Source organism: Prinia subflava, chromosome 1 (assembly GCF_021018805.1).
Source record: "Prinia subflava isolate CZ2003 ecotype Zambia chromosome 1, Cam_Psub_1.2, whole genome shotgun sequence".
In the NCBI taxonomy this organism is placed as follows: Eukaryota; Metazoa; Chordata; class Aves; order Passeriformes; family Cisticolidae; genus Prinia; species Prinia subflava.
In genome coordinates, this window is record NC_086247.1 from 21,028,922 (window position 1) to 21,100,611 (window position 71,690).

The following is a 71,690-nucleotide window of genomic DNA, read 5'->3' on the forward strand; positions in this document are numbered from 1 at the left end:
GCAGATGATGCTACAATGCATCCAATGCATCCGGTGCATTGATGCTACAATGCACATTCTGAATCCAGTGCTACACAGCTGACCAAATATTCCAGTGCAGGTAAGGTTCCCCTATAAAAACATAAATATCAAGTGAAATTTATTTGCTAACTTTTTGCATCAAATGAAAGCAGACTTTCCTGAAATGCTGATCATGTTATACCCTCTCCACCCCAGAACAGTCAGTGTTGCAAAGTCTGCAATACTCATACCAAACTCCACATCCCTTAGACCCTTGTCATCAGAACAGTATCATGCCCTTTCTTGCCTGTAGCACAGGAATTGTGCAAAAGGGAGACTTTCTCCCCAGCTTTGAATGAAGGACAGATGTGGCTCACTTTACGTGTGGACAGGGTTAATTTTTTCTTCTTCCTGCATTCTTTCAAACAGCCATCCCGAGGAGAAGTGTCATATTACCTTACCTCTCACTCCTAGGCTTCTGAGTTGGACCTGGATTTGAATTTCGCTGGCATTAGAGAGGAGTCTCAGTGTTCTGGTTTGGCTCCATTGCACAATGGTGGATGGGAACTTCTCATGAAGGGAGTTTGATTTGCTTATTCCCCTTCCAGCCTCTCATTTTGCACAGATCCTCTGTCTAGTCCCCCTGTTTTGTGCAGCTGTGGAAGATCCAGGGACGAATCAGTTCTTTAAAGAGGAAATGAAGCATTGCCTTCCCACGGGAGAATTCCTGAAGACAGAAAGAGAGGGTGGTTAGCACTGCAGCCTTGTCCTGGCTTGCCTACACATGTAAGTTATTTCAGAATAAGCCAGGGGTTGAATGTAAAGCAGCACAGGCATTCCACAACTGCAGTGTGTGTTGCTGAAATCTCAGCAGAAGCAATGGGCTGACGTAGCTGCATGCTGATTCCTTGCGACTCCTCTGTGTCTTCTTGAGCTGTGTCCAACAGAAAGAAACAGGAGAAGATTTTTGGAACTTTGTGTGTGGTACAATATATACAAAAGCAGAAGTAAACTGCTTCAGAATAGTCAGGATTGAATAAAGAATTCTTATTTGCCTAACTTTATAATACTGAAGCAATGAGACATCTCTAGGACTTCTTTTCAGAGTAGAATGAGAAATCAAGGTGAAGATACATGGAAAGGTGACTTCAAGCCATTCTGTTCCTTCTGGGTCCCATACCAAAGATATTTCAGGCCTGCCTGTGTCCCCTTCAGCTGCACCATGCCTGGCTCTAGCAGGGCAGTGGGAAGCTCCCAGGTGCTCCTCACCACCTGAAAGGCACACAGCAGTGCAGGATTGCTCAAAGAGCCAGATCACAGTCCAGAAACATCTACTCCATTTCTGGATCAGCACAGATGCAATCCAAAGACAAACACTGCCTGGCATCAGTTTAGCCAGATTTCACCCAAGAATTCTGTATAACCTGAGGCACACCAGGTTTACAGAGATGGCTTTTAACAGAAACTCTGTGTCTACCATTTCCTGAGCAGTCTGGCAGTGCACCTTTGACTCCAGCTCCATTCCTCCAGCTGCTCACTGCAGGACAGATGCAGGGCAGTCAAACCAATATAAACTCATCTTGAGGGTGGCGAGGCCCTGGCACAGCTTGGCCAGAGAAGCTGTGGCTGCCCCATTCCTGGAAGTGTTCAGGCCAGGCTGGATGGAGCCCCGGGCAACCTGCTCAAGTGGAAGTGTCCCTGCCCATGGCAGGGTGACAGAAATAGATGATCTTTGAGGTCCCTTCTAACCCAAACCATTGTGTGATTCTATGGTAATAAATTGGAATAAAAGGTTTGCAGAAAGGTGACTGCTGAAATGAACACCATTCAGTGTGTTCAGTGTAAAATTAAATATGTTTTTAACACACTCTCCTCCCCCAAATGTGGTAGACTCCAAACTTCCCAGCTGGCTGAAGCAGAAGTACTTTATGGCCCTCAAATTTAGGAAATGTTTCCTCTGGATTTATATGTATGGACTGTTTTGTCTTCCTTAGAATGTGATCAGAGACTAATGAACACAATTTAATGTAACAATGGCTAAAGACTAGTTTAGGTTTTTTTTCCCCAAGAAGTCCTAGGCTGTATCTTTACCTGGAATAAAAAAAAAAAAAGTCTTTTAATGTACCTATAAAGTCTAAGTTGAAATAGGTTTTCCTACTGTTCTGCCACAAACTGACTGCTAGAACAGGGATTAGGTTCAACTTTTAGAGGGTCTATCAAAAAAAAAAAAGAGAACACTTAAGCATTTTTTTTGAGCTTCCATGGAGAAATCTGAGGAAACTGCATTATATTACCTGGGCCTCATTGTGTGAAACACCTCCAACTGTGAGCAATAAAGTAAAAAATGTATTTGAACAGACATAACATTTTTGGAGAGGGATGAAAGAAAAGCTCAATAAATCACATCAATTTGGGTGAAATCTGAACAACACTCTCGAACACCTTTCACTTGGCACATTGGCAGTAGTCACAGATATTTTCTCCTGTAGCTGGAACTGCTCTGCAGTGAGCACCTCCTGCTCTCTTCCTTCCCTGCTTTTTTTCCAGCTCAGAGAAATGCAGTCGGGGAACAAGCTGATGCCTTGCTCCTGTTTTCTGCAGCAAAGATATAATTCTTTAGTCAAACACATCAATTCTATAGAGGTAAAGCCTCAAAAACAGACATACGCACAGTGCTCCAGAGAAGATGTACCATCTGCCTTCCCCTCTCCTCCTCCTCCTCAAAGGAAGGAAGAAAGAAATGTAGCAGAGCCTTAGCTCTTCATTACCTGCTTGCACTGACATTCATGAGATTCCCTGCAGGATTTTTTTTTTTTTTTTTGCTTAACCAGGCAGGATGAACACCCACAAAAATTGGCAAGGAGATGACTTTTAACTCATTTTCACAAACTGGCTCTATTTCAAGTAGACAGCGTCTCTCTGGTATCGAACCAGGAAAAAATTTGGTTTTGCTTTCCTCTGAAAAATAGAAAAGGCAAGTAGCCATCCTACTGGTTGCCTTGAATACTAACAGTGAGACATGATGTTTCAAGGATTAAAAGGAATTCAGTTTCACCTCTCAAAGCCTGAGGATGGAGTTCCATGTCAGCCTGATAACATATTTTAGCTGAGCATTGTAAAAACCTGAAGCAGAGTTTGCTTTCTGCATTGTCTGCCCCCTTGCCACTGCTCTAGAGGTGCAGGCACTATTGCCTGCAGCAGGGAACCCTCCGATGTGGAATTCAGCGCTTGGACATTGTGTCAGCAGAGAGCTGTCACTGCTACACCAGTCCTTAGAGTGCAACATTATGCATCCACGTGATAATTGTATACTGGGAAAATTAGAGTCTGGGTACAGGAGCAAAAATGTAACTTTGTTGGGATAGGTTTTTTGGATTGAGAAAAGTTAAATCTTCTCTTTCAGGGAAAAAAAAAAAAAAAAAAAAAAAAAAAAAACACCCAGAAAGGAAAAGAAAACCAACCAAATTTATTTTATCCATTGTACCCCGAGCAAGGAAATTTACTCTCTTGGAAGAACTATACAAGGCTTGACAAGGCTTGAGATAGACTTGACAGATGACTCAGATGAGAAACACAAAGAAGCAGTGGGTAAGAAAGTACTGTTGTAGAAGTGTGGCTGCAGAGTACAGGAAAGTATGTGCATTCTCAGATAATATGAATCTTACTTAGCTTTAATTTAAGTCACTTTGTTGTCTGGGTGCTACCAAGAAGTGTTATGCCAAACAAGTTATCCAAGATACTTCTCTCTCTTGGGATGGTTGCTTCTTGGACTTGGAATTACAACTCAGCTGATTTGAGTCTCTTGGGGCAGTGAGGTTCTGTGACTGCACGTAGAGAGTGGCATGTTTGAGAGACAACAACCAAACTCTGCCTGGAAATGACCAGATTTGCTGTACACAACCTCTTTTGTATGGCCCCTATTGCAAGATCAGCAAGCAAGGCCCAGGGAGGAAGCAGCACCCAACAGAATTACATGACTGAGGCTTTTATGAGTTACTGGAAGTCTTCCACAGCCTGAAGAAATAGTTGCAGTTTGTTGCATCAATAAGAGTACAGTTTACATTAGAAAGTAAAAGTATATTGTTCCAGGAAATTATTGCCATAGCTTGACACCACTTACTACCTTGAAGGTGAAGAGGAATATCACTACCTTGTAGTCATTAGCAACAATTCTGAACAGCTCATCAACCTTAATAGCTCCTGGGGCAGACAGGGAATCTTTGACTGCAATTGCTACCATTTACAAGGACAGATAGCAAGTAAACTCCTGAATATTGGCAACAGTGGGATGGATGATACTTTTGTGTTGCTAGAAATATATGCAGCACTGGAATCAGTTACTTTCCACCACTTTGTCTTGATCAAGAATGAGATTTTTACTTACCTTAGGAATTTATATGGTTGCCTTTCACCTAAACTTGTCAAAAATATTATAAGAAATATTGATGTTTCCTGTTTAAATATCCTCTGTTTCCTGGCTACTTTTACGTTTCTCCAGTGCCATGCTAGGTATGGAGTCTTGCTCCAGGTGAACACCAGTTGAATCAGCTTGTCTTGAGTGTGCTGAGTTAGCTCTGGATGGTCCTGCCACTGCATCTGGCTGCTCTTTGCTTTGAATTCAAGTTGAATTCAAGATAAATCTGTTGTTCAGATTTTCCACCCCTACTGGCCCAGACATAGTCTAGAAACAAGAAGAGATTCCTTGTATTTCATTCATCCACGATGAAGGTTTGAACCCAAACTCCAAATCCACATACTCCAGTCACTTTGCATTTTGTTACTACACTACAACAGTTTTGCCAATAACTACACACACAACTTCCCTGTAGGATGGAGAAACATTTTACATTAGCAAGGGAGACCTGTTGCTGCTGATAGAGTTAAGCCATCTCCCTGAAAAATTCAAGCTATCTAGCTTTTTTCACCTTTATGTGTTGTGTCTAATTTGACTTTGAGTTCCAGGAGAGGTGCCAGCAAATCTTTGTTAGTGAGAATATTGCTTTTTTCTACTCCTGAGCCACGGGGACTGTGCTGGGAAAACTTGGTATCCAGGACCTGCCCAGCATGGCTCCAGTCCACTTTCACCCCTCTCTGGGCAGACTTTACAGCAAATGATGTGCAATATCTCACTGCAGGCAACTCACCACCTCTGCCTCCCCAGAACACTGCAGCTGCTAGGAAAACCAGTATCCCTCAAATTAGACACCTACTTTAAAGAAGAACAGTGTGCTTCACAGCAACAGACATGATAAACGCAGTGAGTAATGACAGATCCATGTGTTAACAGCACTATCAGCCACCTACTGGCTCCTTTCTTCTTTTGATAAAGGCTTTTCTTCCCTGATTTTGCATGAAGCACATACTCCTCGTGTCGAGGTGGATCTCTGCAGAAGCAGTGGGAGCAGAAGGCAGAAGTTCTGGAGTCCTGACTGCAGCAGTGAAACAGGCTCAGTGCTGATCAAACAGCTGGGGCTCTTTGCCTCAATTTCCCCACTTGTAATAGGAATAATGCCTGCATTGCAATCACGCTGCAAGGTGCAGTTAATACTTCCATGGTGGTGCTTGGGAGGTGCCAAACATCAGATATTCCCAGGATACACCAGTAAATCAATAGTATCTACACAGGGAACAAAAGCAGGCACAGTTGCTAGCATAATGTTATGTATTTTGGTACAAAGAGAAATAAAAATCTTGCCTTCTGTCCTCAGATTTCTTGTCAAATATCCATTGCTTCACTTGCTGAAGCAGTTAGTAATACAAAGCATATTTCTTTGCTTTCTATCCTACTTTATTTTACACTAAAAAGTGAAGAACCATGATTGAATCTTAATACAAAAAAAGGGCTTAAGTTACATCCTCCTGGGATCATCTGTAGCAAAGCATAATAAGTTTCTCAATATCTGACCTAATTATATCTGTCCTTCTAAGTTTTGTTTCCCATAAGAACAAAATGTCTGGTTAAAAATAACATTTGAAACTCCTCCAAGTTCCAACAGAACTTTTTCAGCCTCTTTCAAATTTAATACTTATTTTTGCTTTAATTTTCACCCAACTTTAAAAGTTATGGTACGAAGGCTGGCATTCTGCTCCAGTTCCTAAATATGTTTGCATCAGATAAACTTGAGAAATAGGGGGGGAAACCATATTATGTGTGTTTGTTTCATGTTAGAAAAATATGGCAGCTATCGAAGCAAGTGACAGATACACATGGGGAAGGAAGGATGTGTTTGTGGTTGGACAGGAATTGGCTGTGTTAGAAATGCACCTTCTGATTCTCATCAAGGTCTCTTGACAGAAAACACCAGGCGATTCCACAGTGGTTGTTTGTCTCATCTGTCCAAGCCGAGCACCCAGTGTAAGTCACTGCCCCTGAGCAGGGGAGAGGGAAGGTGAGCAGGCCCCAGACTCTGTGACCCATCACTTCTGTTTAGAGCCCCCATGTCCAGGCAGGAGCTGGCAAGTTGTACTGCTGGTGGGATGGCAGAATTCTTCATACTCCTCTCTTCCTGCTGGCCCTGTTACGAGAGGGAATGTTTGGAATGCTTTGCATCTAAATCCACTTCACGCAGCAGCCAGGGATGCCAGGGGCCATTTAAGACCTTTGTGCCTAAGTTTCCCACCTGTCACCCATGGATAACAGCACTGACCTTCCTGAAGAGACATTGCAAGGCTGAAGGGCTAACATTTGCCAAGAGCTCAGAAACCAGGTCTAAAGGGTTAAAGAAATACAAAGGATCATTAGAAGCAGTCCCGTTCCATTCCCAGGGAGGTTGATAATAAATAATCTTTACACAGCACCCTCCACTGTGGATAGGCCAAGAAACAAGAGAGTGTGCAAACAGAGAAACAGGATTTTTGGATGGGAAATTCAGATTAGCCATTTTCTATTGAGAAGCTTTTTAGGCCTTGTGGAAGGAAGAATCTGGAGATCAGAGTGACTATTTGAACATCAAGCTTTGTGCACCTGCAGGAGTTCTGCATCCATCACTGTGGAGGGGCCATAAAGCCCCATCCTGGAGGTTTGTCAGTGGTGCTGCCTGCTCACAAAGCAGAGCTGGTGTGAGCTCTGTTTTCACGGTTCAGCTCACGGGAGGGGGGCACAGGCTGAACAACACATGCAGGTTATAATTGCCCAGTCGTTCTGCTTCAAGGGTCTGGGACACTTAAATGTCACAGTATATAAATGGGAATTGTTGGAAGACATAGAGCAAAGTGATTTCAAAGGCATCTGAGTCCAGTGCTTTTGCTAGTTAATAATACAGGTTCAAGGCTGGAGCAGATTGCCTAAATTCCCTCAGAAAGAGGCAGTGAAGAGCTGGAGGATGAGGCAGTAGCTCCTCAAGGTCTGGTTTTGCTGGATGGGCAGCAGCACAGGTTGGTGGTTATGATATTCCCAATGGATGTGTGCTTTCAGATCCCTGCAGGCTGAGACAGGCCGAGCTCTCCAGTTTCACTGACCTTGCCCTAGTCCTGAGGTTATTCTGCTGGTGCAAAACCTGACTGGAAGCTCTGAATCCTAGCATAACTTAAGCATTTGGCTTTTCCTTAAGAACTCCTGTGAGGGGCACATTCATACCTTTCCTGTGGGCTGCCTTGGGACCAGGGGCTGCTGTGAGTCCCCAGCATTAACTGCAGCACTCTGCTATGGGGAATTTGAGACAGAATCAACCAAAGGCTGCTCAGAAGAGCTGCTGGCACTCAGAACTGCTATCCTGAGAGCAAGGGGCCAGGGCTGAGTTGCTCCTGCCACAGGAAAGGGGAAGGAAGGGCAGCACTGTGACGGAAAACCAGGCTAGCTACTGCCACCCCTGCTGCAGAGATAGGAAGGGTGAAGACAGAAATGCTGTAGCAGGATTGGGCCCTCCCTTTACCCCCAGCAGCCTGCCCTGGCTCCCTGTGCTCCTGTGCCAGCCACTGCAGCCATGGGCACCCAGCACCAAGCCTGGCAGAGTTCAGGAACTGTTTGAACAATGCTCTCACACTCATGCTGTGACTCTTGGGGATGCTGCTGAGCAGGGCCAGGAGACGGACTTGATGATCCTTGTAGGTCCCTTCCAACTCAGCTTATTTTGTGACTCTGCAATTCTCTGAGCCTTGTTTCCCAGGGCTGATGCCTGTGCTGCTGGGACAGCCTGAAGTCCTGTGCTTGTGCTGTTTGTGTCCAGCACTCACCCTGCGTGGGGAGCACGTGGCAGGGTACATTTCCCTGGGAAGCTGGGAGGCTACCTCTGCAGCATGTCTGCACTTGGTGACAAAACACTGCCTAGCCCCTGCAGAAGGCTCTGCTAATACCTAATGTCTGCTTGGACTAGATGATCTCTGTAGGTCCCTTCCAACAGAACTATTCTATTCTATTCTATTCTATTCTATTCTATTCTATTCTATTCTATTCTATTCTATTCTATTCTATTCTATTCTATTCTATTCTATTCTATTCCATTCCATTCCATTCCATTCCATTCCATTCCATTCCATTCCATTCCATTCCATTCTCAGAGCCATTTTACTCTTCCCAGTGACAGGATCCCATAAGGAGGCACTTTGCAAAATGTTTGGAATCAAGGCCTCCCCTCCCGAGACAAAAACCATCGTGGGGTGGCTGGGGCTGGCAGAGCCTCCCATCTTATCCCCTGAACAACAAAACCACCAGGCAAAGGAGGAAAGAAGACAAGACAGCAGAGCTGAGTTTTACTTACGTGGCATTACAGCTACTTCAGGAATGGAATACAACAGTGGGACCCTGGCTCACTTCTAATGCAAAGAGGATGTTACCTGTGAATTAAATACAGTGTGCTTCTGTTCTCCATTTTCTAGCTATTCTCCTCTGTATAAGGCGTTCATGTGAGTATACCTGTTTTGTCCATCCCTTTTTTTTTAAAAAAAAGTAAAGTATAGTAGAAATAAAGGATCCTAGATACTTCTGAAGGTTTAAGTAGCTCAAATTTTGGAAATGGGAGTGGGGGGGGTGTCACTAAGATGTTTTCCAATTAAAAATGGTTTCCAAGCACTGAGCCCATAATGTTCTTTGATGATCTGTCACAGCTCTACCACTACCACTTTGGGAAGCAGTACATGGGGAAACGGCTGTTACAGAAAAGCCAGCGAGATAAATCTTGAAATAATTTTACCAACATTAGGCATCCTATTTTGGGAAGAAACTGAAGAGAGGAATTTTTTTTCCACAGAAAATATTGACATTTCCAAAAGCAAGATATTCATAGGTGATGAGACTGATTTACAGCAATAGTGCACACAAATATTCACTTGCTCCTAGATTGTGAGCAGGAATGTCAGGCTCGTTTCTAAATTGAGCACTTGTACCTGTATGTGTAATATTCCAAACATAGTAGATGCACACTTTTTCCCTATGTCTGAATTTGAAAAGCGTGTTCCTTGCTAGATTGAACTCATTGCTTCTCAAATATCTTCTCTAAACACGAGTTTGCATGTGACATTCATCCAGGAGTTCTCTGCAGATTCAGTTCTGATGCTGTACTTTCAGATGTTATTTGTTTTCATTCTTCCACAACATTTTTCAGTCCTCCCTTTCATTTCTTTCTAGCTCTCAATAAACCTTTATAATCCTGATATGCTGTTTTCATAGTTTGTCCCATAATCTCTTTGAAGAGGCTGGACAAGCTAGACCATCTCTCAAATGACACTAAACATTTTCCTAATGTGGATATTATGTGTGCCAAGAAATTCCTGCATTAGTTTGAGTACTCCCATACTGCATTCGTGAATGTCAGCAGTAGTCACAGGAGCTGTCTGTCCTTGCTGGAGAATCCTTTTTCCCAGGAAGGATATTTTGCACCTCTAGGTTACCGCATCTGCCACTGCCAGTTCTAAGAGAGTTTCCCATCCCTCAAGAGGAAATATTCGATCACCCACCCAAAGCCCATCAGGATGAATTCTATTCAGTATCTAAGCAACAATTTAGATAGCAAATGTTGAGGGGGGAGGAATTTATGGCCAAATACTGTCCCAATGTCTCTTTTTAAACAATGACATTTTTTTTCTGCTCCTTCTCTAGACCAAGTTCTGATCACTCAGGAAAGGTCAAAGCAAAGACACTTTAAGCAGAGAGACATAAAACCAGGATCGTGTCCCATGGTAACTTTGGATTTCCATCAGAGCTGCTCTTCAGCTGTTGCAAGAGCCTTTACACAACCAGTGTTCCTCTGCTCCTTTCTCTGCCCTCTGGGGAGGTTTCAGCACCCAGGCTGTCACAGAGCTGGGCCTGGGGGCTCAGCCGTGCCCTGGCTGGGAGGCAGAGCCCTCCCACTGCACCAGGGCAGCCTGCAGGGCAGCAGGGCTGCTGCTGCTGCTCCCAACTGCTGCAGGCCTGCTACAGGGAACCAGGGCTTCTTCTGCTCTCTCTATGTGTGACAATGTTCAAATACCTAAGTTAAATCCAGGCTTATCCTCTCTATTCTTTACATAAAAGCTTCCACTCAAAGCAGATGTTCTCAAATCTATTATCCTCTATATTGTTCATATTGATTCTAATTTTTCCCATGTTGCTCAAAGCTCTATCCTCAGGTGACTGTTCTCTGAGCTTTCCCAGCTCAGCTTTACCTTTCAAATAAGATTTATCCATTAAAAAACAATTCTACTGCTTTTGCAGCTATCATTTTGTCACATATGGATTTATTCAATAAATGCTTTTAATAGCAACATTTCTAGGCTTTGTTTGTCAAGAGCTGCCAGGCTTTTACAAGCCAGGGTTGGCACAGACGCTGAATTGCCTCTCTGTACCCAGGGGAGAGTTTCCTGCTGGTCATGACAGAGGTCCTGCACACACAAGTAAATGAAAGGAAATTAAAAATATGGGTAGCTACATAATTCACAGCCAGTAAATGGTGAAGAATATCAAGCTTCCAGCAACTTCTGGACCTCAGCAAAGCTTCTAGCAAAAGTAGGGATGTGTGATTTTAATTTGCAGTTCCAAGATCTACTGAAAAACCTAAAAGCCCGCTTTCAACACAAGCACCAGGACAGGGAACTATATAAAGGCCATCAGCAAGACAAAATTCAGCCAGCCCAAGGGCACTGGGAAGTAACAGCTGACGGGACAGAAGAGAGGTCAAGGTCAGTACGCTAAAAATCTTTCATTCACGGGTCAGCCTGAACTTAAGCAGCATTGCTGTTCCCTGCCTGCTGTGGGGCAATGGATGTCCAGGATTTGTGCCTTGGTGCCCCCTGCATCCACCCATGCAGGACTTCACAGGTGTCTCTTGAGCAACTGTGGAAGGTGGTGGTGAAGAAAAAAAGAGGGAATATTTCCCTCTGCTCTGTTTCCCCAGTCCCTTCCGACGTCCTCAGACGTCTATTGCTAAAATGTCCTCCTTGAAAGTGGCACAGTACTAAGTTTGTCTAAAGCCAAATCAAAAGAGAAAAGAAAATACATTGCCTAGTTTTTTAGGCTTTTTAAGAACTCTAAACTTGTTTTGGTGCATTTTTCACTTTCTTTCAATGAAATATTTAATACAGTCAGACATTAATAGGATTTCTTTTTGCTCATCTTCCTCCATTCTTTCTATACTTACCCATTCAGTCCCACAAGGACTTATTAATTAAATTCTCTTAGTACAGTGTTATCTCTCTTCAACTATCTCTATTTTCTGTACTGCAGCTTGTGTACATTGTAGAGAGAACCAGAGAGAGCAAAGAACCAAATAAAAGATCCCTCCAGGAATACAATATTCGATTATACAAAGAAAACCAGCAGTTCCGATTGCTCATCCTTATTTCCCAGAGGAGGCCTCAAATGTCTTTGTTCTTTGGCTCTTTAAAAAGAATTTCCTTTTCTGGTAAGATCATTTTACCTGTGAACTGCAGGCCAGGCTTCTGGTCACATTCACCTGCTTTTCCATTAGCAGCTGTTAAAATTGTTCTTCCCCATGCTCAGCCTCCACCAAGCAGCTTTGGGGTATTCTGCAGCTCTGCCTGGCTTTGTGCCCAGCTCCAGGACCTTCCACCAGACCTGAATTTCCAGGGGGGACATGGCCTCATGTGAACCACACAGGGGGCTCTCCTCACAAACATCAGAGCATCATAAATGCATTATTGCTGACAACAGTGACGATGAGAGGCCAGGAAAGGAATGAGCATGGGGCCCCACACCCCCTCTCATCTCCTGAAGGGCTGCACTTGTTTTATGGACAAAGAACAACTTCTACTCGCAGATCTGTCAGTCAAAGTCAGCTTCCCCAGTGCTAAAGTGACCACAAATAACAGAATAACTCTTACAAACTTAAATGGGAAGTACAGTAGTATATACAATTAACAGAGCGTTTCAAGTTGTGAACTCCCTGCCTCCTTGAAGTCCACAAGCTGTATGACTCACAGCTACACACACCTAGGGCATATGGGCACACAGACATGTCTTGATATGTTCAGTATTTTGTTCTTGTCTAAAGGTTGCAAAATGGAATGGGAAAATACATTTGCTCCCTTACACTGGGAACTTGGTATTACCTCTACTTTACTACCATTTCCCAGCTGGCTAAATATCGTATCATTTATGTTGGATCTACCCCAGGATTAATGGCATCATCTGTACAGTGTTAACAGCCTAATCTTGCTAAATCTCTTTGTTTTGAAATTTGGTTGTGCCTGATCTTCATTATTTTAATTGTTTAATATATTATAATTAATTAGATCTAACAGCTTCCAATTCAGCCTGACATATCCACACCTGTCTTCAAGCTGTGGGAAGCACAAGACAAACCATGCTGATTCCAGGCTGGCTTTTCAGTGCACAGACCAGGTACTATTTTTGCCACTGTCTTGTTTATCTGCAGGCAATCATCTATCTTTGTGTTTCTCCAAGGGATTCCAGCCTGCTGTGTTTATAGCCTAACTGGATCTCAGCACAGGTTGACATCTTTACATGCAAGTGTTACAGAAGTAGGAATATCCACCCACAGCCCCCCCAGACACAGCCCCCTTCTCAGTGGGACTGGCTCCTGTTTAAAGCCAGCACACCATAAAGACCGTGATCATGGACACTTGTGAATATGTATGTTGTTTCAGCATAAAACGTGGAAACCTTCCTTTCCTCCCCACCCACCTCCAAGTTCTGGCTAGATTTTGGTACTTCCCAGAGGACAGACTTTCTGCCTACACCTCTTACTTACTGTGCATGACAGAGCCCCATCAGTCATGTCAGTTTTTCCTGAAAATGCTGCTGCTGTTGCTGCTGCATGCACACGCCTGGCATCCAGATCCATTGCACCATCTCTGCAATGGTGCATCTTCATTCTGCCCACATCCAGGCTGAAGGGAAGAATTTTTTTTGCCGGGGATTAAGAGCCAATTTTTTCTTCTGAAGGTAGAGCTGTGAGAGGAGCAAGCTTTCCTTTCCAACAGTGAATGAAGCTGCCTACCTTCTCTTCCCCATCACCTTAACACAGCACTTCAGTGGGAAGAGCTCGGGACATGGAGGACCCAAATTCAATCCATTCCTCCACCTGAGAGAAGGCAAATCCATTTCTTCAGGGCACACTCTTGCTATCAGTCTCCACAAGGGGATCCTTAGATTTTGTTAAATGTTTCTCCAAAAATTAATAACAAAGCATTGATGCTAAGAGCAATAGCAGATGATCTGCTGTCCAGAGCTCACAAGCAAGGGTGAAAAGATTTGGTTCTGCTCTGTGCCCTAGGGACTACTTTTGCATCTGGCGATTACAGTGTAAAATAAACTCAGGATGTCTTTCTGAGGAGTATCAGGGTTCCCTAGCACCCTCCTTGCAGCAGTAGGCAGTATGGCAAAAGACCAAACCCCCTTTTATATATATCAAATTAGACTTGACTGAATTCATCACAAAAAAGAAGATGGGAAGAAACAAACAGATGCAGAAACCTGCCTCTGTCATCTCCACAAGAAACCCCCAACCTGATAAAAGATATTCCCTTTGGCATTGTGGACAGCCACTGCCTGGGCTCCCCTGGCAGCAAGGAACAGCTGCTCCAGGGAAGACACAGCAGGTGTGACCTGCAAAGAGCAGAATGCACTTGGTCCAACAAAGACCCCCCTACAAAGTTACCAAACAAGCCCCCACTGATAGCACACCTCAGACATACTGCCTGTGCAGTACCCATGATTTTGTGGAGCCAGCCACCTCTAAAAATGCCTAATCAAGATTAAGATCCTCCCCCCAAAACCCCAGGAAAAACATTATCTTACTTGGGGACCTTGGTACAAAAGAGCAGAGAAAAGGATCTCTAGCAAACATAGAGACTGATTTCAAAACACTAGGGAAAAATATTTTTGCATCCCTTTAATAATTGTTAGATCTGTAAAAATATTCAGTTAGAACAACTGTAATCAAAATAATATACTGTGTATTTTTGTCATCTTGTTTGGGGATTCTTTTCCACACCCAAAACAGCACAGGCTTGGTTTTAGGCAGAGACTCTTTTCTTCTTGCAATTTATTTTTCTTCTGAAGAAAACATGCTTTCAAATTAGATGCAGGATGGATTCATGAATTTGAAACAGTTTGCAGGCTGTTAGGGGGGAAAAGGGAGAGTTTGTGGCATTGGGGCCAGGTATGCTCACATCCACCCCAGTAGCCATGACCACAGACTGGGAGGAACCCGGCAGGAGCTGTTGTAGCCAAAGGAGAATTTGTCAGAGCAAGAAGCTTGCTGGGGAAGGGAGGAGCAAGACAAAATCACCAGCAAGGCTGCTCTGTGGGAGGAAGATCACGGCAGGAGGGAGAGCGGGAATTTTTGGTTGGTGGCAAAGCACCAAGGCACAGGAGAAGAGCACTTTAGTGCTGCATATATCCAAATATTGAGCAGTCCTCGACCACCCTCTGAGCTGTTATGCCATATTTACTCTGGGAAGTGATCTGCTGGGGATATAAATTGTATAAATGTCAGAGCTGTGCCAGGGAATGTGTGAGCCAAGGGCAGGACATGCCAAGCAAACTCCCAAATCTCCCTGGGAGTGGCACACTGTACAAGTGCCAGGAGAGGCTTCATTTACAGCCAAGGTGAGGTATGTCAGTCTAGCTTGTTAGTCAAAACCTGAAGGAAATATCTTCCCTGAGTCTGTGTCCCGATGCTGAGGATTAGGTTTGGTGTTGCAGACCAAGTGCCTATGCACCGAGAACTTAAAAGCTTCATCAGAAAGAGAACTCCTAACTGTGCTTTCCCCATCACCAGCTACCAGAAGGAGATGGAGAAAACAACAAGTTCAGAGAGGCAGAAAGTTTCTTCATCAGTGCTGAGCAGCTTAGCATAGACTACATTGACAGACAGATATAAGCCTGGAATTCGGGACATTTTGAGAACTTCCTGCCTGAACATCAACCACAGCTCTAGCTGGACATCTCCAAATCTCCACTCTGTCTTATAAACTGCTTCTTAAAAAACCCTACCCCCTCTGCTTTCTAATAGTTGCAGGTTACAGTACAGATCTTTCTACATCCCATGAGACTATCTATGGATCTCATCTGCAGTAGTGATTTTTACTACTTCTTTTTTTTAGCCCAATTTTTAAACTAGATAGGTTTCATTCTTCTCTTATTACCCTCCTTCTTTTCTGTTTTCACAGTAAGTGGAACACTTTCTTCAGCAAGTTTTTTTCCCCATATCTTGTTCCTCCAAGTATTCTCCCTAGAAAGGCACCTAATCTCTGCCTTTGAGTTCTGAGCTTTCCTTGTGCACACCATCTCCTCTGAATAACTGGTTTAATCCATAGCCTAGCAAGTCTTCCTGTGCGCTGTTGTCTCCATACAACTTTTTGCATTTGCAGCCATGAGCTGTAACCAGCTCTGGTGACAGTTTTTGTGTAAAAGAAGAAAAATGACATTGTAAAATTTGAAGCTGATCAACAAATCTGTTGGTGAAGCTCAGAGCAACTCACAGCATTCTGAAGTTAGTCTACTGCTATTATTGCTGCTCACATGCTGCTTATCGTATCACAGAGATCATCTGGTTACAGCCTAGTTACACTCTTAATTAGCCAAGTTTGAAAAAACTCAAATAGTTTAACTGAGAAGTGAGACATTAACTATTTGAGAGATAATATCATCTATAAACTCAGTAGTCTTGTTCAGGAGTTTAACCTTTTTCTCATTGAAACATCCTTTTCAAGTTAAGTAATACAAAAAAGAGAACTCAAAAGTTGGGAGAAAAAAAAAAAGAATGCCTGCCCTGTGACACCTTAAGCCTAGAATATTTTTCTTCAAAAACCTTTCTTTGGGGCTTAGGTTGCAAAATCTGCCCTAGATAAATTACAAGAAAGATTGGCTTGGTAACTCTGGCACTAGCTTGCGAATATGATCTGAACCCCCTTTTTGGCCTCAGGTTTTTCCATATGGCCACAGGGAAATCCTATGGACATTTGCCTGAGAGCTCTGTCCCTACAGAGCCTTTCCCTGCAGCACTGGGTGTAGATGTCAATTCACTGCTGACCTTTAAACGACTGTAAAACTGTAACTTGGCCACACTGCAAGTACTCCCACTAATTTTATACTTCCTGGGGCTTATCTATTATGCAAAACCAGTCAGGTTTCACAAGCTGGAAGTCTTGTAGAAGAGCAGCTTTTATCACAGCCCAGTAGTATACATGTGTGTAGTCTTTGTTTTGACATCAGCTTAATTGTGTCCTGTTTAGATAATTGACAAGAGAAGAACTACAAAAATTTCCAGGCTAGATGTTACCCATCTTGTGGAAGAATCTGATAGAAAAGACAAAGGAGGCAAGGCATTTTTCTTTGTTTCTCCAGCTAAGCTGATTTGTAAAATATACAACTCTCACAGGTTTTTTTAGTAATACAGACCCTGTGGGACAGTTGTAAAACTCCACATAAGAACATTATAAAACCATTGCAATATACTATTTGAAATGTGCATATAGATTTAAAAAAGTAATAACTTGCTTCATTCTAGTTAGCATCTCTTAAATTAGATACATTAGCTCCCCCACACAACAGCTGGGTCTTCAAAATGTCAGGTAGCTGACAAGGGGGCATGATAAGAATCCACAAGTGTTTCAGGAGTATAAACATCAAAGCAAGAGATTCTCCAGTCAGGGTGGAAAGGGGTATGTACCAATTAGTTTTGTTGCAGCTACTGACAGGAGCACATCCTAACAGCCTGGCTGAACTTCTTGGATGAAGAAACAGCCAGCCATTAACTGGCTCACACCAGGGTATATCTGAGACCTCATTTCTAAATCAGACAGAACTCTTAGACCAGTTCAGTTACAGCAATTGATGCTGAGCCAGGAGAGCAAAGGGAATACAAAGATAGTAACAGACTCCAGAGATCCTGGGAGGAAAAAAAGGTGTTCAGGGCCAAAAGGAGGAAGAAGAGGCAGGGCAAGAGCATCAAGTCGTTCTGTAAGAAATTAAACAAACAAGGTGGGGTTTGATTAATTGTTTTCACAGACTTAAACTCCTTGTCTCCTAAAATCTCCTCTGCCATTACAAGCTCAGGTTCTCTCCCAAGGCCCACTGTCCATAGGGCAATGCTATGCTCAGTCAGAAATCCCTGAGCCATCCCTGGCGGCTCCCAGCCGCCGTGCGAGGGCTGCATCCCCCTGCTCCTCCTCAGCATTTCTTTATGTGCTTTGTCCTCTGTACAGCTGCACTTCTTCACAGACCTTATTTATCTTGAGATTTCAGCTCATCTCTCAAATCTGCTTGAAACCCAGTCCCAAAGTTTTTCGGGGGAACTGCTGAATGTACAGAGAGATAAACAACACAGTCTCACAAACCTACCCTCAAAGGCAACCAGGGTAAAAACCGCCAGGTTTTAATTTCTGATCCTGTTTGTGCTAAATGTTGTCTAACACTTTGGCAGCAATATATGGCCCTGAGATCTTCCTTCAATATCCTATCAGGAATATAAAATAAATTCTGATAAATGTACTCAGTGTAAAATAAAGCGAGATGAAATTGGTTGCTGGGATGCAAAACTGAAGCTGACAGGCAGTTGTGAGGAAACTTGCAAGAAAATGCTTATTTTATGTATTCTTTGGGGCTTAGCAGCCTGGAGCTGTCAAGATGGTTTTGCACATGCTCAGCAGCAAAAACAAGGGAACGGAGCAACTTTACCAGTAGAAAATGTAAATTCCTACCGCATTAAGCAAAGCTTCAAGATTAGAAGTGCTATTAATGCCTATAACTTGAATAAAGTTACTTTAGTATGTATTTAGGGGCCTAAGTTTTCCTTGTAAAACTACATTTTGAATCTCTTTAGTAGCCTGTTGTGATAATTTTGCCAAGGCCTCATGGATATCTAAGTAAAATATATTAGTAAATCTACCTCCATCCACAGCTCTATTGAACTGTTCAGATACCAGTAAGTGATTAATGAGATTTTTTTACTCTAGAAATTAAAAAGGACCACCTCATAAAATGGCCTTTTGAAGTGCTGGCTCATTTCATTTTTAATAAAATTCAAATTCAAATGAAATTCAAATTATTACCTGATAAACAATTCACTGTATTAATAATTCCTTGGATTACCTTCTAAACATATAGGTTCAACACACTGAACCTGTATGTTTAGAAGGTAATCCAAGGAATTGATCCTTTTAATGGCAAATGTTTAGAGTGAGAGTTTGGAAGTTGGTGTGTATTCTTTAGGAGCTATGGTGTTTGATTTTTTAGGTCCTCCAGAAATCCTCAGAATATACCCTATGAGACTTACCTTTTTTTTTTTCCTGATCCCTCCAACTCAAACAACTATGTTCTATTTCTAAAGAATGCAAAGAAAATAAATAATTTATCTTTTAAAAATAAGAGACAAACTCAGGATAAATGCATGCGAGATTAGAAGCTTTGAAATTAAGTGGCACAATTGATTTGAACCAAGACATTATGGAGCCATTCTCCTGACAACAACATTAAAATAACATTAGCTACTAAGAACAAATAAATAAAAAATAAGTCCAAAAATAAATCAAAGTAGGTATAGTAGGATGATGTTAGTCTCAAGTTTGCTTCAAGACATCCTGTCTCTTCTGGCAACACTTTTTAAGTGTTATCCTGCTCACTCATAGTGGAAATGAATACATAAAGAGTTCTGAGTTCCCAAATCCCAGTGGCTATTGTTTGCAAAGAGTAAAGAACCGTATTCATGTATAAATGAACAGGATCACTCTGGATTCAGTAATTCAGCCCTGTGTGCAGGACTGGGATAAGACTGATGCACAGGTAATTCATCTATGCCATGCTAAGTTCACTCCAAGTCGTGCTTGCAGCCCCAGAGGACTCAGGCTCAGTCAGAGCTCCCAGAGGAGCGGGTGCCCGGCCACCTCCACAACCCCAGGGCACAGCCTGCCCATTCTGGCACCACCCCCTTGCTTCCTGTGGGGAGAAATGGTGAAGGAAATGGATGGGATGGGCTCTGTGTCTTTGGAAGACATGCAAATATCTCAGCATGAGGCAATCACATAGGAACGAGAATATAATAAAACATAATATACGAACTATGTATATTCTACTTGCAGGCTTCTGTCTAGCCAAGTGTTTTCAAACATTCATGTTAAATCTCCTTCTTGCTGATGGTGGGGATATTTCATTTGGTTTCTTCAAAGTTCTGATGACTGCAACACCATCCCTAAAACAGTTGCTCCCTAGCTGCATCTCAAAATAGCCTGATTAATCAACCTTACTCATGAGTGATGAACTTTGTTCTCACATCCAACTTTTGAGTTCATATCTAATATTGCAAGATCAGTGCAGGTACAGAAACAAACTGGGTTTTCTCTGAGAAAACAGATACACCCAAAGCAATGGCAAGATGCCTTTTTCCAGATGAGCTCTCAACAACTCAAGAATTTGCACACTTTTACAATGTCACTAACGTACTTGAACACTACAATGAAAGGAAATAAATGAGATTCAGGACCTATACAAACACACAAACATGCATATATGTATGTGACAGCTTCTCCACCCAGACCTCTCAAACCCTCCTTTCAGTTAATGGATTATTGGAAGTTATTGCAGCCCTGTAAGTGCAGCCAATTCCTGATGTTTTCCCCCATCTTATACACTGAGAGTCAGAAATAAAGTTGTTTCAAGTAAATTCATCTCTTAGTGACCTCTCTGCAAACTTACAGTCTTTCACAAGTTTCAGGAGCTTTCTCTAAACAAGGAAGACCAGCATCTAGCTTCCTTTCTCAGAAAGGTCAGTAGAAGCAAAGAGCAGTGCCGATTTATCTTCATCACTTGGTGACAGCTTCTGCAAAGGCAGTTGCCATTTTACATTACTTTTTTTCAGAATCAGGGAATGTGGTAACCCACAATTCATCATTTCTATGCCATTTATTTGTTGGGTATCCTGTCCTCCTTGGATACTTGTCACTGTTGACAAGATGTTGCAAACATTTTAAAATTATTTAGGTGGAAAGTATCTTTGCATTGTACTGACAGGTGAATTGGAGGATTGACCTTAGGGGCACTTCCAACTATGCACTAACTCTCTAAGATACATATCTAAATCCATCCAGATACAAATTCATTTGAGGATTTACATCCAAGGTAAAGGATTACTTATGCAGGACTCACTGATATGTTCATTCTTTGGCTAAATTTGTAATTTTTTATTAAAAAAAAACAGACTACAGACAGATGAGGAGATTACAGGATGTTTGATGAGGCAGAGAGAAAGGCCTTGTGAGATCCAGCAGCTCCAACTACTTTCCACTCAGTGATGGAAAATAGTAGCATTATCCACAATTCATGTTTTATCACTGACACCAGACAGAGAGTCAGAATCTGACTCATTTCAGAACACTGGGGATGGGGGAGGGACCAAAAAAGAAAACAATACTCTAAATGCATGCATCCTTCCCTAAAGTCTTCAGGTGCCTCAACCTACAAGAGTGTCCTCAGGACAAAGGGCATCTGTTGTTACAGAAGCACAATCAGACTACAAAGGAGATGAACAAAAGATCTCATTCCCTTGTGCAAAGCTTGAAGTTTGGCTTGCAAATCACAGGTAGTGGCCAAGGAAAGAAATAAAAATATGTATGATATATTCCTAAAAACATCAATAAATGTTTTATTCCAGAAAGGTTGTGATAATCAAAGGATCTTACTTTTGCTAAGTGGGAAGAATGAAATTCAAAACCCTACAGAAACACACAAAGGCTGCATAAAAATACACCCATATGCACATGATCATGCAGCCTGAGAATCAGCACAGAAAGGTATGTAACAAAATCACTACAGTCAGGATTTTAAGCAAGCAGTTTTTGGAAATGTAGCTCTTAACAGTAGGAGAGCACACAACAGAGTTACCAGCTCCTCTTTTCTTCCCTCTGCAGGCCGTAAATTTGCAGAATCATCTCCTGGTCTCTGGGGAAATGCCCTTTGCTAGGCTGCCTTTCCTCATTTTCCTGTTCCCAGGAAAAAAAACCCCAAAACAACACAAAGACCAACCAACAGTAATTCAGAACATCTCCATATTCCAGCAGCAGCCTGGTTAGCACCAAGAGTCACCACCACGGAGTCTCCCAGCCCTGATAGCATTCACCCACTTCCAAGAGCTATTCCTAAGGATTTCCTGAGTTATCATTCCTGGTCTGTGTGAGGGGGACCCCCAAAAATCCTGCCATCCTCTTCTAGTATGGGGATAACCCTACCTTGTACTTGTCTGCTTTTAATTAATTACATGTAAGCACAAGAAAGAATAATTAAGCATAATTGTGGAGAAAGGATGGTAGGGAAGAAAAACTAAAAGCTGTTTTAGAAGGGAAATAAAAGATATCTGGAGTTTTCTCATGTAAGAAAGTAAAGTAAGAATGAGTGTAAATAAACACGCATATATGTACTTTCATATGCAAATGTTTCTAACTCTACAAATGAGTTTTTGCTGCTGGCTGCCGCCTGACAGTCTGAGATAGTGAAAGTGCAAGTCATCGAACAAAAAGCTGTGAGGAGAGCAACAGAGAAAATACATCTGAAGAACAGGAAAGCTGCCTAAAGCCTTGGTTTTTAAGAGACCGAGTTCCCTGGTCAAAACTGCAATAAGCAAGACAAAATAGAACATTCCACAATGGGGGAAAAGTGCAGGAAATGTAAGAATAGAAGACAGCAGGCTAGTATCTGTTTAAGAGATAGCATGTGCAAAGGTGAGTAATGTCTAATTCCTTGGATCTGTTTCAAATGGCAGCGTTCATGAAATCCAGAGGAGTGGAAATGGTGTTTGGCAAAAATAGCCCACTTAAAGGGGAAAGAGTGCAGCGTCTGTTGACGCATGGGGCTGTCAACAAACAAAAACTGTGGTTAGTGGCAATTAGGGTTGTTGTGGGAGATGTTCCGTTCACTCCAAAACCAAAAATAATGGAAAGGACAGAATGGAAAGGCTGATGTTTTCCTTCCACGGAACTATTAATGCTGCCTACAGTACTGCAGCCTACTTCACACGGGGTTCCCCTATATTTCCTGGAAATATCAAAAAGCAATACACACTTGTGCTTCATCTAATGCAGGCTCCAGTCTGGGTTCTTCATGCACTTTTAAGGATTACCATTTTTCCTGTATCAGTTAATTTTTCATCACGTTACCAGAAAATATTCATGTACCTCTGAAAACGTATGCTCTATATTTGGGTGGTTGCCATTTCAATGAGACTTTTCTACAAAATAAGGGGTTTTAGCTTATGTTAAAAATGAACTCTGTAACATAACTTGAAACAAGTTGCAGCAAATGCTGTGCCATCATACCATCTGTGTTCAAGTACAGCTCTAAAGCTCTCCTCCTATTGCTTCCTAAAGTGGAAAATAATGGTAAAAAATAAAAACAGATAAGATGAAGCATTGTGTATTGGAATACATTATGAACCTGAGCCTTACAAAATTTGCTTCAAACCCCCCCCTCTGTACCTGTATACTCCAACAAAGCATTGTTTGGAAACCAAAGAGGAGGGTTATATTCTTCACATTTAAATTAAGCAACAGTGATTTCTCACCTGACACAGCTAGTAAATTCTGGTGAGCTCCACTCTACACAATATTGCCTATTTTGCTTTTTTTCAGCTCTTTTCACAAGCTTTCCAACAATATTCCATAGGAACATGAGTGAAATTCATTAAACCTTGCAGTTAATTGAAGGAACTAGAACTGATGAGAAGTAATTTTTTAAACATCCCACTGTTAAATTAATGTCTAAGATAACAGAGATTGATGGGCAAAACTTACATGGAGTACAATATACATTATGACAAACCCCAACATACATCTTAGGCCACGAGGAAGGGTAGTAAGAAATCCAGAAACAAACTGCAGGGGAAATGACACCTCGGAAGAACTGCTCTTTATACGATACAATGGGAAAAAAAAAAAAAAAAAAAAAAAGCCTAGTTCTTAAAAAGTCAACTTTGTCATGAGGATCTTAAAGATCTTGAAGTAGCACCTTTCTGGTAATCAGTCAAAACACAAGATCATGTATTTAAGATGAAAGTGACCCCGTTCTGATGACTTTATCTCACTCTCAGGTCTACAGTCACTTTGTCACCGCAGGGTGCAAGGAAAACAAGGACCACGCCGGGAAGCTGTTCTGGAACTCCCTGCAAAAGAGAGAGAAAGGCGTGCAGGCAAGAGCAGCAGGCAGCGCACCTGCGGGAGAACCTGCAGAGCTGTTTTCCCTGGCGCCGAACCGACCTGCTCCCGGCCACTCTGGAACACAAATACATCCATTATTTCCTCTTGCTTTCCCAGAAACAAGCACCTCACTCCTCCTACGCCACCCCCTCACTCTGCCCCACCAAGAGCCTTTTACGAGTGCAGACATCGCTGCAGGCCCGTCCTGCGCCGGGGCTCTTCCTGCGGGAGCTGTTCCCAACAATCCGCCGGGCGGGTCCCGGGGGGCCGGGCGGGTGCCGCTCCCGCTCCCGCTCGCACGGCCGGGATACAGCCCGTGACCGCAGCCCGAGGGGAGGTCTGCGGGCACGGCAGCCCCCGGAGGGAATCCCCCTCCCACTCTGGAGATGCTCCTGGCCCATGGCACTGCAAGGTATCACATGAATCTGGAAGAGAACCTTTAGCCTACCTGGCCCTTTTCAAAAAAAATATCGAGGTGCTTTCTCCATCTTATTGTTCTCCATTTTTTTTTCTAATCCTGTGAGACAGTGCTGATCCCAGAACCTAGGAGAAAGCAGGAGAGGTCAAGACACTGCATACTTGAGACAGGGATTCAAGCTGGGGCACGCTGTTCAGAAAGGGGATAAGTGAATGCCGACTTTGAAGACTTTTAGGAAACAGGGTGGGTTTTTTTCAGAAAATGAAAAACCATTTCCAACAACAGCAATGTTTATTAATACTCTTCCTACTCCTGTCAGCACGTTCTCATCGACGTTTGGGCGGTGCTGTGCTGTCCGAAATGCCCGCTTGCCTTTCCAAGGGAGAGGCTTCCAGAGGGAGCGTCCTGCGCCCGCAGAGCCGCTGAGCGCCCATCCGCCAGCCCCGGGAGGGTCTCCCAGGGCCCTGCCGCCAGCCCCGGGCTCCCATGCTCTTCTGGACCTCTCGTTTTTAACCCCGGCATGTGTCGCGCTCCCGGTGCACGGTGAGGCTCCGGGGCGCGGTTCGATGCGGAGCCGTCCCGCAGCCTCGCGTGTGCCGGGACAGTCCCGGTCCCCCCGTGCCCTGGGGGCTCCGCCACCCAGCCACGCACGGGGCTCGGCGGGGGTTAGTGGGGACACTGGGCGCTCTGGGCGGCACAAAGCCTGCAGAGCCCGCCCGGGGGGCGCGGGGGGCGGCGGTGACATCCGCACGAGGAGGCGGCGCTGCCGCCCCCGCTCCGTGCCGCAGGCGCGGGCACGGCTCCGCCGCCCACGGGCGGGTGCGGGGGTCTCCCCGCCGGGCCTGGGCCGGAGCTGCGGGAGGGGCGGGGCGCGGCCCCGAACCCGCGGCCCCGAGCCCGCGGCGCCCCCGGGACGCCCCGCTCGGCTCGAGGGTGGGGGCGGGGGGGGGGGGGGGGAGGGGGGCTGCGGGCGCGCGCCCGCGGGCGGGGCCGCCGCCGGCTCTGGGCGTGACCGCGGGGTGGGGGAGCGAGGGGGGGAGGTTCGCGCGCGCCCTCGCGCGCCGTTGCCATGGCGCCGCTTGACGTCACGGGCGGCGCGCGGCCCGCGCGGAGCGGCGCGGTGATTGGCGGAGACGCCCCGTGCGCGGCGCCGGGAGAGGGAGGGAGGGAGCGAGGCTGCAGCGCCGCGAGCGCCAGAGCCGCACAGTCCGCGCCGGCCGCCCGCCCGCACCGACGCACCCGCGCCCGCCCGCCCGCCCGCCGCGCACAGGTAACGGGGCCGCCGCCCGGGACCGGCCCCCCTGGCACGCGGCAGGTCGGGAGCGCTGAGCGGGGCGGCCGGGGGACAGCGCCCGGCCCGCCCTGCGCCCCCCGGGGAGGGAGCGGGGCGCGGGGGCCGCCGCGCGGGGCGGCGGGGGCCCTTCTCCGCCGGGGATAGGAGGGGAAAAGGGGAAAGCACCGGCGGAGGGGGCGGCAGGTGAGGGCGACCCCGCGCCCGCAGCGAGGGGAGCGCCACCCCCGCCGGGCGGGGGCCGAGGCGCGGGCGGCGGGCGCTGCCGGGCGTGGTCTCCCGCCGGGAGCCCTGCCCGGGCGCGGAAGAGTCGCGGCGGCGGCCGCCCCTCGGCCACGCTCGCTTCCCTCCCTCCGCCCAGGCCTCCCCCAACCCCCCCTCTCGCCGCCCAGGCCCCCCCGCCTCCACCCATCCTCCCCGCCCCGGCCGAGGGGTCCAGGCGAGAGCGGCGGCCTCCCCGAGACCGGAGGGGGCTCCTCCTCCGTCGCTCCCCTTCCCCCGTGCCGAATCCCCCGGGGCTGGGCCCGCGGGCTTTCCCTATTCCGGGGCGGGGACGCGGCATCCTCCCCCGGGGGTTCTGGGCGGAGGGGAGCGGGATGGGGGCGGGCCGGGCCCCGGCGCCCACCCGCCGTGACAAAGGCGGCGGGCGCGGCGCTCGGTGTCCCCGCGGCGGGCGCGGCGCGGGGAGGGGGGAGGGAGGGGCGGCCGCAGCGCCCCGGGGCCGCCCGCCCGCCCCGCCCTCCGCTCCGCCCGCCCCCGGGCCGCTCCATTTTCTGCTGTCACCGCGCTCGCCGTGCCGGAGCCGCGGCAGCGCCCAGCCCGCGGGGGCGGCGGGCGGCCCGCCCGGGGATGCTGCCGCCCGGGGATGCCGCCGCGGCAGCCTGCGGTGCCCCGGGGACTGGCGGCGGGGCCGGCGTTGTGACCACGATTGCCCTGGTCACGCCGAGTGGTAAAAAACCACCGCCAAAATGTTGCTTTAAAATGGCTCCTTAACCCCGCCGCGCGCGGTGTGGGCAAGTTCTTCAAGGCGCGTTTGGAAACAAACGCCAGGTTTGTGCCGCCCTGTTGAGGACAGGAGCTATTAAAACATGCAGTCACCTGGAATGTTAAAATGTGCCTAATTTATTCCCGAATACGGAATATAGCCCTGCCATTGTTTCTCCTAAAGTCACATAAAATGGCAAAAATCTTAGTGGTTAAAAATGAAGATGCTTGGATGGGCGTGTGGAACATACAGAAATATGTAAAGCACTCATCACCAAAACTGGTTCATGCTATAATTTATTAAGCTGTAAAGGATAATGTATCCCCAAAGCACATTACCAGTTCCTCCAAATGATCACGTTAGCATACACGGAAGGATGAGGGGTGAGGGACAAGTATTTGTTCTTCCTGTGCCAAAAGAAATTTCTCAATACCTCTGCTCAGCACAGTTTGATTTTTTTAAAATTTTTGTAAGTGCTAATAAGACAGGTTATGAAGCATTTCAGCCAGGTAGTGCCATCTGAAATACTGATGTTGCAGTAATATTTAAGTAGTAAAATTTTCTTTTGTCTTTGAAACCACAGCCTGCTGCGCAGGGCAGCAATACCTGACACAGAACATCCCATGGTGGAGATTTCCATTTTGAGAAAGGGAGTTAGCATTTTGGGAAGGTGTATTACTCGCAATTTAGATATTTGTTGCACTCTGACTTTCTAACATCCAGTGCAGGATTTGATTTGCAGATGTTTATGTGAAGTACCTCTGCATGTAACTGTGATTCTGTTAAGGCTCAGAAAGCTGCTTGGTATTGTTTGTCCAGCCTTTATGTGGTTGTCTCCTGTGGAAAGCTTACTATTGGATATTTTCTTTATCAATTTTGCTACACTGATAATGTAGTCTTAGGAAAGAGTGGTGACAAAAAATTAAGATCATTTTTCTGCATAAGATAGAAATTATTTGGTTCCAGTTCACCTTTGGATGCTTTTGTTTGTGTTTATTAAAATAACCTACTTTTAAAAGTTTACCCTTTTTCAGGAGGAAGCAATGGCTTTACTCTGTGTCCATGTGTGTGAGCATCCAGTGCTGCTAGTGTGTCTTGTGTTCTGGATTTCAGTTGTACCTCTTACAGTTCCAAACTGCTTAGAGAATACAGATTGCTCTGCCTATGAAGTTAAAACACATTTGTCCTTGACCAGTGTCTGAATAATGCCTCACTATTTTTCCTCTTTAGAAATATCAGCATGGATAAAAATGAGCTGGTGCAGAAGGCCAAACTGGCTGAGCAGGCTGAAAGATATGATGACATGGCAAGTTGCATGAAATCTGTGACTGAGCAAGGAGCTGAGTTGTCCAACGAAGAGAGGAATCTTCTCTCTGTTGCCTATAAAAATGTTGTAGGAGCCCGTAGGTCATCTTGGAGAGTCGTCTCAAGTATTGAACAAAAGACGGAAGGCGCTGAGAAAAAACAGCAGATGGCTCGAGAATACAGAGAGAAAATTGAGACGGAGCTCAGAGACATCTGCAATGATGTGCTGGTGAGAAATAATGATACTGTTGGTCCATTTTTACTTAGAGTTGCAGAGTAAATGGTTCTGGGTCCTCTGGGACTATTTCTAGCATGTCAGTAAAGCTGTGGTCTCCTATGCTATTTCTGACAGTAAGGTTTAAAAATGTCTGATTTTTTCCCCTCTAATGTGCTGATTATTTATATATAAATTATAGTTATGAACGCTAATAAATCTGGAGACATGTAGAAAAATTATTGTACATAAAGTAGTGGTTATGAAAGGTCAACATAATTCCCTAAGACTGAACTGTATACAGGTTTACTTTGGGGGTTTTTTCTCCCCGGTGCCCTGCCCCCTTAATGCAGTATTTGTATCCTACATCTGTTCGGTTTCTGCAGTTTTAATATGCTGCTGTAGTTGTAAGAGGTAGTTCTTACTCTATGGAAACTGTGCCCCTCCCTGGGTAAGATGATGTAATGTTAGTTATGACTCAGCCGTGCAGAAAATTGCCTGCAGGAAGAGGCAGGAGAAATGCTGTGATACCTGCTTAAACTTAATTTTTTTTGTAGCAAACTAAAAGGGTGTTCAAGTTAGGCATTTTCTGAGACTTGTAGTTACATTAAAATGTGCGTGTGCACGGCAAGCAAGCACTGTATTTTTACTGGGAGGCTGGTTTGTGAAACCCAAACTTCTTCCAAATGCTTATTCCAGATTGTCAGGCTTTTTCAACTGCACACGCCTGTGGTGCTTCAGTGAGCACTGGAGGAGCAGCTGTGCAGTCCCGCAGCCACTTGTGAGGGAGATACTGTCACAGGAGAGTTGTCCACTGCACTGTGGACACTGCTGGCTGTCACCCCATGTGTGCCCAGGGATCACCTGGAGGTGACAGAATGACATGCAACATGAGGGAAGTGTCAAATGGCTGTCCCTGAAGATCTGATACCAAATGAAAGTTAAGATCAATGAGTAGCATAAATTTTGCTTGATGTGTGAGATAACGAAATGATACCTTCTGGTGGTGATAGCTTCTAAAGACTGTTCAGGGTGTTATGAGTCAGCGTGGATAACTGAGTCTTGGCTTCCAGTTCAGGCTGCCCACTATGGTTATTGTAACACACCCAGTTTTGTAGGTTTTACTACCTTGTGTAAGGTTGACTCTTTAACTTTTACTCTGAAAATGAAATGCAGAACTTATGCATAGGAAAGAACTGGTTTACTAGTACTTGTGTTGTAAAGTGGTGGCTCATTATTCAAGCCAAGGAAATGAGGATCCAAATCTGCATTCCAATTGGTTGTTATTTCCTTCTTCAATTATTTTACTAATGGGAAAGTCAGGGTGGGGGTGGATGCTTTCAGTTCAGGGTGATCTGAAATTCTTTTGTGAGCTACATTTTAAAAAATTATTTTAATTAAATTTGGGCTTAGAAACCTTAGAAAAATTTAGTGTTTGCAATTAATTTTTTGCCCAATAAGGGAAACCAGGTTAAGGTGAGACTAGCTTTTACTGTTCATGCTAAATACAAAAACTAAAATAAAACCCAGCTTTTGAGTTTGCTGCAGCAACTAGAGTGCCTGGAAGGGGAGGAATATGGGTGGAAAGTCTTGGTAACTCTTCTGAATCTCAAAATGGACTTGAATTTTTCTTTGTGTTAATCAGACATATATTATTCAGAGAAGTTATTGTTCTTTGACATGTTACTATTTTTAAGAAGCTAATGACTGACTAATTTTTAACATTGCCAATCCAATTTTTCTTAATATGTTAAAGAGTTACTGTCCAGAAGAAACAATGCCTTAGGCAGCGATTAACAGTAATAAAACTACATTTTTAGGCTTGCATTTAAAAAGAAAAAATGTAAAACTTTTATATTCAAAGGATAGGATTTAAAAATACTTTCAAATGACACGTGCTACCTTTCATGTTGCAAATTACATTGAAGATTTAGATTTATATTTAAAAACAGTCTCTCTTTTCTTTCTTGAAATATCCTGTGCCTGTGTATTCTTACTCACCTAGAAACATGGCTGACTGTATTGCTTTATTCACTTGGCTTTAACAGAGAAAAAAAGAAGTGTGGTAACATTCAGATGTTTATTTTTATGAACAGGAGTCTGCACAATGCTACATGCAGGTGTAGAATTAAGATTTGTTTTAGTTTTAAAGGTTTTTTTCAGAAGATCTCTGTAATTTTTCTGCAGCATAATCTAGTGTGTAACTGTTCACAGAAGTGAGAAGCAAAGCTTACCCAGTCTTAATTGGTGTGAAGTATGCTATTAACTAACAAAACCTGAAATGTTAAACTTTCAAAGCTTTTAATCATGAGTCTTATCAATTAGAGTACAAAAGCAGCTTTGCAACTTTTGTATCTTTTATTGAGGCTGTGCCTTTGTTTGAACTGTTGTTGTGTCTTCAGTTGTCTTGCTGGTGTCTTAAGTAATGTTTAATGCCCAGGGGTGTTACATCACAGCTGAGTATGACTGCTGTCCTAACTTCAGTGTTGAGGGAGGAAAGCAATTCAGAGAATGTGTTTGTGACTAGAAGAGTGTGGCCAAAGCTGCCTTTTCTGCAGCTTCCTACTCTCTTCCCTCATTTATTGGAGTGAAATCTAGTGTACTGGAAGAAATAGCTCCTCTAATCCTGTAGATACAGAGTATATTAAACTTTGCGTGGGCTTTGTTTCCATCTCTTCTACTAATTTACAGAAAGAATAGGAGCAATTAATGATGAACTTCATTCTTGCTTCACCCTATTGGGCCCAGTGATAGAAGTTTTAATAGTTATGTGGTCAGGTCTGAATGTTTATTTTTCTCTTTTATACCAACCTTGCAACAAGAAAAGACCACATCTGCATCCTTGCTGCTTCCTGAATCTTGTTTTCTTCAGCCTGCCATGGAGTACCTTTACAACTCTTTGTAGAGTTGAACTCATCCTCTTGTTTCCCGCAGCCTCAGAGTGCTGTTGTACAAAGAAGAGACACCTGAAATGTCTTGTTCCAGCACCAGTTCTGTCAGATATGCATTTAGGTATATTAAAGTGTAATAGAACCAGCTCTAGTTTGGAGCTGGTCTGGTAGTGCTGATAAACATCAAATAATTATGACTGGGTGTAGGACAAGTTCCCTGCACTGTGGCAATGAAGACTGTATTTCCAAATTCTTAATTGTAATGTAGTGTGTGTGATGGTGGGTGTAAGGAAGTACATGGCCATACTTGAGCATCTGAAAAGTGCTTTGAGGATTATAGAAAATTCCCATTTGATACAGGAAATTAAGCTTTTGGTTAAATACTTTTCCTCATGTTAACTAAATGTGTGCTTCACATTCTGTTTCAGTTTTTATAGTAGAAAGGAGGGTCTGTCCGAAGTACCAGTATAGTGATCTACAATCATCTTTTATTTGTCATTTCCATAATAAAAATCGTTATTAATGTAACAGGTGTGCATTTTCTTTAAACTGCTTTTTGCCATTAGTAGAAAAGTGAGTTGTAACTGAAGTGATTCGAATTAAATCTACAGTAAGATGAATTTTTCAGCTAACAAGGGTTCTGAAGTACAGAGAAGAATGGAGAGGTCTTTGTATGTTAGAAGTTCTCAGGAGCTCTAGTAGCTTTCAGGGAGTCTCTTACATGAGCTAAATCTAGATTAATAATTGAAAACATGACTGGCTATCTTCACATTAGTATAAATGTAATTCCAGAGAGTTGCACTCTTCCCTAGGCTGGCACGCACTGCAGCAGTCCCTGCACCTCCTCCACATGCACAGCACAGGACAGTTCCCATGGTCTTGCTTGATGCCCAGTCTTGTGGGTGATGCTGCTTCCTCCTCCACGTTCCAGCGCAGAAGTGCCCTAAGGAAATCTCCTCTGGCAGTGCCCAAGCACCCTTTCAACTGTTTCTTTGCCCTTCTGGTTGTTAAAGTCTGGAGATGTGCAAACCTTGGCTGCCCTTCAGCCGGCTGCAGTTACTGTTACACAGAGGTGCTACTCAGCGCTTTTCCCCCACTCCTTTCCTGCCAGAAAAGCAGCAAGTTAATGATGTTGTTTAGAACCTTCCAGTAAGGTGAAATTGTTTGCTTTCTTCACTACATTCTTTCTTCCAAATTTCACCCTCAGAAGTGTAAAAAGATGCTCCTTGTGTGCTCAAACTTGAGATTTCTTTGCACTTGTTATGGATGCTTCACTTTTTAGAAGTGGTAATTGTGAGAGCAGAAGATACAGTTATATCTCAGATTAGTGAGTTCAGGTTTACATTTCTTTTTTATGTATGTTGTTGAGAGAGGGAGTAGAATGTTCAGTAACCTGTCATGGGGCTGCAGTTCACTGGGGGAAGGGAGTGTAATTCCATTCTGAATGCATCTAAATGGCTTTTTAAAGAACATACCACAGAATTAATGCCTATTGCCATCATTCTCAAATTACTGTGCAACTATTTTCTAGTTGCCTGCAAACATCTAATAAGTTACTATGTTAACTTCTATAAAATGTTTAATAATTTTTAATGACAGGGTTAGGAAGTTTGGTCTTCTCTCCTACAGGAAGCCATATGGTTTTTGACATGCACATGTGAATTGTCTTTTTAAAACTCAGCCAGCTCAATGTATTCTCCTGATGGTTAAAGTGCACCTGTGGACCGATTATACCATACAGCCTTCTTGCTATGATGGTATCTGATACTGACAGAAAATTCAGTGTTCTGACTGAAAATCACTGCCATCAGTTCTGTGACTCCTTCAGGCTTGCTTAATTTTTTATTGCACTTTGTATTTGAGATCTGTGTAATTTTTTTCAGGAAAAAAAAGGCATTTGTAGAACCTTCTATTTGCTAAAATGTCAGTTGCAGAAGGGGTGATTAATGTGTTGAAATCTAAGTTAGGTGCCCAAAAGAATTGAGGTTAGAGGGGAGGTTGTGTTCAGCTCTGCTCAGAACAGATCTGGTTCAATCACTTTGCTCAAAGACTTGTCTAATTTTTATTATCTTTAAGCATGGAGATTCCACAGCCTCTCTGTGTAGCCTGTCTTAATATTTGTTCATGTTTATTGTTAAAGAACACTTGTGTGTAGTCTGAGCTTCTCATGTTCCAGCTTGTGTGCTGCCTCCTGTGATGTCACTGTAGACCTCAAGGAAGAGTGGCTCCATCTTCTCTAGGCAGCTGTACACAGCAGGAAGATCTGCTGGTCCTCTCTGGGCTGAAGAAACCCAATTCCCTCAGCCTTGCTTTGTAGCTCGTGCTCCAGCCCCATAGTCCCTTCAGTACCTCTGTGTTTTTCTTGTGCAGTGGAGCTCAAACCTGGACATAGAACTCAAGGTGTCATCTCAAGTTGTTAAAATTTGCATTAAAAGATGGTAATTGGTAATATGTTAGTTGCATATGTGAAAATACGTGAGTACTCTTCATTCACAAATGGTTCTCTGAATGAACTTACATATATTGCAGAGCAAAATGTAGCAGAGATCTGCTAACTTCCAGGGGAGGTTAGAATTTTAGCTTTTGATTAACTCTCCAAGTCTGGCTTTTTCAGTAAGGGTTTGGTTGGTATCATGGCTCATATCTATTGAAGGTAGGAAGCAGAGGCAATTTGTATCAACCTCGTAAATTCTCTCACTTCATCCCTCATTTCACTGCCCTGATGGCAGCTACACCCTTTCAGGTTCAGGGTGGGTTTTTTTGGTTGTAGTTTTTTGATTTTGGTTTGGGCTGTTGGTTGGCATTTTTTTGTTTGCCTGCAGTGAGAGTGGTGCCTAACCTAAAGTAATTTCCTTTACTTTTTTAAGCAATTAGACTCTTGGAAAACTGTTGACTCTTTGATAATTAAAACATTCATGGATCAGTTTAAATATGAGATTACTTGTGGTTTTTTTAATTTATTCTAATCTTAGCAAGAAGGGCATCCATAATGTTGACATGTCTGTTTAATGCTTGTATTTATCATAAATTGGCTAAGGTGCTCTGCATAAATGCAGCTATTTCTTATATTAACTCTGCTTGCACATGTGTATACACCTATGTACGTATATCTACATCCTCTTGCATTTACTGAAAGTAGAAAATACATTTATTATAACCACTAGCCCGCTGTAATAATTGCATTTAGCATTAATGTTTAGTAATTGACTTTGATTTACGATAAAGGTACAGAGTGCTTATATTGTTCAAAAGCATGGAAGTGACAACTTGTTTTATTTGACAGCAGCCTTCATTGTTCAAGTACTTTATGTACCTACTGCTGATACTCAGCTCTAAACAGCAAAATGAAGATAGTTCAGTCACATGTGACAGATAACTCGTCATCTTCTTTGTGCTTCTGAAGGAAGAACTTCATTGCATGGACTTGCAATTTCGTGAAGCTGCTCAGTGTATTTGTTGGTTGCTTGGAAGTCTTCAGAGCAGAAACACTGCATTGCTAATGTATCAGCTTCTTCTTGTGCCTGTGGAAGCTGTAAGTGGTAGAAACATAAAATTTAGAATATGAGCAGAGTCAGTGCATTGTCTCTGCACACCTGTACAAACAAATACTGCACTATCTCTGCTTTTATCTGGAAACTTCTGTCTCACTACCGTGCACATGACAGAAGTGCATTTCTGAAACAGGTTTTCAGACCCTTTGCTTGTACTTTGCTGTGGGCAGACATCAGCTCCTGGCTCTGTAGCTGGCTGTTCATTCAGGCAGTAGTTGACTACCATTTTTAAGTAGTTAGAGAAAGCTTGTGCTATTAAAATTGATTGAAGAGAATTAAGATTGTGATTATTTCTTAAACTCGGGTTTTTCTTACTGAATGTTAACTTTTACTCAGTGGATTATTTTTCTTGAAATCTAACAGAAGATTGGCAATGCCTCTTCAACGGAGAAGTAATGAGAAGTCATGTTCTGCTGAGACCAACAGCAAATTCTTAAATTTATCAGATAAAACATGTTGGACTCAATGATCTCGGAGATCTTTTCCAACCTACTTGATTCTGTGATTCTATAAGGCAGCACAAATGAGGTAGAAAAAAGTTGTCAGTTGGTTTTTGTTGGTGGTGGGGTTTTTTTTCTGGATATTATCCTTTGTGATTATGTTACAAAAGATTTAACAATGGTAATCTGATCTTTTAACTGGTCATTTTCTCCTAGGCTTATAGTGCTAAAATGGCACTTTTCCTAATAAAATGGTTTTGATAATACTGTGTGCTATAGCAAACCCCTAATCAATCCATATTCTGCTTCAGGAGGTTTGAAATCTGCTCAGAGTGCTAAGCTGCTAAAAGATAAATGGGTCCTGCTTCTGTTTCTGAGCAAGGATAAAAAGTGTTGCATCATATTTATGGGGAGTTTTATTAGTATTTTTTCAGAGACCAAAACTGTAGAGTCCTAAGACAGCTTAAAATGTGTTCTGGTTTTGAGTACAGCTGCAGTAGCTGTAGCTGAGACCTACATCCTGGGCAGAAATTCTCACCCAACTCAGTTGGTTTCAGTATTTTATTATCTCAGGTTTCTCAGAGGATGTTGTGAGAAGAATAATGATTGATGCATCTGATACCATTTTATTTTGATGCAAGTCCCCAATGTTCAAGAAGCAGTGTAATTAGGTGATGCTGAGGAAAAAAAACAGGCCCAGGTAAAAATTGCATATTGACTTTGATCCTCAGTGGAAGCTGTTTATTTAAGATTTATAGCAATGCCTCAAAACATTTAAGACTTTAATCCTAATGTTTTTCTATTAAGTGTCTTTACAGCTGCTGCCTTTCATATGAGTTTCCTCAGAGTGCGTTACTAAATTGGAGAGGTATTTTTGCCTGTTCTTCAGAATTTGGTTCGTTCAAGATCATGTTTGTTATGCATGCTTTGGTAACAAACAATGATTGGCATGAAACACTTGAGGAGCCTTTTGAATTATCTCAGGAGGGTATCCTGATACAAGGCACACTTGGCTCCCTTGCCAATCAATACTAATTGGAAAGCACAAGAGTAGAAGAAACTAGCTGGTAAAGGACATGGTAGTCTAAGTTGGGGAAGGCAGATCTGCAAAGGGAGCTACATGTATGGCTGTAAAAGTGAACTGAGATGCTGCTCCTCATTGCCTCAGGTGCTGTCCATTCCTTGTTTTGCTGGCCAGTGGTGTGTCCATGCCAAACATGCATTTTTAGGCATACAGCTACTTCTTGCTGGCTTTTATCTATCCCTTGGCATATGTCTCAGCATGAAGGTGATTTTTCAGGGTGTCCTACTTCTGCCATGTTTCCTTACCCTGCCCATATGGGATGCTGCTTTTGTTCTCTTTTCTAAGGAAACACATTTAGACTGGCTTAGTAGTATTTTTATGTATAAACTAAGATTTCTTGCCACTGTTTCTGTCACATGGGATTTTCTTCTGCCCATTAGTCCTTTGAGATCTTTTTTCAGTTACTGTCTTACTGCTCAGACTTCCTCTACTCATTTCCTTCCTAGATCTTCACTAGACTGACTACAGCAAAAGTGCTAATCAAGTGTACCTTTCTCCTGCTCTTAGCATTCCACATGTCCCTATGCACGTCATATCTCCCACTGTTGCATAAACACTGTGAATTACTCCACATTCAAAATTTTCCCTCCCCCTTGAAGGTTCTTTGTCCCAGATTCTGAATTCCTCCCCTGCTGAGGGTCATGCTTCTTGCTCCATCTCTTCCAGCCAGCCTTGTCACCTTTCTCAAACTTCTGCTGCTGTTTCTGTGGGCAGCCAGGTTGATGGGAAGAAAGAATAACTGGTACTGGGAACAGGCAGCAGGCTGGTTTCCTTCTTCAGCAGATGTTTCAGCAGAGATTTCTAGTGCCTCAGCAGCCACTGATACTGACAGCTTTTCTTGTATTCCTGTTCTGGTGAGCAAACTAGTAGAGAGAATTCTGTACCTAGCTTTAAACTGTAGCTTCATTTTGGCTGGAGTTGAAGGCTGAGAACAGTCTTCTTGGTTTTCACAAGAAGGTTGGAGGTCACCATGAGGCAGCAGTTGCAGAGCCCTTAATCCCAAACTCTGGGCAGAACTGTAATCAGGAGCAGCATAGTAAGCCTGGGTCAAAACAGGGTTTGGAAAGGGATTGTCTAAAAATACACCTTTTGCAAATGCAAATGTTTATCTGTTTTCTCCAACAATTCAGATGGATATGAGTAAATGAAATGACTGGCTGCAAATGGTTTAATTAAACCCTTTGTAGTGTGTGCCAATCTGTGCAGTGCAGCTAATTGTGTGTGTTGTTTTACAGCTCAAAACTTTACTAATCCTCCTGTGGAAAACAGTCACGGAAAATCACGTGCTAGCTTCTAATGGGAATTGATAGATGTCTTTTTAATGAAACTGAGAAGTAGTTAAAAGACAAAAGTAACACTCATGTACCAGTAGACAGGTATCTGCAGCTTCTTCTCTGGTGCAGTGCGGATATGAAAGTTATTTTGATGTAATGGGAGTTTGAACAATGTGTGGAATGTGGACAAGAGGCCTGTTAAAGGTTATTACCTCCAGAGAAATCACATCTGGCTCAGGAAGTCCGGGGGCATTGATGGAGGCTAAGAGAAGCTTTCCACTTTCTTGCTTTGTTCTTGTGTTTTTCTAGTGGCATCCTCTTCTGGGCAGTGTTGTAGTGAGGTTGGCAGACAGAGGAGTCCTGTCAGCTGCTGTGATTCCTCTTGTGTTCTTAAAATGTCTTGGAGAAAGATAGTGGAACGCTGTTACATCATGAAAATACCAAGCTGTTGTCATTAAATATTAAATTAGTTTCAGACTGAGCTTATAAAAAGATAAAGTTTCTTTCATGTCTTTCATTAATTCAAAAAAACAGGAGTTCTTCCATGTCATCTTCATCCCTGTGTCTTATACCATGGGTAGGTGACAAGTGAATTGAAGTTTAGCTAGTACTCTCGTGTAATTTATTCTCAGAATTAGAGAAAATGTCATAACTATTGTTAGGTGTCTTTCGGTACTGCATTAAAACAAAAAGCCTGCTTATTTATTAAACAAAAACCCCAGTTACTTCAGAGAAGACATGGTACTATTTAAAGTACCTGAAGTTTTTCAGTGTATTCTTTTCAGTTCTTTTGCCATTCTGCACCTTGGTTCTTCTGTGCAAGAATAATATCTTTTTATTTCTCCTATAGTTCTAGTGGTTTTATTCAATTAGATATCTTAATAATTAATTTTTTCATATTTAAAAATAAGGCTTCTCATTTTCATTACTTTAACTGTGTATTATCCACTAATTGCTACTACATTTTCCTATAATCTGGTGACTATTCTTATTTTCCTGCTTGTCAGGAGGGAAATATATAAATAGAAAATCGAGTTGTTGATGCAATCATCTCTAGTGCGTTAATAATTATCTGAAGTTTCTAGGCAATGACACGTTCTGAGACCAAGCCTTTAATAAAGGGAAATAAGCACTGAACTAGAAGCAACAAGGCAAAACTGAGCATTAAAATAAAATTAATTTAATGCTCTTATGGTGGATTTGGGAATAGATTTCTGGCCCACACAAGTCATTTGCCAAAGATGCAAAGGCTTTTTGTTTTAAAAGTAGTTTTAGGTTTCAAGTGTCAGGAAGGGACTCTTCAAGTCTTTGTATTGGCTTCCTGTCCTCAGCTTCAGGCCTCACCACAGTTCAACAACTGAAGCATGTCCACTAGCAGGCAGACTTTGAGGAGAGGGTTGGTCATTGGGGTTTTTTTGTTACTACTTGTTAGGTTTCTTTCACATTCCTGAGTCTAGTAACTCTTAACCTTTCAGACGTTATCTCACAAAACCACAGGAAAAGGTACCTAGAGCCTTTCATCAAAGTGGCTCAAAATGTGATGTGCTTCCTGTTGCCACCTGTTGACTGCATCCTGTTCAGGCAGTAGAATATGTGTAAGAATGAAGTCGGTCTCTTTGCAGCTGAGTGTTTAAAATAAGCCAGGACTGAAGTTCACCATTAGATAATTCAAGTTGTGTGCAGACAGCTTCTGGTATGTCTGTGGAAGCAAAGACTTTTCTCTAGTACTTGCTGAGGGTGAGGGAATGTGCCAAATCTCATCGGTGGTGTAGCACAGCTGACATCTCCTGAGTTTGAAGGCGTTTGTTGGCCAGTGCAGAGAACCAGAACCCTGTTGACTTAGTCACAACCAGAACTGCACGTGGGAAGTGTTCAGGCCTGATCTTTGAACAGCCAGCATCTTAGCAAGAGTTGATATTCAGATTTAGTACATCCTTTAAAAAAAAAAGTAATCCCCATTAAGTGTTTCTGAAAAGACTTGGAAAAAGTGCTAGAAGCACTTGTACAAGGTGTTACAGGTATGGGCTGAAAAGTGCTCCAAAATGCTGCTTCATCTGCCTGGTTGATGACACTGGTATGTTCTTTTTCACAGCAGTTAAGTTCCTGCTGTCAAATTAGAAGTTCTGACAATTGGTGCTGTGTCCTTGGGGGGTTTCAAGGGCAGGAAGCAGTTGTTTAGTTTTGTACAGAAAACTCTTCCCACCAGATGCTGATCAAGATGCTGTAATTAACTGCCCATGTATTGGTATACGTCAAGCCTGGATGGGAGTTTCACATGTAGCAGTAACATCATGAACAAGTGTGAGGCCTTAACTACATATAATGTAATAATAGACATGTGCTGTATGGACTGCAGTTGTCAGGGCACTGTATGCATTGCAGCGATGCAGATCACATCAGCTCAGTAAATACAGACCACTGAACTGATCCAGTCTTAGCTGCTACCACTTCAGTGGCCTGTGTGGTGATCAGCTCTATACTGAAAAACACTGCCCTGGTAATCAACTGGTAAAGGAGAGAGAAGGTAGGCATGTATTGCTGGTACTGCTTAAGCTTTGGACAAACAACCTATCAATAGGACTTAAATATCGAGATTTATCGAGATTCTCCTTGTGGAGAAACTTGTATCCTCCAGATGCTTTGCAGTTAAAGCTGTTAAAAGAATCCACAAGATAAACAGTATTCTCCATAAGCTGATATGTTGGCAGATAATAAATTGTTAGATTTGTTGTGCTTTTGATTCTGCTGTCTTCTGTAATTGAACTTTGACAGGTTAGTAGTTTCGTTGGTCTTACCTGTCTGGCTTTCTGTAGCCATACCACCTCCATGCAGGTTATGCTTTCACAGCCACTCTCTAGGGTAAATCTGAATCTTCAGGCAAACTTCAAAGCAGTGATCTGTGTCTACTTACGCCAGCAAAAGAAAGTAAATCCTGAAATAAATGGACTAATGCAAAGAGAAAAAATGAATTTATAAGTCTAAATAAATAATAGGGTAGAACTCTCAGTCATTTCACATGCTGGCTTTTAAATACTAATCTGCTTGCAGGTTTTGTTGTCGCTGTTTATGAAGTATTTGGCATAAATAAAATTCTTCCAAAGATATGTGGCACACCAGTCCTACGTGTTGCTTGTGTAGAATAGACTCTTTCATCCAAATATGAGTAAGTTCCCAGTGCAGTTTGAGTTGGAGTCTCTTTGCATTGGTGATATTCTGTGAATAGCTGTTCAAAGGGATTTTCTCAGTTCATCAGTCTTTGAAATTCAACATGGCTTTAGAACTTCTTGCAGTACAAGATTTACAGTGTTCAAGCTCCTTTTGCCCTGCTAGTGTTGGTCTGTTTAAGAAGACTATTAGTAGTCTTTCCTCCTGTCTGTCTACTGGTACAATTCAAGCATTCAGTTTGCAAACCACTTTATCTCATTTGTGATCTAAGTGGAGCTCAAATGGTGGAGCTTGGTTGCTGCTGTGTGGGTAGAGCTGTACATTTGAATCACATGACCTATACAGATGAGAAATAATTCCTGTTTCTGGAATCACTGAAAATATTTTGGTCTGACCAATTAATGGAGGATGCAGAAGGAGGGCGGCTCCTCACAGTGCCACAGGCGTAGGTGCGGACTGACACACCTGGCTTAATTAAAGTCTCACAGAGAAAAACTACTAAGGGGCCTTGTTCTCAGTGGCTGGTAACCTTCAGTTGTCACTGGAGTTTGCTGGCACTCAAGAGAATGTTGTAGCTGCAAACCTTGAAGCTCTTTAGTGGTGAGGACAGAGTGTGTGAGGAGTTACAGAGAGCTGAGGTGTGTGACCCATAAACCTGCTGGCCTCCTGCCACATCCCAGCCTCACTGGGACAGAGCTGGCTCTGAACCCTTCTCCTGGCGTTGTGGGAAGCCCTCAGAAGGGTGCCTGTGGTATGAGGCAGCTCAGCAGCCCATTTGACTGTCTCCAGAAAAATACTTCTGCTCCTTCCTGGCTTGTGTTGAGTTCCTTCTGTTGCCAAAGAATTGTCTCTGCTGTCATTTGGATGGGAAGTGAGGACATGCAGTATTTTTCAATGTCTCCCTGTGTAGTTATGAAATGAAGTTATATACCAAGCCCCACAGTACTGGAAATGCTAATATTAAAGATGAACAAATAAATTCATTATGTTGAAGCCACGAAAGAAAGTGCACTCTACAGATTTTTATCTCATTGTAGCATAGGCATGGCTGAACCTTGTCTGACTTTCATGTCTGTCAGCCTGATTTCTTCTATAACTGTCTGCTGCAATAGAAATCATGAGAGAGATGCTGCGATGGGTCCCTTCATTTTGAGGAGTTTCATGCAAGTTTGAGTCTACCAATAAATATTCACTATTCAGATAAATGAATTAGTAGTACTTTGATTAAAGAAAAAAACAACCAAAACAAAAACCAGGACTAGATTTGCTTTTCTTGCTCTTTCTGTTAATTACAGTTTTCTGTAGCTTAGTAGTTGACCTGTTAAGCAGAGCAGGTTCCACAGGTGCCCATGTCACAGTGCAGTAGCTGCAGCCTGCCATGCCCAGGCTGTGCCTATCCCAGGAGATTGTCCTGTAAGACATTCCTTGACCCTGCTGGATGGCTTTGAGAGGAAAGTGCTGTAAAGCAGCTATCATCCTGTAAGTTGGAACTAAATTAGATTGTCTGTTTCTGTGGTGTCCTTGGAAATAAAAGCTAAAAAAGAAGCAAATCTGCAATATCAGTCATCTAATTTAAAGGGGAAAAAATATGGCCAAAAGTTTGTACTAAAACCTCTTCTAAAAAATTATTTTCTGCATAGACTTCACCAAGTATGTAAAGACTTTTGATTCAATTCTTACTGTTCAGGTATGCTGTACCTTTTTTGACTTTTAAATAACTGGCTTTTCTTTTAAAGTCTGACTTCAAACACTCAATATCACAACGTCTGACAAGCTTGTACACCTTAATTTGACTGAATGCTAGCAAGTTTTTTCCTTTTTTTTCTTTTCATCATAATAGAATTCTCGCTAAATTACATGACTGCCTCAGCTATGTTAACTTGCTATGTTAACAAGCAGTTAGAATAATCTAGAAAAACCTGGTCTGAACTGTCAGCCAGTGGGGAGGATTTGGTGGAGTGACTCCAGAGAGCTACCTTTGCTTTGGAAGATAAAGGGAATACCTGTTAGGGGAGTACATAAAGTCAAGTAGAGGTGCTACAGAGCTGAATGTCAGATTGTTGGCTGTCTGGAAATGCAAGAATACTGGTTCACCTTGTGGTTTCTTGCTGTCGATGCCAGTAGAGCATTCAAGTTAATGGGAACTGGGCTAAGGAGACTTACTTATTGCTTGTGTATGTAAAATAATTTAGTCTCTGATTTGGCAGCTGATATAGCAAATCCTTTTATTGTATTTTGTGGATGCAGACTTTCTTCCATGGTATACTCTCTGCCCAGAGTCTTGAGACTACCTTATTTTTGCCGGGGTTCTGTATAATGGCTTATAGAAAGTCATCCTTTGGTCATATAAAACTCATCTGCTAAATTGACACAGCCTCCTTCTCCCAATCAAGGCACACAATGCAGCATTCCTTTTATATCTAGAATTGGAATCCAGAGCACGTTCTCTAGATGACTGTTGTGTAGGATGTGAAGAAAATAAGCAAGAAGTGAAGCTGTCTTGACTTTGAAATAAATTGAAATATAATTGAATTGTTAGTTCAGCATATGTTCAAAACACTGTGTTCTTTGTTTCCCTTTTAGTCTCTGTTGGAAAAGTTCTTGATCCCTAATGCTTCGCAAGCAGAAAGTAAAGTTTTCTATTTGAAAATGAAAGGAGACTACTACCGCTACTTGGCTGAGGTTGCTGCTGGAGATGACAAGAAAGGTATTGTATGTCAGCTCACGGATAAACATTGTTCACTTAGATTGCTTTTGGTGGGGCACTGACACAACTCTGAGTTTACAGTAATTCTGATTTGGATGTGAATTTCTTTAGTAATAGGCTTCCTGTTTTCTGAAGGAAAACCATAAATTGTTGGCTTTCAGATGAGTTACAGAAATTTCCACGTGCATGCTGATGGAAGCATGACACAGACACTGAGTCACAAAATCTTGAAATTGTCTCCAACTTCCCGCATGCATGTGTCTGGTTTATCACTGAAGTACTGGTTCATGCATTTCTGTCAGGCTGAATGTTAGGGGTTTTACCTCTTTGTTGTCTTGTAGCTTTCTGAAGACTTATTCTTGCCATTTCTCCTGCATTTCTACAGAGTATAAGAAGTCTGCATAGGTTCAGTGAGCAAAGAGACTAAAAACAACCTGGAGGACAAAAGGTTTAATAAATTTAATCTTAATGTTAGGAAAATTTCTTCTGTAACCATGGTAGTTTAATGTCCAAATGTCTTCTATTTCCTCATGTTTCTAATATTTTCATGTAAGTAGCTTGTCACAATTGCAGGTAAGTTGTCTTCACCTAAATTTAGTTTAAAAAGTCAGTATTAGGTACTCAACATTTTGAGTTCCTTACCTGCTATGGTTGGAGACACCCTAACAGCGTTGCTGCCTCTGTGCAGGGTCCCCTTCAGTTGAGAGGAGTGCATTGGCTGAGCTCCAGCTCACTGCCAGCAGTGCCAGGCTGCTCCTGGAGCCCCTCAGGCTGCTGGCAGCGTGCCCAGAGGAGCAGCACACCCAACACAGAGCCAGCCGGGTGTGCGGGAGCCTGCAGGGGCTGCCCGAGCCTGCAGGGGCCGGGGCTGAGCGAACCCAGGGCGCGGAGCTGTGCGGCACCTGCAGCCCGCGGCTGGCGCTGCTCCAAGCTCAGAACCCCCAGTGTGGCACAGAGAGATGTCTGAGGCACTTCAGAGACTGGATTGAGTTGGGCATAGACATCAAACAGACACGGAGTAACTTCATGGGATGGATGTGTCTGCTGTACTGGCGTGTGTTACATCCACAGTGCACAGTGAAGCCCAGGTTTCCCAGCATGCTGGGTAATGGAGTTAAAGATTCTAATGCTTAGTATGTAAGGCTCGATTTGATTGCTGATGTTTACTGCATGCAAACTGACCCAGTCTTGGTGACTGCAGAGATGTTTGTGTCACCAGTACCTTAGATCTGTTATAGAGAGTTACCGTGTTTTCCTTTGGAAATTCTAGTGATCTCTGTTCGCATGCATAAGAGGTAAAATATTTTGATTCCCAAAGTTTCTTTTTCTGTTGAGGATTAAGTTACAGGCTCTAAAATTAGACTCTGAAAATCTTTGTTTAAAGTGCTTTTAAAGTTTATTTTTATTTAACCCAGTCTCCTGGCTGAGCAGTTTCTGGTGGGTATCCATTTTTTCAATTCACCCCCACCTCCTGTGTTTCATGTCACATGTTTTTCCTGTATGTTGTCTGTGACCTCGAAGAAGATCAGTTGATAATTATTGTTGAGGAAAGAATGGCTGCTGAGTTGGACAGTATTTTTTGTTTGCAATAAATACAGCAAAACAATATAAAGCTCCCAACTCTAGGAATTGGATTTTTATCTTCATAAACCGCATTGTTTATTTTCTGGAATGGGGCTTCCTTATGGCAGTCTAGCAGACAGGAATGTCGAGCAGGTACCTCACTCTATTTTATCCTTGAATTTGGGAGCTGCACTTTCTAAAGAATTCAAGGTTAAAAACTTTTTTATATTGTGTGACAGATTTAAAAATTAACAGAATACATCAAATTGTACACTAAGTGCTCTGAATTACTGCTCAAAACGTAACTTTTTTCTCAAACAAGGAGAAAAAATACACTTTTTTTTCAAATTGTGTTAAAGAAAAATTACTAAAACATAAAACTCTGAGCATCATTCCTGAAGTTACTTGTTTTTCATTCTCCTTGTCTGGTCTTTCATAAACAGCACCATTTTCTAAGGCTTTTCCATTATGAGAAGAGTTAAACATTTCTCACATTTTCTAAGCTTACCTTGCAGTAAACCTAGTTCTTCTCAACTGTAATGTACTAACTTGTGCATTTTCAGGATGTTAGGGCAGCTGTCTGATCTGAAGCATTCCATTCTTAGTGATGAGTGCAGAGAGAACAGTGCTGATGGACTGTGCAGTGCATGTCTTCACTCCTCCATGTGGAAGAGAACAATACGGTGCTTTAATTTTGGTGAATATCTAAAGGAGAACAAATAGGGATTGCACACACATCATGAGTATTCAGTTGTTTTCAGACTTGGAGTCTGAAAACTTCTTACTGAAATCCTGCTGTACTTTTGAGTCCTTACCTTAAAATTCCTTTCTTTATTTTTAAATATGTGTGACCACACTCGTGTAGACATCATCCTGGATGCATTTCTGGTTTGATCCAGAAATGTTAGGGTTGGAGTCCTTTTCACGTCTGAATTGAGTGACTTTCTGCCCACCTTTTTCTCAGATGCTGGTGGAGAGCTGAGGAACAAGTGCCCCTTTGTGCTCAGCCTCCAGCACCTCCCGGCCCCTGCAGCTTGTGGGCTGTGCTGGGCCATGGTCTCTGGCTTGTGCAGGCTCTAAGTTCAGATGCCTTCAGTGAGAAAGGAAACCCTTGAGCTGTTCAATCTTCATACACACGTTGTAGTTGCTGGTTTTTGCCAAGCATTAATAACTTGTACAACTGAACTAATTAAGAGTAACAAGAGATTCATCTCTAAAATAAGGGATCCAAATTATTAACTTTTCTCCCTTCAAAGTTTATAGGCACTAGAACTTACAAGTTGGGTAAAAATGCTTTCCATGTCTGCGTTGGAAACAGAACTATGTTGGAAGCTTTTAAAAATACATATTGAATTTGATTTGAGATATGCCACACTATCTTTGCTGAGCAGTTTGAATGGAGACTCCTAGATGACAGCTACTGAAAGGTTCAGCATGACAGGCAAAGGTCATCACTGGTTCCTGTGGCTAAAATGTGGCTCTCTAATGCATTGCAATGCTTAAAGACATCGAAATTGTGGTACTGTGTCAAGGAGATAGTGGGTTTTATCTTCAGTGATACGAAACTGCAGCAAACACTTGTAAATGCAGGTAGTCACAGGGCGTCAGGAAGGGACTCAAATCTGTGATTTGGTCAGTAACAGCTTCCCTCCTTTTTAATCATCTGAAAATGTAATTTAATAAAATCTTCATTAAAGATTTTGTGACTTGTTAGGTAAAGTGCTCATTCACAGGCATTCACTCCTGACGTGGTTTCTTCATGCAAGCATGAACACAGTCCTGCTGTCTGGATACAGTGTGTGAATTACTTACTTGCTGTGGGTTTTGTTTGTGTTTGTTTTTTCTCCAAAGGGATAGTGGAGCAATCACAACAGGCATATCAAGAAGCTTTTGAAATCAGTAAAAAGGAGATGCAACCAACACATCCCATCAGATTAGGTCTGGCTCTGAACTTCTCCGTGTTCTATTATGAGATTCTCAATTCCCCGGAGAAAGCCTGTTCCCTTGCAAAAACAGTAAGTCAAAGAGGGGGAAATTCCATTAAAATTATTTGCATAACCTTTTGTCACATGGCTAATGGAATTGTTTGTTTTTATAACACTAGGCTTTTGATGAAGCAATTGCTGAACTTGATACATTAAGTGAAGAGTCATACAAAGACAGCACGCTAATAATGCAGTTACTGAGAGACAACTTGACAGTGAGTATATCAAAGTTTGCATATAGATTACAGGATTGGTCTTCCTGGCACTCCAAGTGTCCTTTTGGTTCCTGGCCATGGAGCTGTGTCTGTCACTCAGAAGCAAGTCTATAGTACATCAGCCAGAGCTAAATCTTTTTCCTGCCTAGTTTTGGGTGGGTTGGTGGGGTTTTCTTTGTTTGCATGCTAATTAACATGATTTTCTGACAAATTACCAATTAACCACATTTTCCAGGTTATTTTATTCAAGGAATCTAGCACGTTTAAATGATGAGTCTGGACTGTGACTAGCAAACCTACTACCCAATGTTAAACAGCATTTGAGAATGCAGTTGCATTTGCCTCTTTAAAACGTATATCAAATTTCATATAACTTACTCTGCATGAATGTATCTGCAAGGAAGAGATTCTACATGAAAACTGAAAACAAAACTAGTAGCTAGCAAGTCCATTTAAGGACCTGTTGTTTAGAGGTTTTTTGTTTGGCTTTAATTTTGGTAAAGCTGAAATGGAAATCGATGCTAGCCAAGCTATTTCCACTGCAGTTGTAACATAACTGTCTTAATTCCTGGGTTTTTTTCCCACTTGGACTCACAGCTGTCTGGCGTAAGTTGTCAGAATAATCAAAATCTTCATCTTGTATGCAGGATTTTTTTATCCTACTTCAAACTTCAAAACTGGCAAAGATAAACGTCTAAAGCAAATGAAACTTCAATGCAAGCAAACATGCAGTAGTGTAATTAAATGGCTTAGTTCACTCCTTGGTCTGTGGGGAGTTGCAAGAAGAAATGAAAAAAATAAGAAACAGTTCTTGTTGCCACATGTAGCCCCTTGTTAACACTTCGTGCTTCTGATATCAGAGACCTTTGCAAAACAGCTGCACTACTTTAAAAATAACTACAAGTAAAATTGTACAGTTGTATAAAATTGGAGTTGCCATACTTTCTGCTTTTGTGTCTCACATTTAAATTCTCTTGTCTTTTGGAGCCTTTTCCACTGGAATGGCAACTTAACACTGCTGCAAAAACTACTTGTAACTGTTCCATTTGTTGCTTTCAAAACAAATGGAAGTGATTTCTCAACCTCTGTATTGGAGACAGATACAGGGTTGGCATTGCTGTCAGTGTCTGTGTACTGTCCCCTTGAGTGGGGTTGCTCAAGGGCTGCCTCTGAATGAGCGATTTTGAAACAGAGAATAGAAGGTGACTTTAATTGCTGGCTTCCCAGTGAAAATAATATAAATCTTGTCATAGCAGTTGGAAAGCAAATTGTTTCACACAAGAACAAAAGTGGGACTGAGGTCCCACAGTGTGTGAATTAGGGTAGTAGGCCTGATAATTGATGTGAGCTTTCCATTACAAGGGAGAAAGCTGTGAACAGATGCAAGACCCATACTGAGTGAATGATGTATCTTGCCTTAAATGCTTAGCAAGAGCTGTACAAGTGCATTGATTCCATCTTTATCCAAAACTTCTTGAGGTGGAAAATAACTTTTGATATGTTGTGACTGACAAAGACTACAGTGAATTTCATAAATGTCAAAAGGTCTGTTTTGCTAGTTATGCAAGTGGTGAAATCTGAGGGAGGTGGGCTTTAGACAGTGATTCAGCATGTAGATCAGTTCTGTGCAGGTAGCACTTTCCTCAGTTGTTGGTTCTGTTTTACCTCGAGTCTTGCGTGGCTGAAGAAGTTTGTGTTCATTCTCTGTGGGGACTGAAGGCAGAGGAGTGTTCAGAGGGCTGTTTAACGTATCATCAAAATCTGTTTCACTGCAATTGCTAGATAATTTCTTCACTCTGTTAGGAAATTTTGTTTCTTTTATTAAATGAAAGGCAGCTCTTCTTCCTAAGCGTTTCCCTCCCACCCCTAGCAGATGTGTTAAACTGATCTCAATGTCTGAATTGGTAAAATTGGTAATGCCCCTTTCATGGCACTCAGGCCCTTTTGTCTTCATGAATGTGTATTTTAGATTGGATATGAGGAAAATTTTCATCACTAAAAGGGTTGTCAAGCAAGGTGGCCCAGGGAAGTGGTTGAGTCACCATCCCTGAAAGTATTTAGTTTGTGTAGATGTGGTATTTGGGGAGATGGTGGACTTGGCTGTGTTAATGGATGGACTTGATGATCTTGAAGGTCTTTTCCATTCTAAATTACTCTTGTGACTTGTGATACTCTTCTAGATTACTCTTGTGATAATTTAGGACAGAAACCTCTGGTAGAATTCTGATGAAACTGTAACTCTTCCTTACAAGAATAGCACTGAAATTGAGACTAACGTAGTAAAGTAATAATGTACTAAAGATTGCAGTGCAGGTCTAGAAACAGACTACTGGTGTGCTGTTGTCTCTAGTAAAATAACTTGTTGCTTCCTGCCTTCAGCAAGGAAGATTAAGTGCAGGTACCATGCATTGTGTTCAGAGCAAGGACAAGGTTACTGGTTACTTGTGCAGGTTTCACTGTTGCCTTCTGATCCTGAAAGCATGAAATGTTTCTGATGATGGATTTTAAAAATGAAGGCATTCTGTAAGACTTCAGTGGTGGAGCACTGTTGGTGGAGAGAATTAATTGGTTTTGTTTTACCACCTTATACTTTAGAGCATGAATGATTCCGTTAATACTTCTCTACCTCCATAAAGTGAGAGATGACAAATTATACAGGGCTGGGAATAGTTTGGAAGCAGCCAGCATGGAGATATTTGGTTCACAAAATAGTTTCTTGGCCCTGACTTGCTCTGGAACTGATGCTCAGTTTCCTTAGCTAGTACTTAATCTTGATATATGGCTCCTTAGCATGATTATATGGAGCTGAAAATAACATTTTGTGCATAGTGCATGCTTAGCCTGATTTTCTTCCCTCCTTACCCTGCCCACCAAGTGGGGAGCTCAGTGTTCTGAAAGTTGCTAAGCACAACTAACTGAGCAGAGCCAAGGGATAGAGCTTTTGATGAAATATTTTGGGGTTTAAAAAACAGAAAAAACCTTCAGATGCCTGTTCTGAAGAAAGGTAACATTTGCTGTAGCATTGGATGTGGAGAGATACCTTTACTGAAGCTCTTCCTTCAGAAGGGGATGTAAAACTTGGTTGAGGAGAAAGAACAACATTTAGCTGTTCAGTAGGTCTGATTCTTGCCTGCTTGTTTGTCGTATTTTAGTGAGGACTTGGGTTTTGACTGTTCATAAACTTGCTCATTAAATGCAGTGTAGGGTTGGGTCGCCTAGAACTGCATTTCCATCTTGTCATAGCCAAGAAATAGATTCGTGTTACTGTGTGCCTTTTCTTTCTCCACAGTGCTTAGTAGGACCTCTTAGAAGTTGCTGTTATTAAGACATAGGTCTTCTGTCTAAAAATTACTTACTAATTATTAGTAATCAATGTATAATAATGTGCCTGTTACTCTATTTTCTTTCCTAAACAGTTGTGGACATCGGATACCCAAGGAGATGAAGCCGAAGCAGGAGAAGGAGGGGAGAATTAACCAGCCTTCCAACTTCCATCTGCCTCATTCTGAAATTTAAACAGTAGACCATTTGTCATCCATGCTGTCCCACAAATAGTTTTTGTTTACGATTTGACAGGTTTATGTTACTTCTATTTGGATTTCTATATTTCCCATGTGGTTTTGTTTAATATTAGGGGAATAGAGCCAGTTAACATTTGGGGAATTTATCTGTTTTCATCTGAGGTGGCCAATATAGGGTTGTGAAATTTTTATACAAGTTTTACATGTTTGGCATAGTACTTTTGGTACATTGTGGCTTCCCACAAGGCCAGTGTTAAAACAGCTTTCTATGTCAGGCAAAGATGACTGCTTGCATATTGGTCTGTCACGATGGAAAAAAGGGATAATCAATGTTGCAGCCACAGGTGTAGTTAGTCTGAATATCCAAGCTGGAGCACACATGGCTGCAGATAAACTGATGTCCCATAGATGTTGCGTGTCAGGTGGACGTGTGACATCTGTGGAATATTCCAATCAAGTGTACATCTTTGATTGCAGCTGAAGTGTTCCTTAAGACAGTTCGATAACCCAGTCAGCTTTCTCTAGAGAAGGACAGAGAAACGGTTCACATTCCATTATTTGTAAAGTTACCTGCTGTTGCTTTCATTATTTTTGCTACACATTTTATTTGTATTTAAATGGTTTAAGCAACCTAAGAACAAATGTACAAGTAAAGATGCAGTAAAAAATGAATTGCTTGATATTCATAATGACACTGTATATCGAGCACAGCAGTAAAACAAAAACCCATGTATTTAACTTTTTTAGGTTTTTTGCTTTTGTGATTTTTTTTTGATACTTGCCTAACATGCATGTGCTGTAAAAATAGTTAACAGGGAAATAACTTGAGATGATGGCTAGCTTTGTTTAATGTCTTATGAAATTTTCATGAACAATCCAAGCATAACTGTTCAGAACATGTGTATTAAGTTGATGTAAGTGGAATAAAAGTTTTATGAATGGACTTTTCAACTACCTTTGGTGTAGATTTCATGTCATCTGTTTCCCACACCTTTTAAAGGAATGGCAGTACTATACAGAAATTCAATACGAAAGTGTATTTCTATTATGGGAAACTTTAATACACATTTAGCCATTTAGTTCATTTTAGGGAAGTTGAGATTGAATACGCCATATCCGATATTAAGATTGCTCTAATTAATTAGTTTACAACTTTTAGATGCCTGAACTTTCTGACTGGAACTCTGGAGATGCCTTAACAAACATAGATAGTACCAAGACTTACAGCAAAAGGCATAAAAATTACTTTAAAGGCTGCCCTTTTGGAATAGTTCTATTTATATGGAAACCCCTGGCTTGCTGCTGTTGGGTCTTTAAAGGAGAACTGAGCAGGAGCCTCCATATTGTCCAGAGGATTCAAATACTACAGCTCAGTTTGTGGAAAGCCCAGAGTGATGACGCAAAACGCTCCCAATTCCCAGGGAGGTGTGCACCCATGGTATTCAGAGTAACTATGGCATTTGTGTGAAACTGAAATAGTTACAGGGAAATTGAGATTCAAGCAGTGTCATATCCCTGTGAAGTACCAAGGATCTTGGAAAGTAACTGACTTGTGTTAAAATATTAATGTTATACTTACGTAGTCAACATAAGGGAAGCTTGAGTGGGTTTTTCTTGATTGAGCTGCACCTGTAAGCACAGTGTAAGTATTTTCTAGTTTTACATACATTTACTGGGGTGAAAAGTTACCGGGTTGATCTTGATACCTGGAGAAAACAGTTGAACCAGCTCAGTGAACATTGACTCAGTGGCCTTACCCATTTACACATGGAATTGACTGTAGCAAGTTACAGATCTTACTTTTACAAATTAGGTATTCTTGTATTTAAAAAGTTTACATCACTGCATTTTGATCGTGATGTTCCATTTCCAGAAGCATTTGAGCCCTTTATTTTGGTATTAAAGGATTGAGATTGGTAGAAAAGGTGGTTAGGATAATTTTACACCTTTATAAAAGTAGTTAGGGATATAGTCACCATTCCTAGAATTGGAAGGTTGTGTTACAGTACAGAATAAAAATTACAATCTGATGAAGAAAGGGAACAAGGGAAGTGTATGGTGGGCAGAGGTTAACAAGGCTTTCTGAGGAGAGCTTGGTACATCTCTCAGTCACTCAGTGAAAAAGTAACAATGACTTCTTTAATACATGAAAGCACTTGTCAAAAGGAAAAAGCAGTAATCAAATACATTTACAAAACAAAGGGTTACATTCCAGTCTGAAAGCAAGGCAAGTTGACAGACCATGACTAAAGAAATTCCAGTGGGGATATTTGATCCACTTTTAAATAGGATCACAGCTCTGTAGCATATGTGAGCTCTCTCTTAGAGATGCTTTAATGAAGATGTTGCCTGCTTCCCTTACTGTAAGAAAGTTTTGGGTAATAGGGTTCCGTGAAGTAATTCCAAGTGCCTGGAGAAATCAAGGTGTTCCTGAAAATTGGGAAGAACGTGCAAGCAAGTGGAACAGCAGAAGAAATATTTTATTCTTGTGCCTTTAAACACAAGATGCGAAGGTATCTTTACATAGGCCACTGGTGTGGGGGGTTTTGTTTAAGAAAGCTGCCTCTGATCTCAGCGTTAGGCTGATCTTTTAAATACCACAGAACGTTCACATGGAGTCCTCATCCCCCCCATTCTTCCATTCAAGCGATCTACAATATGTGATGATGAGAAACGTCCTGGATTAAGCGATCAGCCTTCTCTTACTACAAACATGTTTTCACATATTTTGAGTCTCTTCTGACTCTGAAGCCCCTGAAGTGTGGCAGTGCTGCCTCCTGCTTTGCTGAGCAGAAAACGCTGCTGTGAGCACATCACAGAAGCATTGCTCACATGCTCTGAGTGAGTGCAGCACTGACAGCACACGCTGCACACACTCCTCTGGGGTCTGCCCAGGGCTGCAAAAGAGGGATGGGTGGCACAGCTTGAACAGGCAAAGCCAGGAGGGATTGGGGATGTCTGCCTGGAACCCCACCCTTGCACCAGGGGCAGCCGAGCCTCTCTGGCAGCCCTGTGCCCCTCTGATGGGGACACTTCCCAGGATGAGGCGTGGCCACGCAGAAGCTTTAAAGGCGCAAGTTCGAGGCGCTGCCGAAGCAGCCCTGAGAGCCCAGGCAGGTCACTCAGCCGGCTGCAGCTTCTGCTGAGGCAGCAGGCAGCGTGTGGTGGGGTGTGATCCCTTACTGCCACTAAATCACAGCTCAGCCAGGTCCTGGCAGGCTGGTATTTCCAGAGGACAGAAGGAAGGACAGACACCCTTTGGATAAGAAAATTTATTGAAAATCAAGATGTAGCCACTTTTCCCAGTTCTCTTGGGATTTTTTAATGGTAAGTAGTTTTATTTTCTTCCAAAGTATGGTTAAAATTTGTGGAAAGACAGGGAATTTCAGCCTTTCTGAAAATGATTACTCAAAATACCCTTTGAACAGGGGAATTTGTTTGCCACTGGTACAGTTTTAAGGTGCCTCAAAACTCACCTGAGGAGAACCCTTCTAAACAATCACTGTTACCTTTGAACTGTATTCAGAGGCCTTGCATTAATCCTATTGATTTCACTGAAAATAATTTTTTGCCTACCCAACCCTTGGGTGCAAAACTGGCACTGCCTGTTAGCTGTAGTAGGAGGAGCTGCAAGTTATGATGAGTGAAGCCCAAGCATGCTTTTCAGCTCTTGGCGTTATGAATTCTACAGTAAGCGTTGCTTTATTTGTTTATTCTTCTGTTACAAACTTGTTTTCAGGATTTTTCTCTTTTTTTTTCTTTCCTTTTGTGGGTTTGAAATAACAACAAAAAAAATTCTTAAACCTACCAAGTGCTAAGTGGCATAACAACTACTTGATCTTTGAAAAATTCAGAAATAGTCATGATAAGATGCAACTTCAATATAAATTCAGATAATTAAGCTCAATTCGATGTTCTTTACATTGTGCTCTGCTGTCTCCAAACTCTGCTTTTGAGAGACGAGTGACAGAAAAGTGCTCTGAAGACTTTGTGTCCTGTGTAATTCAGTTTCCAGATGAAAGCAGAAAAGCTGAGGCAGCTCTCCTGGTTTAGTCTCAGGGTTGGTGTCATTTTCCTGGAGTCAGCACTTCACATTATCACCAGTTCTTGGGAGTTGAGACTCAAATTACTTTCTCTCCTCAGCAAGCCTGAGGTGTAGCTTCAATAGATGCCAAGCACTTCCATCTTTACTGTGTGCTTGAGACAGAACAAACTATTCTAGAGGTGTGGATTAGCTTCACTGATGAGCAGGGCCACGAGGGGCACAAGCCATCCCATCAGCACTGGCTGGAGTGGGGTGAGGCTCTAACTGGGCATCTCTTATTCCACCATTTGGGTGAGGGATGCACCTGCTGCCTTTCCAGTTATTAGCAGTGAAATACAGGGTGGAGCCAAGTCAATCGTGCCACATACCAAATTGCTTTTTTAGAACTGGGGAGAAAATGACAACTTCAGATTCTGGTCCCAGGCAAAATACAGCAATGATTATGGTCTGAAACTAGGAGTTCCTAAGGACTTTGGGGGTTCATTCCGCAAGCCACACTGTTTGGCTTGGCCTCTCAGGAACCCACATTTCTGGAACATCCAAGGTTCCTGTAGCAAACAAGCCAGTTTTAGATATCTTTGGAGAACTTTCTGGTAGAGCTGTTCTGCAGAAATTTTCTTTTTTGCAGAAAACTACATTTTTTCTAGAAACCTTTTAAAGTCACTGCTCAGATGGTTGTTTTGCCCTCCTGGTAAGGCGTCCAGGTATTACCAGACTGTAGTGGTTGAAAGTAGCCTTGAAGGAAGCTGAAACAGGGTCCCCTAATTCAGCTGCTTGATGCAGATCTGGAATGCTGTAATTCATTGCAGACCCATTACTTTATGTGACTCCAGACTTGGAGGAAGAGGGCAAAAAAAAAAGTTTTCAAGGACAGGACTTCAAATATGTCATGCCCTGGATTACGTGTCTGAGGCTTGTCTTGAAAACAGATTGGAAAAAGGTATTTTCAACCATAGACAAACTTATTTTTGTTTTGTTCTTTCTTAAGGGTGAGTATCTTTTATGGATGTTTCTTTCTTACTACAGATGTGCTTCTCTGAAGCAACTTAGCAAATCATTTTTGTTGACCAGACATTTCTTGCCTGGCAGGAAACATCAGTTTGAGTGGGAGAAATTATTCCTTTACTATTTGTTTGCTTTATGGTCTTTCTTCTCCTTGCTTTTAATCCTGGTCCCTTGTATAAACTGTATTGTAGTGCTTTAAAGTTGGAGCATTTCATCAGGAATGAACATATTTTGGTGTATAAAGTGCTATCTGTATATTGGAAGCATCCACTGGCAGTGCCATTAGCTGTACATGAACATGCCAGCCACATAAAATATGAATATCATATACCTGAGCTGCCATCCCAGGCAGGCTGGTGTGGACCCCAGGTGACCTGTAGGAACAGACACATCAGCTTGTCAATGTGTAAATTTGCAAAGCCAAGTCCTTGCTGCTGAATTTTTTTAATTCCTTAAAGAGGAAAGAATTGCATCAGTGTAAACCAAGGTAGAATATCCTTATTCTTAGATTAATGTAAAATTAAATTCCATTAGGGTTTTTTATTTTTTACCTCTAAACGAGAGGTGAGAGGAAGACTGATCCCCAACCCTGGGCCACAGAGCCAAGTGCTTGCCCATTGCCTGAGTGTTTTTTAAGAGGTTCATTGCAGTTTAACCTTCTGGGACAGGGTATTTAAGCTGGTTTGCTTCTAATGCTAAGCCATTTAGCATCAGCATGTCTAATTCCACTCCTACTGCCAAAACAAACTGGAGAACCCTTCTAGGTCAGTGAGGCTGTCTCTGGATTGCCAGCAAGTGGCATTTCATGAATTAGAGTTTTTCTCACCAAAGGATGTTCCTGGGGTGACCAAATGAGATACCAGTAAGCTTTGTGAAGAAAACACTGAACTTCAGCAAAGCATCTTTGTGTGTTTTGAGACCTGGCAAGTTTTTTTTCTGTGGTTTCCCAGTTCCATTCAAGGTAGAGGAAGGTCAACTCCCCAGTGCTTACAGCTGAGCTCCCACCAGAGCTCAGTGATGTCAGACATTGCAGTGACACCAGACCATTTCCCTCCATGTGCTCATCATGCCATGTGTGGAGGAGCAGTGACCATGGAGGGGCGACGGGCTCTTGCACTAGAGCAGAAAATTACTGAAGCAAGGTGTCTACCCTGGAACAGGGAAAGAGGAGTGCAGGTCTGTTACCCAAGGCAGCGAACATCGGCAATGAGTGATTTCCTCCTCCAACATGAAGCAGGTTGATAGTCATTCTGCAAGTCCAGCATAGCTTGACTGGCCAAGGCAACAGGATGGATTTTTCTTCCTGCTGTCCATCAGTAGTATTAAAGAAGTCTAACACTTGCATAGCAATTTTTGTAGACTATCCATTTTTTCTCAATCTATTTTTGTCACACTTCAAATTCATTGTGTGCCATAGCCCCAACAAAACAAAAAGCAGGTTGCACAGCTGGGCTATAGAAACAGTTTATGTTTAAGTTTTAGGGAAGAAAAGTCTGTGGTGTTAAGTATTCTGAAAGATAAATAGTTATTTTCCAAAGAATGCAAACAGGCGCTTTGTTGAGGTGAGCGAAGAAAATGCTGATGGCAAGACTAAAACAAAAGGAAGTTAGAAGATGTGCTGAGAGAGATAGGGAAGTGAGGCAGCAAAAATTCAACCTCAAAGCACATAAGAGATTACACAACCCGACTTCCGAGCCAGCCCTCGGAACCCTGGGACCATTTGAGTAGCACACGCAGTGGGACCTTCCATGTTGGAGGACTTGGAGGTGTTTCACAAGCTGTTCACATGTGGACTTGACACATGAGAATTTTTAGACAGAAAGCGACCCAGAAACATGGTCTGGACTTAATGCAAAATGTGATCAGGTTCATTAAATATAACCTTCAAAAGCACAGTTAGATTTGTATCATTTTTTCTTTTTTCCCCACCTTTTTCTAGATTAAGAATTTATATGTGAAGCATATATCCAGCCTGTGTTACTGACAAAACTGTTGATGAAAATCTGGTTTTGGTTGTACTGCTATCCACAGTAGAAATTTAGGTCACAATTAAGGTGCTAGGGGAACCAGTAAAATTACATCATCATTAGACTGAAGATGCCAAATGCTGCACAGATTAGAGTTTTAAAGGAAGTACCTAATTGATTTTGAGTTTTCTTAGCTAAAAAACTGCCAGTACCTGGTGAGTGCTGGGGCATGTCATCACAGACCCAACAATTTCTCCTTTTCTATTCCCGCAGGAGCTCAAAATTGTTATCCTGAGGGGTTGGTCAGTAGGAGAGTTCTGTTTCAGCAACTATTTCAGTGGTACAATACATACCAGGAACAATGCTTCCCTACTCTGGAACCTGCTGTGTATACAAGGCCCAAGGTTTTGAATAAGCTTGCAAAGTAAAATGAAAATTGGACTTGACATTCCCAATTGCAGCCTGCTCAAGCCAAGGACAATCTCCAGCCATCATGTGGGAGCTACCTGCCTGCTGCCCACCCCGCTGCCTTCCCTGGCTCCTGCTGTCAGGAGCAACTGTCCTGGCAGGCAAACTGCTCAAGGAAGCCCCGGGGCTTCTCAGCAGTGTTCAGCAGATTGGGAGAGAGGCGTGGGGTTAGGAAAGCAGAAGGTGGTGGATTTGCAAGAGGGGGAAGGAAATAGTTCTAATGGTTGGGGTGCAGTGGACAGTTTTCCTACAATGGGATAGACATCATAATAACTTGGAAAAAAATCTCCAAAGTCCCTTGTTAAATATTTTTGTAGCACATCATGTTCTAAAGCCATGGAAATGTAAAGCATAGATCCAGGATGCTTTCCAGTCAAAGTGCACTTAATTAGGGAAAGCCCTGGAAGTCAGACGAGAAGCTAAAATGGATGCCTTGATGGCCATTTGGTGGTGACAGAAAATGTATATGTGGAGGGGAAGGGTGGCTTCCAGTGGTCACCTGGATGAAGTTTGTGATGAGTTTGAAGCCTCCTGATACTGTACCTCTCTAAAGAGCCACACTGATTCATGAGTCACCTTCTCTTTTATCCTACTAATACCTTGGGGTTGATAACAAAGGGAAGACAAAAAGAAGTTGCTGGGCTGGTTTTAGCATAGTAGTCGACTTAAAAACAAACTTTACTGTAAAAAATCTAGACTAAAAAAGATCTGGATTTTCTATCTCTGAATTTCAATATTTTTCCGTTTTTCTCTTTTCTTTATCAAATGGATTAAACAAGGTGGCCAATTACTGAATTGTTTACTGGTAATTCTGTATATATGGTTATTTGTTGCAAAAGGATAAGGAATCTTCTTCCCCGAAGAAGTTCAAGAGCTCATTCTCTCGGTTCTTTTCCTTAAGATGTGCTGCTTCCCCGTCTCCATGAGCACCTGGAGTGGGTGATGTGTGTGTTGAGCACCTGCTGCTGACCACAGGAGAGCCCCTAGGGCTGCACCCCCCGCTGTGCCTCTTTCTCTGAAACACAGAGCAAATTCCAGCAAAGCCTTGAAGTTCCCCTCCCAGCAGGCCAGCACAGTGCATGCCTGAGGCAGTTTTGTAGATTAGGCAGTTAATGCATTACGGTCATTAAGGTTTGGGACATGAACATCCTGTCCAAGGCTGACAGTGTGAATGTCAAGTCAGCCAGGAATGGAGAGCCCGTCCTGAGCCATCAGGAGAGCTAAGTGTACAGCCATCACTGTCACCACTGGTGTGGTATTCCCGACTGGTTCCCCAGTTCATTTGAACCTGGAGTGATAACATGACCAATCTCCTTCCCCTGGCTGTCAGCTCCTCCTCCACTGGGGAAGGCACTGTGAGAGACAAACCCACAAGGAGCTGGATGGATTTCCTGCAGGCCTCCAGTGCTGGCTGCTCACCCATGGAATGCCAGCCAGAGAGAGGGATCAGCTCTCTGTGCTGCAGTCACACCCACCCTCGCCGGTGCTCTCTCTGTTTTGTGGATGATAATAGGAAATTGCATTTTCTTGGAATTATGAGGAAGCCTAAACTCTTCTCTGCCCTTAAAAGTTGTCCTTAAGGGTCCCACCTGAGACATTGGCAGAGAAATTCAAGGTGGTTGACTGCCTTGCTCCTGCTCCTATTCCCTGGCTAAAGAACGGAATTCGGTCTGCAGGGCTGCCAGGTTTGACTTAAGCTCATGTAAGACATCTTTTAATTGAAATGTTCCATTAAAGTATTTATTATTCAAACAAGGAACTTCAAGATGTAATTAAAACCTTATAAAAAATCACAGATATTTTTGAGTATATGTAAGCTGAATTTGGAACAGTCTCCATGTCACATATGGAGCAAAAGCTATATCATACGCTCCCTAACAAGGTTCCTGGAAGAAATTAAAGAATCAGTTAAGAATCCTTCATGATGAAATAAAACATCCATGAGAGATGAGAAATTACCTTCTCTTGATTCAAGAAATATCTGTTGCACTCTGATGATACATTTTTCTTTTACTTGCAAGTCTTGCAGACTTGACTCTGATAGTGGGTTTTGTGACAAGATCCTCTTTAATTATGTCTTTTCTATCATGTGGCATGTGCTAAGGCTTCCAGTTGTGTAATTGACTGAAACCTCTTGTTATAAGACCATATGCATCTGACAATAAAACACAAAACCCACCAAAATAATAATCAAGTTATCAGATTCCCTAATGCAATTTCAGTGGTGTGTTACAGCAAGAAATAAAATCTACATTTCAAAAATTAAAATGTTGCTTATGTTGTTGATTGCCAAAAAACAAGTATTTTTGTAGTTACTTAAGAGCTGCTGTTGAAAGTATTTGACACCAACTTTCAGCTGCCTCTCTAAGGCTGAGGAGAGCCTGAGGATGCTGTACAGAGGTCTGACTATTCTGTAGGTCAGGAAAGAGCACTGAGAGAAGGGTATGTTGTTTCTCAGAATTCTCAGAAGATGCAGCATTATCTGAGAGGAGAGGAAAACCTCTCAAGAGATGTTTCTGCTGATGATAATGATAGCAAATAATGTGCTAGGCTCTACAGGGCATAGCAAACACATGCCCTGGGGGCTTATGCTCTCAGCTGTTGTTCAGTGCATATACAGAATTCCTCCAGAGGCTGAACACGATGCTGAAGTTCATTTCTCTGTCTGTAACTGCCTGGCAGCTCTATATGCTACGTGTAACCTCAGTGGAGAAATGTCCAGAGACCTAAGTACTAAGCCTTGGTGCTTGCAAATGAGCACTGTTGGCAGTTCAAACTGAAACTTCATTTTCTGTATTCAGTAATGAATTCTAGCTCTTATGGTAGCAAGAGCAGCAACATGTTTTCTGTCCAGAACTCCCAAAATCTTTTTTTTTGCCTTGCTTATAGGACAGCATCATTATCTGTCTCATGACAGCAAGTATCTGGTGTGGTAGGTCATGGACTAGGAAGATGTCAGGCTGCACATTTCAACAGTTTTGAGCCTAATGGAGCAGTTTTGAGCCCAAAGAGCCCTGGGCAGTATTCCTCAGCATCAAACCATAGAAGAGGCCATGGTGCTGAACAGTAAAGAATCTAACCCTTGGACTTGGTACTGTAGATGGAGAAGGCAGAGCAGGAGTGTCCCCTCCACCTGACTCAAGGAATTCAATCTCCACAATTCAATGTGCAGGGTAGTGGTAATCCCAGTGGCCCCCTCTAAAGCCAACAGAAAAGAATGGGTCCCTCCACATGGGTGACTAATGCTGTGTGTAACAGATACAGGGATCTCCTGGACATGCCTTTCCCCCCTGTGATGGGCAAGTGAAGCCATGTTTTTATGGCTGAAGTCAGAGCAGCTGTCCCTCTGCCTCTTGCTGGTGCCGGCTCTGTTTTGTGTGTGCAGCCTTGTCCCCTGCCCTTTGCCTCACACCAGTGCCAGGCTCTGTGTGTTTGAAGCTCCCTGTCCTGGGAGCCGCAGTGGCAGCGTTCCGGAGCTGCTGTGCCTGAGACGCTCCAGAAGGGCACCCTCTGCAGGGCTGCAGACGACAATCCGAGGAGCAGGAGATTCTTAACCCTATTGTTTTTATAACAAATTCCTTCCCTTCCAAGCAGTGGAGAAAGCAATTCCTGCAGCATCCTCCAGGCTTCTTTCAATTCTGTGCTTATGTGGCTGAAGCAGGAGGGCAGCGTTGGCAGGGTTGGTGCCTGCAGTGACCCTTGTGCCTACAGACACCCTCAGGGTGTCTGTACAGGGCCTCAAGAAGCTGTTTCTTGCCAAAATCATAATCTCTAGATAAACAGAGGAGCTGTGCAGATAATAAAGCTTTCATTCAACCTGTCATACATGCAAATCCAAATGCTGCTGAGAGCAAGTATTCAAGCAAAAAAAAAACATTCAGGAAACCTGCAAATGGGACCTGGACACATCTTTCTTACTAAATCAAAGCTGTCTGAGCTTGTTGGTGCTACCTGCACGGAGAGGTGCTTGCCAGGACCTCCTCTCCCCTGCAAAAGGAAGGCCCTATTGGCCCAGCAGCCCCAGGCAGGCAGAGGGGAGCACACACAGGCCAGGTACAGGGGCTGGTCCTTGCGCTGTGCTGCGCCGAATCCCAGGCAGGGAATTGGCTGTTCCTGAAATCAGCACAGGCCTTGCTGTTGTCTTTCAGAGAAACTACTGGAAGCTTAACAAGACAGAAAGCACGTGCTGCAAATGGAGAGCAAAAGCATCATGGCAGAAGTTGTAGTTAACACTGCAGGGTAAGATTTCCAGTTCTGCTGTTTCTTTTCCAGGAGGACTGGGCTATCCTATGCATTCCTTTGTGTGGTTTTACAATCAGAAAACTGATGCAGCTGAAAACCAAGATGTGTTTTCTACAGTGAGGTGCCTGACTGCAAGGGCATGAGGACAGCATCAGCACCAGGACTGGGGGACCACCCTTTGTGATCACAGCCCATCAGGGAACACAGCCTGCATGCAGAGCCTGATCCTGCAGACTTGCAACAGCCACATGCAGTACTCGGCTGCTCCATCCCGTGGAGCAAAGCCGTATTTTGTGTGAGCATTTATGATCTAAGCCAGACAGATTCATCCATGAGCCACTCCTGTGTGAAGCAGAGGTCACTCACTGCTGGATTCTGTCCTGCACACACTCTACTCTTGTGTAAGATATAAATCAAGGCTAAAAATGTTTATAGTTTTTTCTATTCCCAAAAAGAAACTAGGTTAGGCAATAAAAAAGCACTTTGCTTCACCATTTTCTTTCCCAAAAGGAAAGAGGAAGGTGAACTTTCTGTTTATAAACAATACATATGAAAGGTTTTTGTAAGAGAGTTTATCTCATCCTCCTGTTGTGTTGTTACTTAATGAAAACAACATGCTAGTGAGATGTCTTAACATTTGCAGCAGAATTATGATTTTGAGGGCATGCTGCAGTAACCAGGATGAGCTGGAGACAGAAGCCATGAAATGTTTGTAGGGAAACAACTCGTACATTGTATCAGACTAGATTTAGATGGTAAATTTTGGGCACAGCATCTCTTGGTGCATTTTCACTTGCTAAACTCTCCATGACACATAGCCAGGATCCTGGGTGAATAAACTGAATTTTACAGTGTTTGCCATTTCCTACCAGCTCAGTTGCAGGAAAGGGAGAGTGAGGGATTAATTCGGTTTCCATTGCCCTTCACAACACTTCACCCACCACACTGAGGTGCCCAGACTCCAGCATCTCTTCCAGAAACAACACAGGATTGTTCCCACCTGCCCTCATCAAAAACCAAAACTCTGGCATTGCCTGCAAGTGAGGGGGTTGCTGCTTGTCAAGATGAACCATGGTAACTGAAAAGAAGGTAGTCTCTAGGGGTTCTTAATATTCCTAAATTCCTGAAGTACATGTGCAGTAAGATAAAAAAAGCCTACTTTATTTTGCATTTGAATAAGTCCTTTGGTGAAGAACTTTCATTTCACAATCAAGAAGACTGGCAACAGCTGCTGAATCAATGTCAGTTTGGCAAAAATTTAGTGGCACCTCTCACCTGAGATCAGGACAGTCTGAGAAATTGCCTTTGAAAACACACTGCTGGAGGGAAAGGTACAATCCAGACATTGTTTTTCATGCTTTATAAACCTGATGATATAGCAGTGTCAACAGTTGATGTTAGGATTGCAGCTGCTTGGCCGATGCTGTGCTAAGCCACTATGACCTCGGGCAAGAACCACTGCCCTGAATGGTCCCTGTGGGGGGCACAAGGAGGGGACACATCTGTCCAGCTGTTGGCAGGGCACAAGTGAATGTCCCAGCTCCTGCAGCCCCTCCTCTCCCCTCTCCAGCTGTCAACCACCAGAGCCCCTGCAAGACACCGGTGGGTGCTGAGGCTGCAGCAGAGCCCTGGGAGGCTGCCACAGAGCGCTCCTGCACCGGTGAGAGCAGCAGTTGTCTTCCCATGCTGAGGTTTGCTGAAATGGACACAATCCTGTTGGAGCCAAGTCCCAGCCTTGTGGGTGTCAGCAATATTTTACACTGCTGAAAAGGAGACCATGAGATCATCTGAAGTTGTCTTTTGTGAGAGTTTAAAACTACACTGTCTGGGATGTGATGAATACTGCCTACAAAGACTCAGGCGACCACCCAGGAGTTAATATGATTAAGATCATTTATTCCTTTTGTAATTCTAAGAAAGCTTTCAGGTTCATCATGTGAGTGGCTTCTGTTCCTTTTATCCTGAGATGGGTACACCTACTAGAGCTTGCTGTGTGTCACTTTGACAAAACACATTTTCCGAGCCTTATTTACATGAAAAAAATCCCAATTATTATAAACATTTCTATTCACATCAAAAGCATTTTTATTTTGCAAGCATTTCTTTGTTATTTCCTTTGCTACTGAATTACAGCTGCTGAGAGGGATGCTGGCATGTTGCTCAGCCTTTCTACCCACCACTACTGAACCAGTGGGGTTTCCATTCCTGCACAGGGATGTCAGGTCCGCCACCAGTGGCCCAGGGACACGCATACACACAGAATAACTCCTGGACCATCCAAGCTGAAAGCTTCAGCCCCAGAAGAGTCAGGAAAAGCTGCAGGATGTGGGGTCCCAGAATTGTTATGCCCGGATTTTCCCATGAATGTGTGGGGTGACCATCCCTCCTGCCCCACCATGAGCATTGATGACCAGAGGTGAGAGACAGACACCAAGGTCTCAGCAGGGAGCCAGGAGGAGGAGCAAGAGCCTTAAGAACACAGCCCCCGCTGAACCGCAGCTCCTGTGTCTGCTGGGCACTGAGGCAGCTGGGCAGGGGCAGCAGGAGAGGTGTTGCTCACAGGTGATGCCAGCCTGAGCAGGCCCTGGGAGACACAGCACCTCGGTGCTCAGCGCTGTGCTGCTGGGACAGGGTCTGGCCTGACATTTGGAGAAACAGAGGAGACCAGAAACTCCTTTTCAAGGTGAGAACCGGCTCTGGTTGGCCCTGGGAAGAACTTGGCTGCTGGGCCTCACCTGCAGAGGTGAGCTGCAGAAACAGGGCATGGCCATGGCACACAGGGCCAGGTGCCACTGCACGACGGCAGTGTGGCATCTGGCCTTGCAGTGGGATTCCATGATTCACTGTGGGGTATGTGCTGGGCCCCTTTTTCTTGTTCTGCCAATAGCATACTTGTTTGCAGTTGTCTCTCTGTGAAGACCCTGCAGTCAGTCACACGAGATGTTACATAAATCAGTTACTAATTTCTTCAGTGACTGAAATACCAGCCGGCCCCCGGAACGGCTCAGCTAAAGAAGCAAACCTGGCGGGGGTGAGAGGAGGGGACAAACCCCCGCAAGCCCAGCAGAGTGTGGGATGCAGGCAGCAGTGGCAGCTGAGAACTGCCAAAGTGTTTGCACATGCCCAGCAGAAGGAACAATTAACCCGTCCAGCGTGTTTTCAGCACAGCTGTGAGCCCGCATGCTCCGGGCAGCCGAGTCGATGCCAAGCTGCTCCCTGCACCAGTGCACCACTCTCCTCCCTCATGCCCCGTAAAGCTTCTTTGGTTCTCACTGCAGTGACCACATAAACTTCTCAGTCCTTCAGATCCAAGCAAGGTAAGGAGGCTGCAACCTGACTGGGCAGAGTTGATGCCACCTGCTGCCCCTGGGGAGGAACAACCCCAGGCACCAGCACAAGCTGGAGTCAGACGGCTGAGAAGCACAGGGCTGCTCACAGCAGCCTTCTGCACCCCTTTATTCTTTCTTTCTTAAGTAATTTGTTTTATAAGTGCATTCGTTTCTCAGCCCATGCCCTCAACAGTTTGATATTGCTGTGCACTGCAGTGCTGAGCAATGCCCTGGGCAGGAGGCTGCTTCCAGTGAGCATGGGGTGTCAGCATGGTGGGACCTTGGAGCTGGGAAATCCAGCCTGTACCTGTGCAGGTGAAAGAAAACTAGACTGCGGGCACTGGGGATGCAGGATGGTGAGGCCTCAACAGCCCAGAGAAGCTGAGCTAAAGTCGTTTGGATGGCAACACCTCTCTGCTAGAGGTCATCCCCTCGTGCTTGCAGTCTCATGCTATCCTCATCCCTGCCAGGTTGGTGCATGGTCTCAGTAGTTGGATGGGGAAGTTTTGCCAGAGGTCCCATCCAAACCACACAGCCCTGTGACAGCCTGCCAAGGGTTCTCCTGGCTGTCTGCAGCATCAGAGACTGGCTAATAACTGGGTAATCATACACGCTAATTACAGGGTTACTTTTGCCCACTATAGTAAAGTGCTACCTCATAATTACCTCATAAAGAGAATGGCAATCCTAATTATTAGGCTTTCATTAGGCTGACAGAGGCATATATGGCACTTCAAGGACTGTTCTTGTGACCTGCTCTCAGTCCCCACCCACTCCTGCCTATGACAATCCTGGGGAAGCCCAGAGCAATTTCTCCCATTGAAAGCAGAGGGTGAGTAATGCATCTCCATATAGACCTCACCAAATGCCACATAAATTGGAGGATCAAGAAGAACCTGCCCTTGAGCATTCCTCAAACTTCAATGCCTGCTGCAATCTGACCTGCAGCCTGCTGCTGATGCTCAATCATCAGCCACCTTAGCAGCTCATGCATTGCAGTTTTAACATATCCATAAATTACACCACATTTCGTGTCTTCACATCCACATGGAAAATAATCATAGCATGGTGCAACTTTGTGCTACAGCAAGTACACTGTTGTTCTTTGTACACTGTTGTACAAGTTGTACACTGTTGTACAAGTTGTTCTTTCCAGCTTTCCCAAGCAGCCTTACCGCTGGTGTGCTGGGGAAGGGAGAGCTGTGTGGGAGTGTCTTGGACTGACTCTGCCAAAGTGCCAGGTACAGGCAACTTCTCTGGATGTAGGAGGGCTTACAAGCCTGGCAGCTGTAAGTCTTGCTCCTACTAATAATGGAGTGACAAAACATTGTGTTAAGAAAAAGTTAGTACTTCAGCGCTGTTTGTAAGGCAATTATTCCTATTCAGCAAATGCTGAATTCACATTAAGATGCTCCCATTACAGGAAAGACACTTTTACAAGGTCTGTCTCTGCCTTTCCCTTGCAAGATATGACTCTAGTGAAAGACTTGAAGGCTTCAGATGTAAGCTGTGAGCTGAGGGAGTGTTGCTGCAGTCAGAGCTTGGGGTGTGAAGAACAAAAATTCAGCTCTCAGAGGCCTCTCAGTCTGGGCAGACACTGGATTTTCCCATATTCCTTAATGAGCTTCTTCAGGTGTGCATACAGGTCCCATTCACCCAAACAGGTAGCACTTCCCACCAGCAATGCCTTCAGTTTCAACTGGACAAAACATATCATGGTTCCCTGCTGAAGAGAAGTGTATCCCAGCCTTCAGTCTATAACAAAATGAATCCGATACCATCTCAACAGATGGCAGAGGCATCTCTGCTTTCTGGAGGCTGGGCTGAGCACCTGAGATTAGAGGAGCCCCACGGTTTTGAACTGCAACCAAGCAGCTCTGGGGTCTGTTTGCCGCATGGCACTGAAAACAACCAAGCAAACCTGAAGCTGCTGCAAGCACTGCCTTTGCCACTGTGCAGGCTGGAATGCTGAAAAAGAGGAATCAAAGTGATAAAGTGTAAATGTTGAGAGCCAGGGAGAACTGAGATAATGCTCCCAAGGCAGCCCTGTAAACTAGCACCCTGTGGGGTGACTATGCTTCATTGACCCTGGCCCTCTGCACCTGGACCCTATTCCTTCCTGCCCAAGGGCAACTCTGCCCAACCCTGGTGCTTCTGTACCTACTGTCTACTTAGAAGCCTCCAGGAACAGCTTACTCCATATGTCTGAGGCTGTGACTGAAGAGCACCCTGACCTGAACACTTTGTACTCTGGTACTCAGCATGCACGGATGTTACCTGAGTCAGTTTTCCTTTTCTTCCTTGTTAATCATTGCTAATTCATTGATTTGGCTTCACCCCCCCACATTTGGAAGAAGAGAGGCAGCATCATTCTTGATGGAGCACACGAATTTGCTTTCAGAAAGCCACCAGCATCCTTTTGAACATAGCCAGGTATGTTACCCAGCATAAAAAGATATCATCATGTAAGAGATGGAGAGTTGCCATATGCCTGCCCATCACTCCAGCACCTCTGCTTGGAGCAGGACCAACAGCAACGTGCCCAAGTGCTGTCAGGAGCCCCGAAACCCTCGTCCCCTTGTGACACACTGAGACCTCTCAGCGCATTTAGAACGTACTGTCTGGATCAGCTTTTTCCATTGTCCTTCACCTGGGGATGCAAGAGATCAGGAGCACAAAAATGGCGTGGGGACTTGGTATTTGCACCAGGGGCTGGAGGTAGCACTAGGGAGATCAGCAGGCATCCGACTGCCCCAGGGAACAGGACAGGGCAGGGCCGGAGGGGATTGTGGAAGGAAGCAGTGGTTTTCATCAGCAGCAGGAGGGGAAATCCACCAAGACAGCTGCTTCATCAGTGCTGGAGCCTCCCAGGGGCCACCTCCTCTTGCTGAAAAAGGAGCTCATGTGCTGCAATAGTAAAAAATTGACTCTAGAGTTATTTAGACACTGGCCACAAGCTGGTGGTGTAGTTACAGGCATGAACACGGAGATTCCCCAGCATTTACAGCACCGTACCTGGAGGACAGGCTGTCTTTGCTCCCACACACCTCATTCCCTCTCATCCCCAGCAGTGTGGTGGTACAGGTGACATGCAGTTTGTGGCCTCTGAAAGGCAGCTCAGCCAGCCAGGAACCCTGTGCTGAGCTCCTCTCACCACAGCAGGTAATGTCAGCCTCTCCTCTGCCTGCACCCAGCCCGACTCCGGCCCAGGGACAGGGATGCCCCGCAAGCACTGGCAGCCTGCAGAGAGAGGGGCTGTGCTCTGGGGACAGGCCTTGGGGACATGCCTGGAGAACAGGCATGAGGGGATGGACCATGGGCTGCTGGGAGCAGGCTGAGGCTTTTTGATTCAGTTATACTTATCCAACTGGGAGCAATCTTGGCCATTCCTTCAGGGCACTACATGGTTTAGAGGAACAGCTGTCCTCAAGAGTAATCATTTGGTACATTTTAACACAGAAAGAAGAACAGCCCCCTACCCTGTGCCACAAGAAAGTGGATGGCAGGAGACCCAAGAGATGTAAGCTCCTCCTGGGCAGAGGGGCAGTGCTGCCACGAAAATGAAGTGAGTACAAAAGCCTGGCAACATCCTTCCTTTCTCCTTGAAGGCTGCAGGACATGGCCACATGGAGATCAGCAAAAGGAGACCAGCATTTACAGACAACCTTTCCTGTTCTGCTGTTACCTTCTTTCTAAAACCTCTAAAGGGTGTGAAGCAACAGGAAGGAAGCCAGAGGAGCAGTAAAGGTGGTGAGATCTGTGTACCATTGATTCATTACTCACAGAATGGAGATGACAATCAACTGTTAAAAAAGGGGAGGCTGAAGGAGAACTCAAGAAAGGAACAATCAGCTTTTTTCACAAAAGAATAAGCTCCTCTAGATTGCTATGGTCACCTGCATGCAAGACATCACAGGACAACAAGTTAGGAGAGACAGCTTTCTTAAATTCCTTTTTTTGTTACACACCCTAAATGTGGCTTTCCACCCCATGTTGTTTTGGGGCGACAAGCTGCCCAGGTCTGCAGGGAGGATTCTGCCACTGCTGAGAGAAAGGTCCTCTCAGGATACAGGCTTGTAACCATCAGCTTGAATTCAGCCTATGTTTATTCAGTCAAATAAACATAGGGTGGATTCAAGCTGGAGTAACAGTTGTACAGGTGAAATAAGAGAGGTGTCCAGATCTACACAGCTTGAACTTCAGGGGAAGCAGAGCCCATCCTCCCACATTCAGTCCTGAGATACAGTGAAGCAGAAACTAGCAGCAAATTCTGGACATGAATCAGATGTTTACAGAAACATATGCAATTTCTTGAGAAATGAGATCCCAGCTTCCAGATCAAGCCCCCCTGTAAATTATAGTTCTGCTTTTCAAAAGACAAGGTAGGGAGTGTTAATTAGCCAAAAAGTTCTTGCACCAGTCTTTTGTAAAGGGTGTTATGGGGCTGTAATTTTTGATTCAGCTCTCCAGGCAAGCTCTTGCAAGTGGGATCTCATTCCCTTCTGGATTGTTACTGGATTTCAGAGAAATGTTTCAAACCTTGTTGCTGTCAGAGAAACTAATGACTAGACAGGTCTACCTGGCAGGCTCTGTCATATGGCACACAAAGCACTCCAACCTTGGTCCAGCAGAGACAAAAGAGCACATCAAGATTCCCACAGAAATCAGTGTAAGGAGCCAGAAACCTCCGGATCAGGCCACCAATAATGTACAAAGGAGGAGCCATCCAGTGGCAAATACTGCCATCTCTGGATATGGTTTTTCAGAGTGGTGAGTCATGCTCAGTTCACAGTCTCTACACTTCTGCTCTATGACACTAGATTTCACTGAAAACATTTTCAGTTTCTCCAACATGTGCCTCACCCTCCTTGTTTACAGAAATTAATGAGGCATTAAAAAAAAAAAGCTTCTTATTAAAGTAAGGAAACCATGACAAAGATATAACAGTGGTAAAAACCTTGCCTAGCAGAACAGCTATCCTATTATCTCATCCACATGGCACAGGCAGGGGAAATTATAAATAGCAGCAGTAGTGCCTGGAAGTTGCATCTTGACACCAGTGCCTCTGGTCACCTCCTTCAGGATCCCAGTGTTTGACAGTGACATCGAGGGCAGGGCACAGCTGAAAATCCCCGTCAGCCCTCTGCCCCCTGCTCAGACAGGGTAGCCCCAGGCAGAGCGCTCATGGCACACTGTCACCAACCGGATCCTGGCTGAAACAGCAGTGGAGAACAAGGCAAATCTGAGAAACACAGATTTTCCTGGTGCAACAGCTGAAAGGCACTGGGGGAGAGATGGAGAAGGCAACTGTTATTAACTGGTTGACCTGACACTTGAGATAATGGTATATAAATGTAGTCTTGGGTGTGATCATCTCTGTTCACAGCAGGGAGAAATCCTTTGTACCACTACTATGATAGTGGACTAAAGAATGGGGAGGGGAGCCAGCAGAACCAGGAGAGCCTCTTTGGGCTGGCTCTCACACCAAAGCTGGGAACAGAGGTTACAAACTGTTCATTTACTTTTGGACAGCTTTGTTAAGGGTGCAACTAAGTTCATAGAGAATAGTGAAGGAAACAGCCTAAGCACCAGTGTTGCTTATATATTTTTTCAAAGATGTTCAGAGACATGGATGTACCTTAATTGCAAGACCCTCATGATAAGGGACAGACACAGATCCAGACCCAGCCCAGTATTCTCGAGTGGTTCCCACTTTCTTCTGGGTTTCAGACTAACACACTTCACTGGCAGCATGAAGAGCACATTAGTCACAATTGATGGTTCAGCTGATGGACAGCAATTTGAGCTTTGGTAATCTCAAATGTGTTACCTTGTGTAGGGTCAAGCCAAGCTCAGCATATGGGATGGAACTCAAAATATAATGAATTTTTTTTTTTATGATGAGGGTAGCAAAACACTAGAACAGTTGTGCAGAGAAGTAACGGACGTCCCATTCTTGGAAACATTCAAGGTCAGCTTGGAGCTCTGAGAAACCTCATACCCTTGAAGATGTCCCTGTCCACGGGAGCAGGGTTGGACAAGATGATTATAAGAGATTTCCTTCTAACACAACTTCTATGATTCTATTCTACAATTCTCACTTGCTAACTTGACTGTTTCAGATCCTATGTCCCTATCCTAAGGTCTGTATTTAGTCCAGATACTCACTCCTGGCCCAACAACCAAGCCAAACTTCATCTCCTCCACCTATGTGAAGGTCATAGGGAGGTAGGTGTGATACCTACAGGTTTTCAGTTTGCCAATCGTCTCCAGGCAGAGATTCAAGGCACAATCCAGTTCATGAGCAGTACATGGAGGCAGCATGTGCTCCAGCACCTTGATGAGGCATGTAAGACCAAGTAAGACCAAGCCGGGACCCCTCTGCTCCCAGTTTGTCTTTCAGATTGATTTCCTCAGTGCTGAGAAAAAAAAATCTTTTCCTGAGAAA

At 43.5% G+C, this 71,690-nt stretch overlaps 1 protein-coding gene and 1 long non-coding RNA gene across 2 annotated transcripts; one reads left to right on the plus strand and one right to left on the minus strand.

Annotated features, from left to right (window-relative positions):
• Nucleotides 1-20,580: 20,580 nt before the first annotated feature.
• LOC134546843 (uncharacterized) lies at nucleotides 20,581-24,514 on the minus strand. Its single transcript, XR_010079277.1, has 2 exons — nucleotides 24,026-24,514; nucleotides 20,581-23,543 (listed from the first exon to the last, which is right to left on the minus strand). It is a non-coding gene; the product is annotated as an uncharacterized LOC134546843 (long non-coding RNA).
• A 558-nt stretch (nucleotides 24,515-25,072) lies between these two features.
• On the plus strand, nucleotides 25,073-51,129 carry YWHAZ (tyrosine 3-monooxygenase/tryptophan 5-monooxygenase activation protein zeta). Its single transcript, XM_063390031.1, has 6 exons — nucleotides 25,073-25,265; nucleotides 27,502-27,805; nucleotides 42,779-42,902; nucleotides 46,317-46,480; nucleotides 46,570-46,665; nucleotides 50,082-51,129. The coding sequence occupies exons 2-6, from the start codon at nucleotides 27,512-27,514 to the stop codon at nucleotides 50,139-50,141; spliced, it is 738 nt and encodes a 245-aa protein (XP_063246101.1). The 5' UTR covers nucleotides 25,073-25,265; nucleotides 27,502-27,511; the 3' UTR covers nucleotides 50,142-51,129.
• Nucleotides 51,130-71,690: the final 20,561 nt, after the last annotated feature.

What these genes read in the sequence shown, in the direction of transcription:
- YWHAZ (XM_063390031.1), top strand. Translation starts at nt 27,512, where the DNA reads ATGGATAAAAATGAGCTGGTGCAGAAGGCCAAACTGGCTGAGCAGGCT. An exon ending in ACATCTGCAATGATGTGCTG is followed by an intron (nt 27,806 to 42,778) that starts GTGAGAAATAAT and finishes TTTCCCTTTTAG; the next exon opens with TCTCTGTTGGAAAAGTTCTT. An exon ending in CCTGTTCCCTTGCAAAAACA is followed by an intron (nt 46,481 to 46,569) that starts GTAAGTCAAAGA and finishes TTATAACACTAG; the next exon opens with GCTTTTGATGAAGCAATTGC.